At 43.6% G+C, this 72,089-nt stretch overlaps 1 pseudogene; it reads left to right on the forward strand.

Moving 5' to 3' along the window:
* The first annotated feature begins 16,986 nt into the window (after nt 1-16,986).
* Nucleotides 16,987-49,031, forward strand: LOC125463437 (large ribosomal subunit protein uL1-like; annotated as a pseudogene).
* The last annotated feature ends 23,058 nt before the right edge of the window (nt 49,032-72,089 follow it).

The following is a 72,089-nucleotide window of genomic DNA, read 5'->3' on the forward strand; positions in this document are numbered from 1 at the left end:
CCTTCCAAATCCATGACCATTTCCATCCAGAAGGACAAGAACAGCAGATGGGATCACCGCCCCTGTAAGTTCCCCTCCAAGCAACTCACCATCCTGACTTGGAAATATATCACCGTTCCTTCACTGTCACCAGCTCAAAATCCTGGAATTCCCTCCCTAAGGCCATTGTGGTCAACCAATAGTACATGGACTGTAGCCTTTCAGGAAGGCAGCTCACCACCATATTCTCAAGGGTAATTACAGATGAACAATAAATTCTGGCCCAGCAAGCAGTGCCCCCATCCCACGAGTGAATTAAAACAAAGTCACACCGAGGTCCGTCAAGAAGTTGAATTCTGTTTACTATTGATTTACTGAATGAACCAATGAAGTCAAAGATAAAGAAGATGAGGTACAATACAAGAGAGGCAATGGTGAAATTGGTGAGTGTGATAACAAGTGAGATATTGCAATGATGAAAATTATGGCCTCAATATCATTCCTGCTCCAACTTCAAGCTTTCCACATTGCGTTAAGTGATCTATCCCCGAGTGAATGTTAATGTGAAATGTTGTCAAAATTATCACAACAACATGTTTCAGACATGTACCAGGGAGGAATATGAGGAGTACAGACCTTAACTTTGGCTTGTAGTCTCTGGTTGTGTGTAGCTTTGTGCACTGGAATACTTAAAAGACGTTGAATATCCATTCACAGCAGTCCTATTGTTCTAAAGTGAATTTCAGGCAAAAGTGGTCATCTCTGGAGCCTTTAATCAGGCTGCAAAAAACTCAGAGCATTCCCAACCAAGCTGGATGATGAGTCTCTGTACATTAGACATACTAACATTATCACAGCTCATGGCATTGCAAAGTTTATGATCAATTGGCAACTAGATCCTGTGTCTAATAATGTAAGTGACAGGTCATGTTTGCAGAACTTGTTTCCTTGAAATCATTTGGTACTTTCTTAAACCCTGTGGCTCCTATTAAAAGAGTATACATTGCGTTCTTCAAGCAGTTGGTAATAAGGAATTCCATTACATGACCCTGCGTCAGGCTTTGGGGTAGAGAAACTTTCTTGCATTGCGCCCTCAACAGTGAAAACATCAGCCAGCCTGAAACATCAGCCTGGCTGAAACACCAGCTCGCCTGAAACACCAGCTCGCCTGAAACACCAGCTCGCCTGAAATGCCACTGAACGTAGCTGGCAGTATTGGCATCTTGACCTTCAGCCGTCTTGAGCCATGCATGGCAACCTACTTACCAGTGGGAGACCACTCCGGAAAAGACAATGGCAGCCCTTTCAGCAACAAAATAACTTCTACACAAACTGAGTTCTTGTCCTGACAGCAACACTTGATGCTTTCTCAAGAGCTTTTACACTGCTATAAATAACAGCCCTTTGATACAGTTTGTTGTATCTACTTAGATTATTGCAGTTGAAGTATGAACAGTAGGGAAAGGGGTTAATGGTTGCATTTGTGGCTAATTTTGCTGCCTTGGTGATTAATCTTTGCTTATCAGCTATCAGGGTAATTGGAGTTGATTTCTTTTTGCAAAATGCACGATTAGTGTGGGTTCTGGAAGTGCTGAATGATGTATTGTCACTGTACAGGACTTTTATACTGGCCCTTGGCTTTCACATTCTCTATCATGGCATTCCCATAGATGTCAGTCACATCAAAGTCAACACACTTTCACTGACTTCTTCTGTTTGTCTCTCACTTCAATAGAGCCAAGAGAAGAAGCAATAGAGAAGCAGTGAGTACAACAAAGAAAATTCTCCTACACCTCTGGTTTTACCAAATGTCGCATCATGTTTTGTGGCTCGTATTGTATTACTCGAGAGAATAATATGAAGCTATGAAAGGATATTGTGACTGATCCACAGGTTACCAGATGAATGGGCCTTTCTCAGGCATAATCATGCTTGGGACAGCCAACTGTATGGCTGACCCCATAAGCAGAAGGGTGAATCAGCTCTGACCACCCACTCAGCAAGCAGAGACCCCTCATATCCACTTGACCACAGAGTGTGCCAGGATTTCCTTGGGGTAGCGTCCTAAGGCAATCATCTTCAGCAGTTCCTTCGATGATGTTCTCTCCATCAGAAGGTGAGGATTTTCACTGAAGATCACAGAATGTTCAGCACTATTCACAACTCCCCAGATACTGGAGCAGTCCATGTCCAAGTGCAGCAAAACTTGGATCATATCCAGGTTTGGGCTGACAAGCAGCAAGTAATATTTAACCCACACATGACTATCCCCAACAAGATTTTCTAACCACCTCATCTTGGGTTTTGAGTATGCTGACATGTTCAGCCTTTGGAATCTCACAGGCTAACTCCAATATTTCCCTGTGGTACCTCAGAGGCACCACCACCTATCTACTGTTCGATTGCTGGTCTTTGATAGGAGTCTCTACTTTACTCATCAATGCTCCCTTTTTAATAGGTTAACATTGAGAGACTGAATCTGCCTCAATTTCAGTGTGAGCAGCCAGAAGGTGGGGGAGGCAGTGGCCTAGTGGTATTATCGCTGGACTTTTAATCCAGAGACCCAGACAACTTTCAGGAGAGCCAAGTTTCAATCCCACCATGATAGGTGATGGAATTTGAATTTAACAAAAAATGTGGCATTAAGAGTCTAATGATGACTATGAATCCATTGTTGATTGTCAAGAAAAACCCATCTGGTTCACTAAGTTCCTTCAGGGAAGGAAACTGCCATCCTTACCTGGTGACTCCAGACCCATAACAATGTTGTTGACTCTTAGCTGCCCTCTGGGCAATTAGGGATGGGGCAATCAATGTTAGCCTTGCCAGTGACGCCCTCATACCATAAGTGAATTTAAAAAAGTCTGAGTAAGTGTTTTTAACCATATGTCAGTTTATTGAGCTGCCCTCAAGGACATTCTATTAATATCTTCTTTTGGTCTCCTCAAATTGACTGAGCTTGTCTGCCTATGTAACCACACAGTCAGGGAAAATGCCAGACACGTTCGTCTGCAGCTGTGCAGTCTCCCTGACCTCAACTGGAACCACTGGGGACACTGCAACCTTTGATCCTACCAGGTCATTGCTAAGAAGCAGGTCAACCCTATCACAGAGGCAGTGGGGATGACTCCCACAGTCACCGATCCCACCACAAGATTGACTTCTGGTAAAGGCGAATGGACCCTACGTCAATCCTTTTTAACAGCATCTTGGCGCCAACTGCACCCACTGCTGGGCAGGCCTCGCCCTTTCCCAGCAGCAATGTTTGGGCTTGACCCTGTATCCCTCAGTATCTTTACAGGGCATGCTTGTCCTCATCCTAGACAAATGCGACCACCCTACCTTTGGATGCAAAATCCTAATAGTTCCCAGGGATTAGTTTCACCTCATCCACAATCTCAGCAGCTCCTTTACAGGGATTCACAGCTGCAGTCTGCTCTCCGACTAATTTTGCTCCATTGAGGGACATGTTACTGCTGGCCTCCAGCAGTTATAACACCCTGGCTTCTAGGCCTTTCTATTCATCTCAGCACCACCCTTTCTGTCCTGAGGAGGGCTCCTGGCACTTTTCTGTCTCCCATGGGTGCTCAGTTGCCCATTGTTCTCCCCACTTCAATCCTTTCCAATTAGTTAGAGACAACTGGGCAAGGGTTTCTTTGGAAGCAGGGATTTGGGGATCCGTTCAGAATCATTGGCCAATGTTATTCCCTGACGGGACCCAGTCACTCTCTGTTCCTCAAGGTGTATTCTTATCGGAGAGATGATGGAGTGTTTAAGCTTTTCAAGGTGAATTATTTCACGTGAGTTTTCAAAGTAGCTTCTGTTTTAGGTGATCGTACTCACTGATCAACAGCCAGCGAATGCAACCTTTCAAATATCAGGGACATGTGATCAGACCAATTCCTGAGAGCGCATAATGATTGATGGTACATCTCCAATGGTAACTAGTACACATTTAAGTCAGCCATTTGCACTGCCTCCTAATCAATAGCACTTTCCTCAGGCAAGAGTGAGCTGTCTCCAAAGGGTTACACAAGCAGTAATATGGACCAGAGTTGGGCTGCCTATGTTAATTGATGAGCCACTTGAAAGAGATCAAGAAGGTTTCTGTTAAGTTGGTGCTTCCTTTGAAACTAGCAATTATGTCCCAGTTAGACAAATCTGAACAGGAACACTTTATTAACGATGCTCCGACCTCGACAGTTGGTTCTAGACAGGGTCCAAGCTGAGTCACTTGACCAGCTCTCTTAAAGGAGCACCACCCCTAAATACATACATAACAGTTTTCACCTCTTCTTCATCAAACTTAGGAACTGACTAAGCAAACTCAGAAGCCTCTGCATCCCGAGTCTGAGACAGTGCTGTTTTTGTGGGACGTAGTAACATTCTTGTTCCTAAGCTTGACCTATCTTAGTGTAAATTCCCTTTCCTTCCATTTTTCCTGAAGATTTTCATCTCTCTCCATGCTCTTTCCTCTTTTTACCATTACACACTCTGTCTCTTTCTCTTTCCTCTTGCTAGCTGTCTTTGCCATCCTTCTCTTTACCTTGAAATTTTAATTTCCGCTGCTCCAATTTTAATCTTCCAGATGCTAGTCTATCTGATTCATTGCCTTCCATATCCATCTGGAAAACATTTCAACCTTTCAAAATATCAGGTTCTCTGGCTTTCAGCCAAAATTCAAGACATAAGTTCCTCGCTAAATCTATTAACTGCGTTATCCTTAAAAATAACATCCCCCTATTCTGTTAGAAATGCACTGGTATCCAGTACAGACATGTTTGTGCTGCAGCATTGCAAAGCTGTGAATAGCTTTGCAAGTTTAAAAACAATGGTTTCAAAGTGATAATATATCTTCCACAATTCTTTTCTTTAATCTGTGGGTTTAAATCACAACATGAGCACCCAATTTGTTATGATCAGGCCTGGTTGATAGAGCCATAGAGTTATACAGCATGGAAAACAGATCCTTTGGTCCAACTCATCTGAACCAACCAGACATCCCAGCTGACCTGGTCCCATTTGAAGCTTGTGAGGTCCACATTGATACCATTGGGCTGCAGGGTTAGCATTTGGCCCATATCCCTCTGAACCCTTCCTACACATATACCCACCCAAATGCCTTTTACAGGCACCACCCTCCGCATGAAAAAGTCACTCCTCACATCCTTTTTAAATCTTTCCTTTCTCACATTAACCCTATGCCCTCTAAGTTTTAACACTACCACCCGAGCAAGATGACCTTGGTTATTCACCCTATCTAGGCCCTCTCAAGATTTTATAAACTTCTATAAGGTCACCCCTCAGCCTCTGACACTCCAGGGAAAAAGGCCCAACCTCCCAGTCTCTCCCTATAACTCAAACCCTCCAGTCCCAGCAACATCCTTATAAATCTTTTCTGCACCCTTTCAAGTTTAGTGACATCCTTGCTACAGAAAGGTGGCCGGAACTGAATGCAGTATTCCAAAAGTGGCCACACCAATGTCCTCTACAACCACAACATGTCATCATAACTCCTATATTCACTGTTATGACCAACAAAGGCAAGTGTGTCAAATGCCTTCTTCAGTACCCTGTGTATTTGCAACTCCACTTTCAAGGAGCTATGAACCTGCACTCCAAAGTCTGTTTCAGGAGCAACACACTCCAGGACCATTCCATTAAGTGTATAAGTCCTCCCCAGATTTCCAAAATGCACCACTTCACATTAATTTAAATTAAACTCCATCTGCCACCCCTCGGCCCATTAGCTCATCTGATCAAGATAATCTGAGATAATCTTTGTTCCCTAATTTACTACGGTTTCAGGCAGAACACCCCAAATTGTGAAGCTCCCAGTTGAAAAGGGGTGAAATAACTCTCTTTCTTTACTCACTCACCCAACAAGTTTAATTTACAAAGGATCCCTTCCCAGTGGATACCTACATCCCAGACCGAATGAGTTTATGTTTTAAAAGGGCCAGCTCAACCGGCATTCCTTAAATTAACAAAAGAGCAAATTTATTAGTTACTAAATGCAAGAAGAAATAAAAATGCAATTCACATGTTCAGGTCACTCCACTTGACAAAAGGGCAGCGCTCCAAAAGCTTGTGATTTCAAATAAACCTGTTGGACTATAACCTGGTATCATGTTACTTCTGACATTGTCCACCCCAGTCCGACTCTGGCACCTCCACATCAGGTTCAGAGTAAGAAGTGAGTCTAAAAAAGAGAGAAATTAAAGCAAAGGTCAGTCTCTACAATGAGCAGAAAGTAAAACCTTTACAATGAATGCCATCGGTAGTACTGACATTGTTAGTTGTTAGCAAATGGTTTTGGGATTCTTGGCTTTGCGGGTTGATTGAAATTCTTTTGTCCAGGTCCACTTTTGACAGTGGCTGGCAGTCAGCACTCATTGTGAGACATGTTTCCTCTTTACCTGCAGTGCAGGTGCATTTATTGTTTGTCCTCCAAGCTGTGACCCCACAGCACACTAGTCCACACGAGGATGTCTATCCAGTAACACAACCAGACCTGTGTGAAATTTACTTTTAAACCCTGCCCCTGTGTATCCTTGAAAGAGAAAAATATAAATATGTTTATCACACAGACTGCTGTCCTCTTTTGCCATCGTGTTAACGGTCTGAGATGCTCACAGGGATTACCATTCAAGTTGTAGTGCATTTCTTTCCCGAGAGCTGCAGGTGTGAAGTTCCACAGTTCCTCTCCAGGCAGCCATCAGATTTACATCCTCAAATCATTTTGGCTGCATCTTCTAAAGAATAGGTTGGAATTTAAAGGTTTGATATGTCCTTAAAGCTATGATCCACTGTCAAGATGAACCCCAGTGAATTTGTAGGCAGAAGGATTGGAAATTTGATGTTGGTACTTTAATTGATCCTCCAACTAAAGCCAGTCTTTTCAGGACCCCTTCCCCCACTACTGTCCCTAACTTCAGAATGTTTTATTCTGCTCTTTTTGCTAATATTGCCACCAGCATATTTGTATCCTTCTCCACTGTACATCTGGTCTCTCTAGTGGAATTTCTAAGACCCTTGCCTTTGCAAGCTTCTTTATAGTTAGACCTCTATTTCCCTTTAGCACTGCTGATGTCAGAGTAACATTGTCAATTACATCATCATCAGTTCTATGTTCCAATCTACACAGGACACCCCGCAAATGCAGTGCCAGTGGTTTCTCACTTGTTACACATATCCTGGCTAACTCCCCTGCCCACCAAAGTCTTGAAATCTTCATGGTCTTCCGTTTCCTATCTTCATAACCTCTTCAACCCAACAATTCCTGTCAACCCCAAAATACTGGCTCCTCTGACTCTGAGTTTTGTGTATTGTCCTTCTTCACTCAATCATTGAGTGGCCATGACTTTAGCTGCCTCAGTGACAACTCAGATATTTCATCCTTAAACCACTGGTTATCCCCCTCAATCTCTTCCTTTAAGACCCGATCTAAAACTTTCCCACTTGATTACTCCTTTACCCACACTTTCCATCATCTCTTACATTCAGTGTTTATTTTGTGAATACATCTCTGTGAATTACTTTCAGATGACCTCTTTTGTTTACATTATGCCAGTGCCAAATTATCAATACACCTCTAGTGTCAGGTTCTTTTCTGTTTGATTAAAACCAAACATCTCGCTGAAGCTTTATTGCTGGGCCCCGTTGGCGTAGTATCATCAAATCTAAGCGAATGGAGGCCATTGTGGCTGGGACACGCTCTCAAAGAGGAGATCAGTCCCAAGATGTTGTTAAACTTGAAATGGCTCAGAAAAGATCTACAAGAATGTTGCAAGGCTTGGAGGGTTTGAACTACAGGGAGAAGCTAAGTAGACGAGGGTTATTTTCCCTGGAGGCTGAGAGGTGACCTTGTAGGGATTGATAAAATCATATGGGGCATGGATAGGGTGAATACCAGGGTCATTTACCCATCGTGAGGGAGCCCAAAACTGGAGGTCATAGCTTTAAGGTGAGAGGGGAAAGATTTCAAAGGAACGTAAGGGACAACATTTTCACACTTCCAGAGGAAGTGGTGGAGGCAGGTATAATTACAACAGTTAAAGGGCATTTGGATGGGTATGTGAATAGGAAGGGTTTAAAGGCGCTAAATGCTGTTAAACGGAAATAGACGGATTTGGGATATCTGGTTGGTGGGGACAAGTTGGACCAAAGGGTCTGTTTCCGTGTTATGTATCTCAATAACTTTATGTCACTTCCCTGAATATTCCCCTCATCCTTTTCTGCTCTGAGGATAACACCCCAGCTTCAGATCCAGGGGTCACTGCCTATGGATACAGGTTAGAACATTTTGAGATGTGGAGAAATTTCTTCACCCTGAGAGAGGTGAGTCTGTGCTGACTGTTTTCAAGAAGAAGTTCAATCAAGTTCTTAGGGCTAAGGGGATCAAATGGTATGCGAAGGAAAAAAGGACAGTGGTACTGAGTTGAATGAACAACTATGAATATATTGAATGGTAACGGGGGCAAGAAAGGCCAAATAGCCTCTTGCTTCATTTTTCCACATAAATGGAATCTTTGATCCCTACAACCATTCCAGTAATCCTTGTCCGTGGTTTTTCTAGTATATAAATTCTGTTTCCTTTGAATACCTGCTAAATTTCTTCATGGATCAACAATCAGTGCTCGGGTGAATGAAGTGAGCGGCAAATGTATATATTTTGAATATTTCAAATGCTGCTGCGTTTGTCTCCTCTCCTAATGCATTGGCATTGAATTGGTGTCCTGGCAGAAATTCCTTTAAAAGAAAAAACAGAAGAATAATTCAGCTTTCTAATACTATAGGTATGTCACAGTTCTGATCTCTCGATTACAACATGCTCAGAACATGGACTTGTCAAAAGTTGAAGCCTGAACTTCTGTCTGAAAATGCCAAACCAAAGAAGATTGTGTGTTCAACAATAACAGTCACTTCACGAAGGAAAAGATCTCAATGTGCAGCAGGATCGCAGTTAGTGCAACATAACCATAGCTGTCTAAATTAACCACTCTCAAATATATATCCAGCTGTCTTTTAAAACCTCCTGCGGAATCTGCCTCCACCATTTTACCAGGCAGCACAATCTAAAGGTGCTTACAACTGTCCAAGAAATTTCTCCTCATCTCCCCCCCGCCCCCGCAGCCGACAATCTTGAAATTGTGACCCCTAGTTACCTAGAATTGGGTGTGTGCTAAAATACAGGCAGCAGACATTGAATCCAGCCCAGGGAAACATTGTGATATTTGAATTTTGAAATAATAAAAGGGTGGTTCTGGGTTTCAGCAGCAAATGAGCTGAAACAGGAACAGATATGGGCATTGTGGTGGAGTTTAACAAAAATGAGAGAAAATCAGAGACTAACACATGTGGACTCCTCACACATATAAATCTACAGGGTGAACTTGCATTTACAGATTTGTGGTTGCAGATACATTCTGTTTTGGTCAAACATCACACAATTTGTAGACAGTCAATGTGGGCTTTTGTAAATTCCTACGTTGGAAATAAAACCAGTCTGACTCCAGGTTGATACTCAGCCAGATTCTAAACAAGGACTCACACCTAAGATGCATTGTCTGACCTGAGACGTCACCTCTGGTACATCGAGGGAACTAATAAAACCTTTAGTTATCTCAGGCTAGTGACTTGAAAGAAATTCGGGAATTTTCACATTAGTCCTTTCTAACTGATTAAACATTTTACAGCGATCTTAGGTTTGTCCAACACCACTTCAGTTCTGTGACACCTTGATCTTTTGCTTATAAATTCTGTGTCGAATGCCACCTCTCTCACCGACACTTGAAGAAGGAACGAGACTGAGAAAGTTTGTGTCTTCGAATAAAACTGTTGGACTCTAACCTGGTGTCCTGTCATTTTTGACCTGTCTACCCCAGTCCAACACATCACACTTGCCCTTAGGCTGCTGTAGGTGACATTATCTAAACTTGGGAGTGGTGGGAGGAGATTGTATGCTCAATCACTTTGTACGTTAAAAAGAAAATTAATATCTTGCTAACTGCTAGTTTCAATTAGCTACAATATTTCCGTCCCTGTTAATGTCTGGATTTATTTTTAGCTACCTGAATTTCACAGCTGCTGCTTTAAAAAGACACAAGAAAACAATTTAAAAATTTTGATAACAAAGTGTGGAGCTGGATGAACACAGCAGGTCAGGCAGCATCTCAGGAGCACAAAAGCTGACGTTTCGGGCCTAGACCTTCATCAGAGAGGGGGATGGGGAGTGGGTTCTGGAATAAATAGGGAGAGAGGGGGAGGCGGACCGAAGATGGAGCGAATAGAAGATAGGTGGAGAGGAGAGTATAGGTGGGGAGGTAGGGAGGGAATAGGTCAGTCCAGGGGAGACGGACAGGTCAAGGAGGCGGGATGAGGTTAGTAGGTAGGAAATGGAGGTGCGGCTTGAGGTGGGAGGAAGGGATGGGTGAGAGGAAGAACAGGTTAGGGAGGCAGAGATAGGCTGGGCTGGTTTTGGGATGCAGTGGGGGGAGGGGATGAGCTGGGCTGGTTGTGTGATGCAGTGGGGGGAGGGGATGAACTGGGCTGGTTGTGGGATGCGGTGGGGGGAGGGGGCAAGCTGGGCTGGTTTTGGGATGTGGTGGGGGGAGGGGAGATTTTGAAGCTGGTGAAGTCCACATTGATACCATTGGGCTGCAGGGTTCCCAAGCGGAATATGAGTTGCTGTTCCTGCAACCTTCGGTTAGCATCATTGTGGCACTGCAGGAGGCCCATAATGGACATGTTGTCTAAAGAATGGGAGGGGGAGTTAAAATGGTTTGCGACTGGGAGGTGCAGTTGTTTATTGCAAACTGAGCGGAGGTGTTCTGCAAAGCGGTCCCCAAGCCTCTGCTAACCTGTTCTTCCTCTCACCCATCCCTTACTCCCACCTCAAGCCGCACCTCCATTTCCTACCTACTAACCTCATCCCACCTCCTTGACCTGCCCATCTTCCCTGGACTGACCGATCCCCTCTCTACCTCCCCACCTATAATCTCTTCTTCACCTATCTTCTTTTCTCTCCATCTTCGGTCCGCCTCCCCCTCTCTCCCTATTTATTCCAGAACCCTCTCCCCATCCCCCTCTCTGATGAAGGGTCTAGGCCCGAAACATCAGCTTTTGTGCTCCTGAGATGCTGCTTGGCCTACTGTGTTCATCCAGCTCCACACTTTGTTATCTTGGATTCTCCAGCATCTGCAGTTTCCATTATCTCTGATAAAAGTTTTGATGTTTATCTGGGGGCAACACTTCTTACATAGAATAAAACATTCTGTCTGTTAACCTATAATTAACTGTTTAATTCTTTGGACTATTGTCCTCGTGTGGTTATATATTTCGCAAAGAAAGCTGGCCTGTCTTCAAAATTGTCACAAAAACATTAAAATGGCCCCAGGAGTCACATTGTAGCAATTGTAAACAGTTCAGCCAGGGGACCTCATAGATTATGAGTTCCCCCACTGGCGCTGTTAACTTGGTCCAATTAGATAAAAAGGAGGAGTGCCAGAGATTCTGGCACTCTGGGAGCTGACCTTGAAGAGGCAGCGCTAGAGTCAAGGACTCTTCATGTGTGAATAAAGAGTGACATGGTGACAGGATACCCGCCCTCCCCCCACCTCTCCCAACACTCTATGGAGTTGTTTCTGTGGTGATGAATCATATCCCTGAAGAAATTCATTGGTAACAGTTGTCTTCCAGTAAGCATTTTTGGAATCATGCTGCTATTTGGGAAGCTTGACTCATTCGATCCTGCCATTGAAGACTGGGTTCAGTGTGTGGAAAGCCTCCAGGCAAACAACTTTATGGCAGACAAAAAGCAATGAGTACATCTCCTGATAGCTTGCAGAGCTGCAGCTTTTTCTGTTGTTAGCAGCCTGACTTTCCCTAAGGTATCAGATATGAAAACCTTTCAAGAATTGATGGGCAGAGTTAAGGAATATTACCATCCAAGCCTCCTCTAATTCTGAGACACTATCAGTTTTACTTGGCAATTTGAGAAACAGGGGAATCTATGGTTGACTAGGTCAAGATAGCTGCAGAAGTATATGACTTTGGTTTAAACCTGAATGAGATACTTAGAGACTGTTTGGAAAGTGGGGTTAATGATGTAGGTATGCAGGAGCGCTTACCAGCTGAAGCCCAACTTGACTTCAAACAGAGGCTAAAACTGGCTTTATCATTGGAAAATGTGGCAAGGAGAGGATATGAACTGCAGGGTATTCCGTTGGAAGTGGACACCCTCACCAGTCTGATTGAGCTTGAGAGACACCACTTGAGTGCAGGCAATTGCGTAGCCTCATTCAGGACATATCACGAACAGAGGGACTCTAGGTCACCCCACGGCAATAACCCAAAACAAAGCCAAGCCATGGCCAAACTGTTAAAATTTTCTTCAGGTTCCAGGCTGGCAAACCATTGTACTTCTGTTTGAAGGCAGCTAAATAATTCAAAACAGAGAAAGGTAACTCATGGGCTGGTATCCAGGAGAGTGCATGCCCTGGAAAGCCCACCTCCATTTGGTTTGGAACCGTTGAATTGCTTAACAACATCCAAATCAGAACCAATCAAATAAACATCTGTTTAAATGGTCATCTGGTTCTAATAGACGTCGATTCTGACGTGGCTGTATCAGCGATCACAGAGCCAGTTTTCAACAAAATTTGGTCTGCGCTCCAGCCTTTAAGTTTGCACAAGCCCTCAGTCAGACTGAGAGCCTATACCAGGAAACTGGTACAGATTAAAGGCACAACTTCAGTTCCGGTCTCTTACAAGAAGCAGTTGGTTCAGTTACCACTGATTTGTAGTAAAAGGCTCGGGTCCAACCTTGATGGGATGATATTGGTTGAGAAAGATCCACTTTGATTGGCTCAACATTTTTCAATGAGGCTCTGGCTACTTGAGTGAAGTCCTCATTAAATACCCAGAGGTTTTTCAGGAAAGCTAATGGAGTCTCAAAGGAGCCAAGGCCACCTTGTATGTTGACCAGGAAACAATTCCATGATTCTGCAAGGCCTACCTAGTGCCATTTGCCTTACGGGCAAAAGTAAAAGCAGAAATCAGGAGGCTGGAAAGTGAAGGAACCATCAAACCAGACCAGTTTGCGGAATGGGCAGCACTGGTCGTACCAATTATGAAGCCAAATGGGCTGGCTCCCCCTTGTGGGGATTTTAAACAAACAGCAAAGTGCTTTTTGCAGCTCCATAAATACCCAATCCCTCGCATAGAGGATTTATATGCAAAGCTGGAAGGGGGGCTCTCATCCATGAAGCTGGACATGAGCCCATGCTTATTTGCAATTGCAGTTAGATGAGGATTCCCACAAGTTTGCTACAATTAAGGGTTTGTGCCAATGTACAAGACTGCCTCTGGGGTAATAACCAGCCTGTGTAAGTTTTCAGCAGACAATGGAGAACATTTTGCAAGGTCTATTTATCTGGATGCTATTTATCTGGATGAACTGCTAATAATAAGGAGCACTTAGAAAACTTGGACATTGTCCTCAGGCATTTCTTCCAGGTGGGTCTATGTGCTAGAAAGGAAAAATATGTGTTCCATGCTCTCCAAATGGCTCATTTGGGCTACAGAATCAACAAGATTGGGTTACCCCTGTTGGAACATAAAGTGACGGCAATCAATGGTGCAGGAGCTTAGGTCATTTCTTAGACTGGTAAATTATTACAGGAAGTTCAAACATAACCTGGCCTCCATCCTGGCACCTTTGCATCAACTCCTATAAAAGGGTCAGGCTTAGAAATGGTCACATAGACAAGCCCTAGCATTCAGTGGAGTGAAGAAACAGCTGTGATCCTTTAAGGTGTTTGCACACTATGATCCCAAGAAAGATCTAGAATTGACATGCAATGCTTCCTCTAGGAGCGCCCAGTAGCGTATGCATCCATTTGGCTAATACAGAGTGTAAGTATGTCCGGATAGAGAAAGAAGGTTTGGAGGTCATATTTGGAGTCAGGAAGTTCCACCAATAGCTTTACGGATATAAATTTGTAATAATAATGGATCACAAACCCCTGCTAGGTCTAGTTGAAGAGGACAAAACACTGCCACCCATAGCTTCAAGTCAAATTCAGCAGTGGGCTCTATAATTGTGCTTATAATTACAGGTTAGAACACTGCCTGGGAAGCTGAGTGGCAATTGCGGATGCATTGAGCTGCCTCCCTTTAGCTGATACGCCATCAGTGGTACCCTCAGTGGAAGAGTCTGTAATGGCATTTAATTTTCTGGACCCACTCCAGGTCACATTTGACAATGCCGGATTTTGGATGCCGAAAGATTCAGTCCTGTTCGAATCAATTTGGTTTGAAGTTTGCTGAGTTTTTTTGAGCAGTCTGTACTAATATCACTAAGTTGTATGCTTTTCATTTAGCCCTCTTCCTGTGGCTTGCCAAAACTGGCTTTTGTCACAAACGTTTTAATTTGTAATTACCACTCCAATAAGTTACGCTTTTCATTTCAAACCCTCAACACTGATAATGCTGGGAATTTTACCTAGTTATGGCTACAGATACACAGGTTGTGAACATACAGTTGTATGAATTAGAAGCACAAATAAACCACATGGCTCCACTGTTCAGTAAGATGGTGGCTGGCCTAATTACTCCACATTTCTACATACCCTCAATAAGCTAGGTGAGGCAATGACGTGGTGGAATTGTGGATGCACTATTAATCCAGAGACCCAGAAAATGTTATATGTCAGGTGGCCACTCCCCAGTAAGAATATTTGGCCTGGGTTCAAATCCCATCACAGCTGATGGTGGAATTTGATTCCCTGAAAAATAGTTTCTGAGATTAACAATGTCCGTGTTGCAATTGTCAGTAAAAATCCATCTGATTCACTAATGTGCTTTGGGGAGGGAAAACTTACCTGGTCTTGCTCCAGACCCAAAGCAATGTAATTGATTCCTAACTGCACAGTGAAATGGCACAGCAAGCCTTTCAGTTGTAACAGCCAGTGAAGAGGACAAAAGGAACGAGAGCAACAGACCACCTGTCCTCAACTAAGGCACTGGGGACAGCAACCACAAACATAGCTGAGCCTGCAAAATCCTCCCTACTAATATTGACTACCAAAATTGGGAGAACTGCCTGACATAGTCATATCTACAGAGTTATACCTTACAGACAATGTCCCAAACACCACCATCATCAACCGTGTCCCACCAGAGGACAGACCCAGCAGAGGTGGTGGCACAGAGGTATTTTAAGGGGAACCTGCCCCAAGAGCCCTCAGCATTGGCTCTGGACTCCATGAGGTCTTGTGGAATCACGACAAGGAATTTCTTGCAGATTGCCATGTCAGTCCAACCAGTACTGCACCACGAGAATGGCAAGGGAGCAGAATGTACACGGGCGGGGGATTTGAATGACCCCAAACAAGAGTGGCTCAGCAGCAGCACTATGATCGAGCTGGTCGGGTCCTAAAGCCAAAGGTCTGTGTTTGCAGCAGGTGGTGAGGGAATCACAAGAGGGAAAAACATATTCGATCTCATCCTTACTAACCTACCGTCTGCAGGTGCATCTGCCCATGTCTGTATCGATGACAATGACCATTACACAGTCCTTGTGAAGTCAAAGTCACGCCTTCACGTTGATAGTAGCTGTCTTTTTCCTTAAATGGGGAATTTCATGACTAGGGGCCACATTTTTAAGGTGAGAGGAGAGAGATTTAAAAAAATACATAAGAGGCAAATTTTTTACACACAGTGTGGTTTTCTTCTGGAATGAACTTCCTGAGGAAGTGGCTGATGCGGGTACAATTTCAACATTTACAAGACATTTAGAAGGATACCGAAATATGAAAGGTTTGGAGGGAGATGGACCAGGAGCAGCCAAGGTGGGATTTGTTTAGTTTGGGATTATGTTTGGTGTGGACTGAAGGGTCTGTTTCCATGCTCTATGACTCTGTAACTGGTGGTGAAGAGGGAAACCAAAGGGTTACCCCAACCAGAGCTGAAATCAGAGAGACCAGCTCACGGTAGGGGACACTATATTATTATGGGGAGCAAGACTGATTGTCTGAGCAAAGGTTGAGTTAAATATTGGTTGAAATCCACCAGTGCCTAGAGGGGTCTCCAACTGAAGATGAAGTTATATCTGGTGGCTGGGCCTGGATGCAGACATAGCCATTCTGACGGGGCAGTGCCCAGAGCGCCAAAAAGGACAGCAACTACTGTCAACATCTTCACCACTTCTGTGGGGAATGGCCAGGTAAAGTTGGACTCAGGTGCACGCCAACCATGTAGGCCCTTTGAAGGGCTCAATATTCGTAGGCATTGCGGATGCCCACTCAAAACTGACTAAATATGCATCGAGTTCATTCATCAAACACAGGGACAACGATAGAAAAAACACGCACACCTTTTACACGGACTGCCAGAAATGTTGGTCACAGATAATGAGCCATCATTTACCAGAAGGTACTTGGGCATTTCCTAAAGTTGAATGGGATTTGGCATATAAGGACAGCTCCATAGTAACCATCATCCAATGGTCTGGCAGATTGATCAATCCAAACTTTAAAGGCTGGTTTGATGAAATAGCCTAAAGCCTCACCACCACAGTTCCTATTGGATTATAGGACCACCCCACACACAACTACAGGGATGGAACTGGCAGATTTGCTCATGGGGAAAAAATTCCGTACCAGGTAAAATCTGATCTTCCTGGACCTGGGGTTGTATGTCCTCAGGAAGCCAATGCTGGATGCTAGACTCTGCCAAAGCAAGAGAGAGATAATTTGATTTGGGGAACAAAGTATTGTGTAGGAATGACAGGAATGGCCCTGTTTGGGTCGATACAAGGTCAGGACCAGAGACATTTAAATCTTGGGCAGGCGTGACAGTCCTGAACAAGCACGTGGACCAAATGGAAGCTGCAATGTTGCAAACAGTGAGGGAGCAAAATGTGCACTGCTCCTCAGAATAGTCAGAAAGGCCGCCATGGCTTCACCTTCTCCATCAAGCACTGAATAGTCCTCCGATTCAGAGATGGACATGATTGAAGTAACCATTTCAATGCCTTGCCGCTGGAAGAAGAAAGTGAAATTCCAGCGGGGCACTCTTGGTGCAAAAGGTGAGCTCCAGTGCATTGCATGCCATTCACAATAGATGCTGAGTTAGAGGAACCTGACCCAGTGCTAAAATGGTCCAGGAGCTCTCCAGGAGAAGGGGCTGATCAATGTTCTTGGACTCTTGGAGGGGGAGGGATGTATTGATTATAAAGAGGTTAGCCAGGTGGACCTCATAGAATATGAGATCCTTGATTATGACTATTAGCCTGGTCAAATCAGGGAGCCCTGGCTGATGGAAATAAACAGGAGGAACAGAGACACTGACAGTCTGAGAGCTAACTCTGAAGAGGCCGTGCTAGAGTCAATGACTCTCAATGTGTAACTAAAAGGTGACTTGGTGACGGGACACTGGTCTGTGTGGAGTTATTTCACACATGACTTTCGTTCGTGTACTCAACTGATGTTGGACACAGACTGGACATATCTCAAGGAGAATCACAGGAGAAGGTTTAAAATTTGCTGAACACTTCCAAAGGTGAACAGAAATTAATTGACTTCCCTCAGAGGTGGTTGTAGAAGTTCTGCCCAGAATTCTGACAGAATGATAGCCATTCAAGTTAACATCTGAGATAGATAAAGCATTAACTACCTTAGCTGGAAGATAATAAATGGTTATGTGCTCCAGACATGAACTTACTCCCAATAAGGATGCATGATTTGGCAGTTTGGGACAGCAACCATTTCTAATTTGTGAAGTTTGAAAGGCATGAGCAGCCCTGTGTGTGAAGGTCTCGGGAGAATCACCTGAACATCATGAGGAAACCATCTGGAAACAGCCATGCCTTCGCAACCAATAGACAACTGGGGGCATCCAGATTTCTGCATGGGGAAAAGCTGCCAAGAACTATAATCTACAACACCATAAAAGTGAAGGAAAGGATCCTTCAATCTCTGCCAGAACCTGTTCTGTTCCTGCCCCTTTAGACTTGTCCTCTGATTGGCTCAAAGCAAAACCAATGATTCATAGAATCCCTGCCATGTGGAAGCAGGCTATTCAGCCCCATCGAGCCCACACTCTCCCTCCGAAGACCATCTCACCCAGACCCACTCTAGCCCTGCATTTCACATGGCCAATCCACCCTAACCTACACATCTTTGGACTGTGGGATGAAATTGATGAAAACCAATGCAGACTCATGGCAAATGTGCAAAGTTCACACAACAGTTGCCTGAGGGTGGAATCAAACCTAGGATCCCTGGAGCTGTGAGACAGCAGTGCTAATCACTGAGCCTCCATGGCAAATGGTGTCAGAGTTTTCATAAAATAATTGGGAGAAAGAATTGGGTTTGTTGGGATGCTATGGAGATGAGGAGAATACTTTATTGCTGCAATTGAAGAAGTTGGAATTGTTCTGTTTTGAGAGAAGATGGATGTTTGATTAGGGTTTTCAAAATGGTGAGAAAGCTTGACTGAGTAGATAGGAAGGAGCTATTCCTGGTCATAAAAGAATTAAAAAAATAACAAGGGGGCATGGATTTAACGTGATGTGTACCAAGCAAGGCTGTTGGGAAGAAAACCTTTTTCACCCAGCGAGTAGTTCAGAGATGGAATGCATTGCCTAGAAATGTGGAGGAGGCCGGTTTCATTGAGGCATTCAGAAGGGTATTGGATGGTTTATTGGATGAGAATGGAGTGCAAGGGCAGGCATGAAGTAATAGAGCCATTACAATCATGATGGGTGGAATGGCCTCCTGCTCCACCATCACAATTCTGTGATGCTGAGCCTTAAAGTCAACATCTCCCTCTGTATTCAGGAGACAGACATTGAGTCATAGAGTCTTACAGCATGGAAACAGACACTTCAGTCCAACCAGTCCATGCTGAACACAACCCCAAACTAAACGAGACCTACCTGCCTGCTCCGGGCCCATATCCCTCCAAACCTTTCCTATTCATATACCTATCCAAATTTCTTTTAAACACTGTAATTGTAACCACATCCACCACTTTCTTGGGAAGTTCATTCCACATGTGAGCCAAAATCTGTGTAAAAAAATTTGCCTGTCATCTCTTTTTTAAATCCCTCTCCTCTCACCTTAAAAATGTGTCCACTAGTCTTGAAAACCCCAGCCTAGGAAAAAGACAGCTACTATTAACTCTATCTATACCCCTCATTATTTTATAAACTTCTATCAGATTGCTTCTCAATCTCCCGCACTTCGGTGAAAAATGTCCCAGATAATCCAGGCTTTCTCTATAATTCAAGCCTTCCATACCCAGCAATGTCCTGGTAAATCTCTTCTGAACCACCTCCAGCTTAATAATACCCTTCCTACAACTAGTTGACCCAAAGTGGATGGAATATTCCAGAAGAGGCCTCACCAATGTCCTGCACAACTTCAACATGGCTTCCCAACTCCTATATTCAAAGGACTGAGCAATGAAGACAAGCCTGCCAAATGCCTTGTTAACCCCCTTTCTGTTTATGACAGAAACTTCAGAGAATTATGTACCTGCACCCATTAGGTTCCTTTTCGAGATGTACCTGTCCATGTGAGTACACAAACCATCAGAGCTGCGGAATCTGAGTTCAAGATTCAAACCTTTCACTTCAGGATGAGAATAATAAAGCATTCCAGGATTGTCACAATGGTAAAGACTGATCTCATTTTTGCCTTATGAAAACCAAAAGAACTGCAGGTGCTGGAAATCAGGGACGGCAACAGAAGTTGCTGGAAAAGCTCAGCAGGTCTGGCAACATCTGTGAAGAGAAATCAGAGTTAACATTTCAGGTCGGGTTCTGAGGGAGAGCCATTCAACCTAAAACGTTAACTCTGATCTCTCCCTACAGAGCTAAGGTTTTGTGTCCAGTGGCCCTTCCTCAGAACTGATCTGTGGAAGGGTCCCCGGACCTGAAATGTTAACTCTGATTTTTCTTCACAGATGCTGCCAGACCTGCTGAGCTTTTCGAGCAACTCCTGTTTTTGCTTCTCATTTTCACCTTCACACGTAACTTTCGAACTTACTTTAATTCTTGAACATTCAGCAACAGTTGTGCAATACACTTAGCTCATGGATATGTCGAAGGACCTGCCTGCTGTGTGACATTGACAGGATGAAGGTAATGATTGTAACCTATATGTCAAGGAAATATTCAGACAGATCAATCTGTTGTCGTAGAATCCATACAACACAGGAGACCCTTTGTGTCACTCCCAGAACTCCAACTCCTACTCTTTCCTCATAGTCCTGAAGTTATCTTCTCTTCCAGTATTTAGTCAGGTCATCAAAGCATTGAATCCCTACAGCATGGAAAGATGCCATTTGACCCAGTGAGCTTGCGCAGACCCTTTGAGAAGCATCCTGCTCAGAACTAGCCCCCTACGCTTTCACTGTAAGCCCTGATTTGCCATGGCTAATCCACCTAATTTACATATCTTTAGACACTGTGGGCAATTTGGCACTGCCAATCCACCTAACTGCACATCTTTAGGTTGTGGGAAGTAACTACAGCACACAGAGGAAACCCACGCAGAAACAGGGAGAGTGTGCAAACTTTCTCTTTCAGAAGCTATTCCCTTTCAAAAGTGTTCCAGAGGCTGATTTCCATTTCGGAATAACTCATGGTGGAAAATAAATTCTCTTCAGCGACAATCCAAGTTCTTTCGACAATTTTTTTATTAAATACCCGACATTCCAGACGAACAAATATTTGCTTTGCTGTGCGGTCAATTGGACAGATTGTTCAACAGAGCTTTATTGTGTGAATCACTCAGCAAAAACAGGCCTGCTCTTTACTAACAAGATTGCATTTGAGAATTTGCCTTTCATCAGGATTTAATTGCTTGGTGATGGTTTATCAGTCAGGCACAGGGGTAAATTGAAAATGTTTCTAACAACCCAGGAGGAGAACCTGATGGTAAATTTTCTGCACATTAAAAAGAACAAAAGGAATGGGGCCAGAGGCTATTCAGCCCCTTGAGTCACATTTGCCGTTCAACAAAATCATGGTTAAACTTTTATGTCTCTCCACTTTCCTGCCTTATTTTCACATCCCTTAATCCTCGATGACTGAAATTCTACTCATTCTTGACTGCACTCAACAGCTGCGCATTTGTAGCCCCCATCCCCCAGGACAGAGAATTGCAAACAGTGAAGAAAGGTCTCCATATCTTGATCCTGAACCTAAGTAATTGAATCACAGTGAATGCCTTAAGTTCTAGACTCAACCTTTAAAATGAAAGTAACGCCTCCTCAACATTGGTCCCATCAAACACTCCCAGAAAGGTACAGAACGCAGTTGGATACAAAGTAAACTACTCCATTAAACTGAAAGCTCTGGCCTTTGTTTTAAATCTCAAACGCCCCCTTCTCTTCTTTTAAACTAAACATGAAGATCCCCTTCACTGTCCCTATCAAACACCCTCAGGACAGGTACGGCACATTGTTAGATATGGTGTAACGTATGCTCTACTTTTTAAAAAAATTGAATGTGAAACTTCCGCTACTTTTTTTAAAACTAAAAGTAAAGTTCTTTCTACCCCGTCCCCTTTAAACACTCCCAGGGCAGGTCTCTACCGGGGAATAGGCATTTCAACATCAGCCCCATCCAGATCAACATGATAAGAATAAAGAAATCATGGTTACAACTTGAAATGCAATGAGAGCCGTCCTCCAGTGATTAATCTCATTTTAGTGCGCTGTTGTTAAATTACACCATAAAATCCGTTTAAACTTTCAAGAGGAGAAACAATTGTTCTGTAGCAATTTTACGAAGCCTGGAACCAACTTGAATTATTGGTACCAATGATTAAAAAGGTGAAAAACGCTATGTTGCAACCTGTGAAGTTGGCATGGAAACATTCAACCTGTTTATATCCTAAATGCTGAGTTTTCAAGAAGGCAGGTCACATAAACAGGAAGATTCCTGAGGTCAATTTCCATAGAAGGAGCACTCCTGGCTTGTTTTACTCATTGAGAAAGGCCTGCATTAACACAATAAACTGAGGCTATGTCTGCCCTCCCAGAGTCGGGGCTGACTGTTATTCTCAATGCCAATATCAAGAATATCATAGCAACATTTTATCAGAGACAATGGGAACTGCAGATGCTGGAGAATCTAAGATAACAAAGTGTGGAGCTGGATGAACACAGCAGGCCAAGCAGCATCTCAGGAGCACAAAAGCTGACGTTTCGGGCCTAGACCCTTCATCAGAGAGGGGGATGGGGAGAGGGTTCTGGAATAAATAAGGAGAGAGGGGGAGGCGGACCGAAGATGGAGAGAAAACAAGATAGATGGAGAGGAGAGTATAGGTGGGAAGTTAGGGAGGGGGATAGGTCAGTCCAGGGAAGACAGACAGGTCAAGGAGGTGGGATGAGGTGGTAGGTAGGAAATGGAGGTACGGCGTGCGGTGGGAGGAAGGGATAGGTGGGAGGAAGAACAGGTTAGGGAGGCAGAGACAGGCTGGGCTGGTTTTGGGATGCAGTGGGGGGAGGGGATGAGCTGGGCTGGTTTTAGGATGCGGTAACCAGCCCAGTTCGTCCCCTCCCCCCACTGCATCACATAACCAGCCCAGTTCATCCCCTCCCCCCACTGCATCCCAAAACCAGCCCAGCCTGTCTCTGCGTCCCTAGCCTGTTCTTCCTCTCATCCATCCCTTCCTCCCACCTCAAGCCGCACCTCCATTTCCTACCTACTAACCTCATCCCACCTCCTTGACCTGTCCATCTTCCCTGGACTGACCTATCCCCTCCCTACCTCCCCACCTATACTCTCCTCTCCACCTATCTTCTTCTTTCTCCATCTACGGTCCGCCTCCCCCTCTCTCCCTATTTATTCCAGAACCCTCTCCCCATCCCCCTCTCTGATGAAGGGTCTAGGCCCGAAACGTCAACTTTTGTGCTCCTGAGCTGCTGCTTGGCCTGCTGTGTTCATCCAGCTTCACACTTTGTTATCATAGCAACATTTTAATTGGTTAACCATCTGTTAAAACTGGGATCTTGCTACACACAAATTGACTGATGCAAAATCCTACTTTATGAAAGTAACCAGTCTTTGCAAAGGCTGTCAAGCACTACGGGGTAGCTCAGGGTCAAGAAAGGTGCTACTTGATTGTATTGTTTTTAATGTGTCCAGAAACGCAGAGTAAGATTGGATTAAATGCACAAATGTGAACTTGTTGAAGATGAGCCAAAGGATGATAGCATAGTTTAATGCTGAGAGAATGAGAATTTCAACAACATTGATAGTGGTGGAGAGTAAAGGAAATGGTATGTTAAGAGCCAAAAGCAGGCACTCTTGAATATTGGGGCTCCTTAAAACTGAACTTTCCTAATTCCTTATGGAAGTTTATAAAACTTGAAGGCGCATGAATAGATTTTTTTCCTAGAATGGTAGATGTCCAAAATTAAAAGGCGTAGGTTTAAGTTGAAAGGGGAAAGATTTAAAAGGGACCAGATGGCAATTTTTTCACACAGAGGGTGGAGCGTGTACGGAATGAGCTGCCAAAGGAAGTAGTGGAGATGAGTACAATTACAGCATTTAATTGGCATTTATGGGTACATAAATAAGAAGAGTTTAAAGGGGTATAGTCCAAATGTTTGCAAATAGGACTAAATTAGTTTCGGATATGTGGTTGTCACAGACAAATTGGACCAAAGGATGCATTTCCGTGCTGTCTAACTCTAGGCCCTAAACTCTAAATTTACCATGTAGCATGCAATTCCACTTCAGAAGTGTTGTGAGCCGTAATGGTAGAGGCTTCAATTTTCTTTCCTTCAGAGGTGACTAGGAATCTCTCTCACTTCTAGTGTATGTTGCAAGGATTTACAAAGTGATACTCCACCTATTTGACTATGTTATGATCACACCTACGTTGGCCATCAAGTCTGGAATTGACTTGAACCCAGAACCTGTGTCTTAGAGGCAGGGACACAACCCACTGTCTATTTCCCTCGACATATAACAATACGTTGTTATCAACAGCTTTGCTGATTAATTAAGGCATTGCTATTTGCTTCAGATCCAAAAGCTTGGAGACTGAGGATGGTGTATTAAATTGACTATCCCTGGCTGACAATGAAGGTCAGACCAGACCCTGAATCTCTTACAATTGTTTCAGCCCTGGGTTCGAACATCGATGCACAGCTTCTGCAATTCTTCCGAAGAAGTTGTACTGAAGAATCTGTACCAAGGCACCTTGTACATAAGATGGTGCCGGAAGGGGCAACTTGTAAAGTTTTTACTGTTACCTCTTGCTATACACAAATTGCTTGTTGCATTCTCCTACTTTACGAAAGTGACTAATCTTTTCAAAGTGTAGAATTGGCTGCCAAGCACTTTAGGATAGCCCATGGTCAAGAAAGGTAGTACTTGAGTGCGTTTGAGTACATGTTACAATAAAGCCAATGCAATTCAACTCAGAAAACACCACAGGGATTGATTTATTTTCATGCCGCTGGGAGTTCTGGAGACCCCCTGGGAAGCTGAGTGCTGACGTAAGGTTTTACACTAGCCTTACTAGGGCCCAATGGCATTGATCCAGAGTGATGTAAGAAATTTCATCTGCAAGCCTGATCTCCTCTGGTGAGTTGAGGGAAATAGGAGGCTGCTCTACTCCAGATCCATGATGATGTTAGCCCCTCTCAGAATTGTCAGCAATCATCCTGATTAGCCATTTATGTTGTGCCCACACAGACATGAACTTCCAATTTCAAACAGAAGGAGGGCCATGTCCATCAACTATAGGATTGGATTTATGTTCTAGGCTATAAATTGACAGAAATCCCATAATTTGCTGCTGTAATGTTTACCTTTTACCTCCATATTGTGTGCAGGATCCATAGAACTGCTAAATAAAGAGTCTTTCTTTTGCTTCATTCATGTTGGTTAGGCCAGACCGTATAGAGGTAGCAGATTTCTCTTCCCTAAAGGACATTAGTCAAACCAATATGTATTAAGGACGATTGGAAAGGGTTACCATTAGACTAGGTTTTTTTTAAAATACATGCTCAAACAGCGTCAGCAGGATTTGAATCCATAAGCCCAGAACTCTCACAGTAGTTTGCACATTCTCTCCGTGTCTGCACGGGTTTCCGCCCGGGTGCCCCGGTTTCCTCCCACAGTCCAAAGGTGTGCAGGCTAGGTGGGTTGGCCATGCTAAATTGCTCATAGTGTCCAGGGATGCGTAGATTAGGTGGGTGAAAGGAAGATGGGTCTGGGTGTTTAGGGTTTGGGTTAGGTGTGGACTTGTTGGGCTGAGGGGCCTGTTTCCTCATTGTAGGAATTCTATGATCTATGATAAACTAAGTCCACTGATGCTACTGCAATACAACTAGCTTTGTTAATGTGACAACCAGTTCTCATTGTATTTTTCCAAAGTAACCTTGGTGCTTTGATTAAAGAAAAAGACTATTTTTGTGATTTTCTTCCTTTTAAAAGTCTGACTTTGTAACTTTCCAAATAAAATCACTCCCAATTAAGCATAACAATTCTCCCATTGGGAAGATCCTTTCCCCATCTCTTTGTGTTGAAACAAAAAAAATCTAGAAGGTCCAGTTTGGTTGAAATGAAGGAATTCCTGAAAACTATTTATTCAGATGCCGGCCTTAGTACTTGGGAAAACAAATACTTTTAAAGTATATATAGTAAGGAAGGATGTGCCGTTTTCATTGTAAAGTTGAACAATCACCTTTGAACTTTGACCTCTGCCCTTTGTTCTACATCCAATCATTTAAACTGAGTCCTCATTCTCAAAGGCCTATTTCAATTCACTTTTAGAAAGAGGCAATTGTTTGTCAACTCTGTGCATGTGCTGTGTAGCCAGGCTTTGCTCTGAGGAGACTGTTAGGGTCCTCAATAAAACGCTGGCAATTTCAGTGAATCTCCCAAGAGACCAAACTCAGTTAAAGCGTTGTTTGGAATCAGCAGAGTCTGTTTCCTGTGGCCGTGATTGATGAGGGGGAACATGCATACTTCGTCACGTTGCTGATATTTAAACCACAGTGTGAGCCTGTTTCAGGTCATGGTGCGCCATTGAAGTCAGTGCCTGCACTGATAAAGTAAACAGACTGGTGCAGTCTCAGCATGTCACCTTGACCTTTACAAATTACCTATTTGGATTCACTGCGTGGCAATAAATCTGAGAGTCAGCCTAAGCAATGAGCAATCTTGGAAGTTGCTGTTGCTCCCGACGCTGTCAAAAAACAAAGGATTTTCTGTGGCACTGGGTCTTCCTTCAAAGTTCACTCTCATGTTATGGGTGTTTCTGGCAAGGCTGGCATTTATTGCCCAATTGTAGCAGGGTTAGAAGGTGGTGATGGGTTGTTTATCAATTGCATGTCTAGCACCCAGCGTCTCGGTCATCCTTCACGTCCTTTGCTCTGAATTTTCTTGCCGCGGCTTGCAGCTCGAAAGGTGCTAAGATCTGTAATATTCCCTCAGTTAAGAAACATCTCTTCGTCATCCAAGGCATTCCTTAAAACCTATGTCTTTGACTGAGCCTTAGTCCTGTCCTGTCTCTTGAAATGGCTCGGGGTCAAATTCTAGTGAAGCTGCATGGGGCATCTTACAGTGTACAAAAGAACTATGCTAATGTAAATTGTTGTTGCTGTTGCATTACCAGTTGGGGAAATGAAAGTTGACTGCATTAGTGTGGAACTGGAGTCAGGTACAATCTAGATCAAGTACAAAAGACATAGTTTCTTCCATTCTTCCATTTCAAACGGCATTTGGCAACAGGAAAGGCTATGAAAATCTGATAGTCTCATACTCACTTTCACCAATCTGCTATTCATTTCTTGACTGTTTAAAAACTGAAATTCAGCATTTGCTCACATTTTCAAGGTGCTGAGTAATATATTAATGGCTCTTCCTTGGGCAGCCTCAGATTTGAAGCGGATTTAACCATCTCGCAATATTCAGCTATTGTATCCCGAACTGTCTCTTAGAGGGTTGCTGGTTCAAAATCAAATTTATACAACTCCTTTGGAGTTAGGAAATGGCTTTAGTTGTAAATTAATGGTTTTAGATTGGGAGCCAGGATGTAATACTCCCTTGCTTGCAATGAAGTGTGAGATCAGGCTAGGAGCGTATGCTGTAGTGATCTGGCGTGGCAGTCTCTCGGGACAGTGTGGCAATCTCTTGGCGGTCCAGCATGGCAGTCTCTCAGCATGGCATAGTGGTCTTCCAGCAGTACATGGCGGTGTCTCGGCTTGGCATAGTCTCAGTGTGGGCTTTTTCTTTGTCCATTTCATTATATATTCCAAAAATCTAAAATGATGGACCTTTTAATTCTCTATTTTTCCGTGAACTGTAACTGAAGAAGATGTACCTAGGGATGTTTGTACCTAAGATAGTGCCATAAGCGGCATCTTGTGCATTTTTCACTGTACTGTTTGAGTGTATGTGATAATAAAGTTCATTCTATTTATAATTTTAATTGTAGGAAACCGATAGCAGAAGTTTATTGAAATTCTCAGCTCGGATAGCTTGGGGATGTCGATTTTTGATATGAAGTAGACTTGTTGTGATATGAGAGATACAGCTGGGTCCAGCCCATGAGCTGAGTGTGTGTCCCTGAGCCGACAGTATCCTTACTGCAGCATTACAAAGGTAATTACTAATGCAACCCAAGGTACAGTATTGAAGTGCAGAAATGCCATGTAAATGGATTGGAGATGTGCCATGATGGTTCTTGTGGCTGGCACATGTCAGATGCCAATGTCCGTGGATGTGGCTGATGCCTGTGGAACATGCCTGAGATCTTGGTGACCAGTATCTAACATGGACAATTTCTGGAACAAACAGTGAATTGAACCCTTAAAGAATGTGTTCTGGGTTTCATGTCCAGTCTTCCTAACAGCGACTGGCAAGTTTATAATTTCTCCAACTGTGGGATAGTGGGGCTGTTCAACAAGCAATGAGGGAATCAATTGGGAACTCGCTGCCTAGTGAGAATCTCACTAAAAGTGAAAAAGATACAGTGAGGTTTTTTTTTATTTATTCATGGGACGTGGGCATCGCTGGCTGGCCAACATTTATTGCCAGCCTCCAGTAGGTCTTGAGAAGGTGGTGGTGAGCTGCCTTCTTGAGCTGCTGCAGTCCACGTGCTGTAGGTAGACCCACAGTAGCCTTAGGGAGGGAATTCCAGGACTTTGATCCAGAAACTTTGAAGGAAAAGTGATATATTTCCAAGTCAGGATAGTGTGTGGCTTGGAGGGGAATTTGCAGATGGTGGTATTCCAGTGTATCTACTGCCCTTGTCCTTCTAGATGGAAGTAGTCATGGGTTTGGAAGGTGCTGTCTGAGAAACTTTGGCAAATTTCTACAGTGCATCTTGTAGGTGGTACACACTGCTGCTATTGAGTATAGGTGGTGGATGGAGTGAATGCTTCTGGATCGGGTGCTAATCACGCAGGCTGCTTTGTCCCAGATGACGTCAAGCCTCACGAGTGTTGTTGGAGCTGCACCCATTCAGGCAAGTAGATGATGGACAGGCTTTGGGGAGTCAGGAGGTGAGTTCCTCACCGTAGTATTCTTAGACTCTGAACTGTTTTTGAAGTGGTGAGTCCAGTTGAATTTCGAGACATTGGTAACCTTCAGGATATTGATAGTGGGGGATTCATTGATGGTAGCAATATTGAATGTCAACTGGGTGGTGGTCAGATTGTCTTTTGTTGGTGATGGTCATTGCTTGGCATTTGTGTGGTGTGAATGCTACTTATCACTTGTCAGCCCAAGCCTGGATATTGCTCAGACCTCATTGCATTTGAATGCAGACTGCTTCAGTATCTGAGGAGTCATGAATCGTACTTCACATTGTGCACTCATCAATGAATATCTCCACTTCTGACCTCAATGTCAAGATGGGCCTAGCCAAGCATCTCACCTGATCCTACCACTCATCTTGCCATAGCCCGCATTGCTCAGAACCTGCTAATATTTGGCCCTATGACATCAACAAATCTTCCTGCCCCAGGGCCCTTTGTTGTTGCAGTTGGCAGCATCATAGTAAGTACAACAGTGTTCATTCATGATGTTATTTATTCCACTTTGAGGAATGCTGATGGTAGACAATTGGCCTGAGATGAGAATCTGGCTTATAAAATCTTACAAAAGCTATAACAGTCTTGAAGGCTACATTAAACATAATTTTCTTGTTACAGGGTCATAAAATAAGAGAAGCAGCTTCACTTAAGTTAAAAAGAACATTTGCAATTATAGAATACTTTTCACAACCCCTGTCCAGTTTAAAGGTCTTTATTTACTGGAATTAATTTACTGGAAAATCAGCTGTTAATTTTACACTCATCAAGCCTCCAGATAAATAACACTATAGTAATGACAAAAGAATGACGTTGATCGAGGGATAAACATTGGCCTTAACGCTGGGGATAACCACTCCTGGTCTTTGTAGAGTATTGTGAGATCCTTTAGCTCTGTCATAGCAAACCACTGGGACCTTGGTTTAATGTTTCATCTGAATGTTAGCACCTCCAAAAATGCAGCACTCTGTCAGCACTGGACAGCCCAAATTGAAATTTGTGATCCTGCTAATGTACACATGCACACGTCAATCCAATTGCTAAATGAGTTAAGAATTATCTGAGCTCCTGAGATGCTGCTAGGCCTGCTGTGTTCATCCAGCCTCACATTTTATTATCTTGGAATTCTCCAGCATCTGCAGTTCCCATTATCTAAGAATTATCTGTACAGTGTTCAGAAACTGATATGCCACCTCGGCTCAAGCTTTGATCTTTAAAAACTATTTTCATATCTATTTTCCATGTATTTGAACACCGGGTGCATGTGATGGAGCTGAATCTCAAAGACACTAAAATTGCTCAGATCGCCCTAATTATTGTCGTTACTCTGATATGCTATTGGCCAGCAGTTACTCAAGAACAGGTCTGATTCGCTCACCCATTCTTTCACAAAATTGTTTCAAACTTTGCAACTTGTTAGCCATAGACTGATCTCACAGTGAATGCCAGCTACAAAACCCAAAGCTACTCAGCAACTTAAAATACTTCATCGTTGGTGGTTATGGCTGCCTGGGATCTTAGATATCCTTTACAGAGCTCTTGACCTCCCTTTCTTTCTTTAAGACACTTCTGAAAACATTTTTAGATATAACCTTGTGTCATGAGACCTAATATCTGGCTTGCTGTCACACCTTGTTTCCTAATACTCTTGTGTGGTCCTTTAGGATGGTACATTACATGAAAGGTGCTATATATGAGATGTTGTTCTTGTAGCAAAGTGGCAGGATTTGAGAATATCCCATTTTACAAACACTAATATATTTGATCTATGAACCCTGATAATGTCAAGAGTCTAATTTATTGATGCTTATTTTTCTCTGTCCTTTCTATTATTTTTGCTACTTCTCCATGTAATTATGAATGACTGGAAACATTACCTCAATTGAGCTCTCAGCTGTGATATAAGTTGTTTCCACAGATGAAAAAATCTGTAAGGAAAAGGAGGTTGGGAGTGGGAGTTTAAGAAATGATGACAACTGAGTCTCAACTAACACAGATGTCATTTGTGACACAGGATGTAGACACTGGAACAGGTGGTGTGTCCAGCTGTGAGACTTAATACATAGAGACAATTGGAAAATTAGTGTAAGCACTGAGACCTCTAACAACTGATGAGCTAACATGCTGACTCTGGCAAAGTATGGCTAAAAGTATGTTTTTTTTTAACAGTAGTTGAGGATTGGAGAAAAGAAAGAAAGACAAACCATGTTTCACAATCCGTGGATCTCCTGAATCATTTTACAACCAATGAAGTAATTTTTAAAAATGTAGTCATGATATGACATTTGGAAATGTAGCAGCAAATTGCACAAAGGCTGCACACACAGCAATATCCCATAAAGGCCATTTGATCTGCGTGATATTTGAAAGAGAAAAAACTGGGCGGGACAATGGTGTGAATTTTCCTTGGTCCTCAGGAAGCGAGTGCTCTGGGATGTTTTACATTCCCCTGAGAGGACAGATATGGCCTGCTTTAACACACCTCAGCTGGAAGGCAGCTTCAGATGATAGTATAACATTCCTTCAATGGATTGTTAGTCTATGTTTTCAGCTCAATTCCCTAGAGTGTCTTGAAATCAAGAACTTTGAACTCAGAGGTAACTGTGCTGCCGCTGAGCTGCAGCTTTCAATGTTACAGTGTGAAAGGATGCAAAGCAGCTAACCATATAGGACAGCTGGCTATCCAGATGGCTAACATGAGGGGTCTCACTGAACATTACAGGATAAAAAGCAGGGAGCTCCTTGCCGATAAATAGACAGCTGCAGAAATCTAACTTACTTCATTAGAGAGGGGCATGAACAGACAACCCAATTCTATACGATTGTTTCCCAGTGTTCTTGAAACAACAATAATTTCACATCAATAGGACATCTCATGAGGAATGTTAATGTTATGGATTGCAACAAATTCTACAATGATGTGATTGTAACATAGTATGATGTTGCAAGTATTTTACATTACTTTGTCTGTAAAGTGCACAAAATTTCAAATTTTTAATTCTGTAAATTGGCGCAATTAAACAATAAAAGTCCATTTTTGACAACTACAGAACATAGCCAATGAAGTGCCTTTGAAGATCAATCGTTGCTGTAATGTGGATAAATGTGGAGCCAGTTTAAAACAGCAAGATCACAGAAATCAAAGGAGGGTGTCTTCTGTTATGTGGTTCAATGCCACACTATCAGTTTGAGCTCAAGACAGATTGGTTGAGGAGAAGGCAATGTGCTAACTATTTTTAGGCTTAGACTTTAAAGTCAAGCTATTTATTATATGTCAATACTCAATATTTCTGTAGGTAGCAATCATAAATATACCAGACTCTGATCTCACAGTTATAATAAGGACTAATTTATCTTCTTTGTGTATTCATGCCCATGTGCTTTTCCATTCCTTCCAGCGTTCTAATGTATTGTTGTGTAGTCAAGTTTTAATGTTGCCCACGCTGTGTTATTTACATTTAGTAATGTGCAGGTCTGAGGCATCAGCGCAAGGTTGTTAGACAACCTTGCACAAGTTTTACACAACTACAATTAATCGGGAAGCTAAGACAAATTGTTGAATAGTACATTGGGAGAATGCTTCTCTCTTCTTCAAGTAGTATCATGAAATCATTATCATCCATCTAAACAAATAGATAGATTTTCAGCTGAATGGTTTGTCTGAGGGACTGCTATTCCATGGCTGCAGTGCCCCGTCAACACCTCATGAGATCAAAACATCTTTTCTAATCGTGGCCCCATTTTGGTTTTAAAGTGACTGTCACCTCAGACCTCTGAGAATGGGGAGCAATGGTTAAGAGACCAGCAAGAGATCAGAGGGAAATACTGTTTAATACACAGGATGTTTTAAGTATAAAACACCGACTATCCTTGGTATGTTTTTAAAGGCAGTGTTCAAGCCTGCAACACAGATCAATTTAGTCACTATTAGAAGATCTGCAAGCCATAAAGGGACCTTGCAACTTATTAGCACTTAGCTCCATGACGGCCACTGCTGCATCCAGCTCACCACTGAAAAATATCTGCTGGTGACCTGACTGGGGGCCAAGACCCACAGTTTGGGAGACCCTGCATGAAAATATCAGTCCGGAATATGGGTTGCGGGTTTGGAGTGGAGATTGGAACTCAGCCGGGTTAACAGTAATAATGATGAGCAGACATTGGCACCATCAGCAACTGAAGTTCAAATTAGTTAAGGTGTCACAGTTGAAATTATGAGTGTCACCATGTGTTTGATGAAGAAAATCTTATCTTTTTCATCCATACTTAAAATCCCTTCCCTGCGTGCACAGCAGTAGCCCTTTGGCACCCCATTCTCAGGGGTCTGAGGTGTCAGTAACTTTAAAACCGAAAGATTGAGGGTTCTTATGAAATGCGGCCATGATTAGAAAAGATTTTTTATTCTCACCCAGTGTTGACGGAGTACTGCAGTCATGGAATGGCAGTGCCTCAAACAAACCATTCAACTGAAAATTTGTTTAGATAGATGATAATTAATGAGTGATTACTACAGATTCAGTATATTAATTACTAGCTGATACAGATGCACAGAGTCTCAATAGATTGCCATCTCTTCCTCATTACCAGCGGATTAAAAACCACGAAGGCATCAGTGATCACATCCTTGAGGATTCATTCTTATCCAATTCAGAAAATCATTCGCTGCTAATCTGAGATGACAATTTGACATCCCTTATTGTTTCCACTGGGGGTGAAATTAGAACTTGGGGGCTTAGTCTTAAAATTAGGGGGAGCAGATTTAGGACTGGGTTGAGAAGGAACTTCTTCACCCAAAGAGTTGTTTATCTGTTGAATTCCCTGCCCGGTGAAGCGATTGAGGCTACCTCGTTGAATGTTTTTAAGGCAAAGATAGATGGATTTTTGAGCAGTTCAGGAATTAAGGGCCATGATGAGCAAACAGGTAAGTGGAGCTGAGTCTCAAAAAGATTAGCCATGATCTTATTGAATGGCGAAACAGGCTTGAGGGGCCAAATGGCCTACTCCTGCTCCTAGTTCTTATGTTCCCAAAGATAACTGAAGGACCACCTTTGCCATTCTGGTGTGGAGCAAGTGGAAATAGTGTTAACCAAAGAGAAGACTTGCATTTATAGACTCATAGAGTCATAGAGATTTATCGCACAGAAAGAGGTCCTTCAGCCCATCGAGTCAGTGACAATCAAAAATGACCACCCAACAATTCAAATCTCATTTTCCAGAACTTGCCCTATAGCTTTGTATGCCTTGGCATTGTAAGTGCATATTCGAACACTTCTTCACATTATGAGGGTTTCTGCCTCTACCTCAGGTTTCCACCATCCTCTGGGTGAAAAGGTATTTCCTAACATCTCCTCTAAACCTCTGCCCCTTACCTTCAATCTATACCCTCAGTCATTGTTCCCTCCAACAACGGCAAAGCTTTTTTTTCCTGTTTATCCTATCTATGCCCATGATAACTTGATATATGACCCCCTCAATCTCCACTACTTTAAGGAAAACGACCCCAGTCTGTCCAATCTGTTTTCATTGCTGAAACTCTCCAGTCCAGGCAACATCCTGATAAATCCCCTCTGGACCCTCTCCAATGCTACCACATCCCTCCTATAATGTGGATTCCAGAACTTCACACAATACTCTGGCTGTGGCTGAACCAATGTTTTGTGCAGTTCCAGCATTTCCTCACTGTTCTTAAATTCTAGGCCTTGACTACTAAAAGGAAGTGTACCATATACTTTCTTAACCACTTATCCACCTGTCCTGATACCTTAAGGGATTGGTGTACATGCACATCAGCTCCTCATGATCGTTGGTTCTTCCCCGGACCCTACCATTCATTGTGCAGTCTCTTGCCTTGTTTGACCTGCCCATGTGCATGAGTTTATTTGGATTGAATTTCATTTCCCACTGAGCAGCCCATCTGACCAGTCCATCTATACCTCCTGTAATGTATTGCTACACTTCTCATTATTTACCATCCCGCGATGTTTTGTATTATCTGCAAACTTATTAATCAGCCTTCCTACTGTCTCAATCATTGATATATTCCATAAACAGCAAAGGCCCAACACTGACCCCATTGGAAACAGATTTCCAGTCGGAAAAAACACTTTCCAACCATCACCCTCCGCTTCCTGACACTCAGCTAACTCTGGATCCAAAATGCCAACTTTCTTTATGCCTTTAAGCTTCCTATGTGGGACCTATCAAAATTCTTGCCAAAATCATCCTTTTGGCAGTGGTTCCACCCGCTGCCTCTGCAACTCTTCAATAAACCATGGAAACACGGCCCCAGGACTGTATATGCTCCAGACCTCTGACCGGCTTCAACAAGCAACCCCTGGACATGACTACTCAGACCCTGACCACTGTCCTTACAGCTCCCTGACCAGCAAGATGCAAATCCCCCGACTAGGGTTTAGGAGTAGATCTGTAGCTCGGGTTGTGGGTGTAGACATTGATTGGCTGGCTTGTTGTTCCGCAGGCATTTCATCGGTGTGTTTTCCCACCTGGTTTTTAAACTCTGGGGTCCTTTGCGATGGATTGCCTCACTTCCGGGTTTCCTCCGTAGTGGAATGTATATGGGGTCCAGTTCAATGTGTTTATTAATAGCATGCTTCATGGAGTGCCAGGCTTCCTGAAATTCTCATGCTTGTCTCTGCCTGGCCTGTCCCAGGATCTTGGTGTTGTCCCAGTTGAAGTTGTGGCTCTCCTTGTCCATGTGGATTGAGATGAGCGAGTATTGGTCATGTCTTTTTGTAGCCAGTTGGCGTTCATGTTCTCCTGTACATGAATCCCCTGACTACTCGTGATGTCCCTACAGGACTGAATACTACCCACACCTCAGACTGTAGTCAGACAGACACCCTGACTGTGAGTGATCCAAGTGGATGGTGGTCACTTCCTGGGACAGGGTGTACTCATGACTAATGGCACCAAGGCCCCCTGACCAAGAGCGCCCACACTCGACTGGACTGAGGACTAACCCCCCCTCCCAGTTTTCAAGATAGCCCTTTGGTTGAATAAACGTGCAGTGTACTTGCTGAACAAGCACACACTGTTGGTGTTACATCAATGTCTCTGTGTGCTGTGTGCAGGTTGCAGAGAGACAGAGATAAGCTGCAGAGCTGGGCTGAGAGGTGGCAAATGGAGTTTAATGCGGACAAGTGTGAGGTGATGCACTTTGGTAGGAGTGACCAGAAGGCAAAGTACAGGGCTAATGGTAAGATTCTTAGTAGTGTAGATGAGCAGAGAGATCTCGGTGTTTATGTACGTAGATCCTTGAAAGTTGCCACCCAGGTTGACAGGGCTGTTAAGATGGCATGCAGTGTTTTAGCTTTTATTAATAGAGGGATCGAGTTCTGGAACCAAGAGGTTATGGTGAAGCTGTACAAAACTCTGGTGCGGCTGCACTTGGAGTAATGTGTACAGTTCTGGTCACCGCATTATAAGAAGGATGTGGAAGCTTTGGAAAGGGTGCAGAGGAGATTTACTAGGATGCTGCCTGGTATGGAGGGAAGGTCTTACGAGGAAAGGCTGAGGGACTTGAGGCTGTTTTCATTAGAGAGAAGAAGGTTGAGAGGTGACTTAATTGAGACAGATAAGATAATCAGAGAGTTAGATAGGGTGGATAGGGAGAGCCTTTTTCTTAGGATGGTGATGGCAAGCACAAGGGGGCATAGCTTTAAATTGAGGGGTGAAAGATATAGGACAGATGTCAGAGGTAGTTTCTTTACTCAGAGAGTAGTAAGGGAATGGAACGCTTTGCCTGCAACGGTAGTAGATTCGCCAACTTTGGGTACATTTAAGGCGTCATTGGATAAGCATATGGACGTACATGGAATAGTGTAGGTTAGATGGGCTTGAGATCGGTATGACAGGTCAGCACAACATTGAGGGCCGAAGGGCCTGTACTGTGCTGTAATGTTCAATGTTCTATGTTCTATGCTGCACAGCAAGATCCAGCACAATACACTGGGCAGACCCCTCCTGTCTGTGCAACTACACTAAGCAGCATTTTAATCTAGCAGCACTGGTGGTTTCTATCATTGTGAAAAAAATCAGGCCTTCATGTCGGCTTTCAGATTCAGATGTGTAAAGAGTGAACAGCAACTTTTTCCACATGTCAACCCAACAGTTGGCCTTGGAAGAAATTCAATTAAGTAACTTTTTGAATTGTGCGATGCACTCCCCGAGAGATTTAAGTCATACTGGAATAGACATTAATTTACAACAGCAGACTAAAATAAACAATGATGTAAGTAGCATGCAGATTGTAGTCAAAATGTGTCAGCATAAAATCCTGGCAAATTGAAGGGTATCATCCACCAAGGCCTGCATTGAGCACAACCTGGTTCCAACTGCAATATTTGTGGAATCTATTTTGTGAGAGGGCTTTGTTCTGAAAAATGGCAAGGTCTAAAACTGGAATTTGGCAAGTGCACATCATTGAAAGCTCAAATAGATTTATTTTCCCTGTTTATATTGTCCACTACCCGTGTCTAATATAAAACTAATGCTTCCAACTGATCCTGTTTTCTCCGTGATTGTTATCTTTCATCTGTTCCCTCATGCCATTGTGCCTTGAATCTTTTCACAACTTGATGCCAATTTAAGGCTTGAAAACTGCCATGACTCCACGGTTCGGGGCCAGGGAGAGGGCGGAGAATATGATGCCATTGACTGGCTGGGTTCATTGGCCAAGAGGCCTGTCAATCTGGGTGCCCATTGTCAAAGGAACCAATCTGGTGCATCCTGATTAACAAGTCAAATAGCCAATGAGAGCTCTAGCTCCCAAAGAATAACCATCATTGGCTCAGTTGGATCAGCCACCTTCTCGAGTGTAACCTTTCTGGCTGACCTCATGGTCTGTCCAGTTTCTGAAAGCAGCGTGTTGTCACCTCTTGCTTTCTTCACTTTAGACCTGACTGGCGGATGTTAGATCATTTCATAAGGGAAAACACCCAGGGACTCAACTCAAGATTTTATTTTAACGTCTATCATTGAAAAATGTTAGAGTCTAGAGCCCCAGAATTATGAATCAAACACTAGACAAGTTCCACATCAGTCACGACTGAATTCACCCAGATTAATGGAAACAACATTTTGCAATTCATCTACCATTGAAAAGCCAAAGACTGATCCATTTATTCTTTTAAAATTTTAACTTTGTGCACTCATCCCTTATTTTTAATCCTTTAATTTTTTTGTGTCTAATGCACACGGCTTTTCTTTAACTCATGAAATCCTCATTAAATTGAGTCCTTTTAAGGCATAAATACTTTGGGTGAGGAAAATATTTCCATGAAGGAAGGGACCTTTTTTAAAAATTAACCTTGCTGTGACAAGCCAGTGAATCATTGGGTAGGATGGTGGCTCAGTGGTTAGCACTTCTGACTTGCAGCACCAGGGAGCTGGGTTGGATTCCACCCATGGGTGACTGTGTGGACTTTGCACACTCTCCCTTTGGCTGCGTGGGTTTCCTCTGGGTGCTCTGCTTTCCTCCCACAGTCCAAAGGTGTGCAGGTTAGGTGGATTGGCCATGCTAAATTGCTCACTAAAGTGCCCAGAGATGTGCAGGCTAGGTGGATCAATCATAGGAAATGCAGGGTTACAGGGATGGGGGAGGGGGTCTGAGTGCAATGTTCATTAGAGGGATGGTGTGGACGTGATGGGGTGAATGGCCTACTTCCAACTTTGGGGATTCTAATGATCATGAAGGAGAGCCAATTTATCCCTCTTCACCCAGGATCAACCCTGTCTCTGGGTTGTAACAGAACATTACGCACTGCATGCAAAACAGTCAGTAGTTAAATAAAAGCAAAATACTGTGATTCTGAAACAAAAAACAGAAGTTGCTGGAGAAATTCAGCAGGTCAGGTGGCAGCTGTGAATACTGAAACAGAATTAATATTTCAAGTCCAATGTGACCCTGGTGATCATTAAAAATAGATGAAAATCTGCCTTATATTGAAAGCAATTAACATTTTAGATATATTATTTTGGAATAAGATGAATTGCAGTTAATAAAAAAAGTTAAAAACAATTCAGGTCAAGGGTTAAAGGTGAAGGGGTGTAAATGTGAACTTCAAAACCCAGAAACGAGAGAAGCAGCAGGGTCCCATCATTTCCCACTTGGGCTGTGAGAGAGATTCCTACTTAGCCATGTGTTGGGAAGAAATTGGAACATTTACATTTTTGGCCTTCTGAAAATGGTGTCCAGTCCAACAAAGTAGCTTTATGGCAAGATAACAAAGTGTGGGGCTGGGTGAACACAGCAGGCCAAGCAGCTTCTTAGGAGCATAAAAACTGACCTTTCGGGCCTAGACCCTTCTTCAGAAAAAAAAAATTCTGCTTTTACGCTCTAAGATGCTGCTTGGCCTGCTGTGTTCACCCAGCCCCACACTTTGTTATCTTGGATTCTCCAGCATCTGCAGTTCTCATTACCTCTGATCACAATTTTAGCTTTATGGCAAGTTTACTTGAATGTTTGTGAAGCTGCAGAACAACAGTGCAGTGACAACTATTAATCTGCACATCAAGGCTTCGGTTGTGTTGAGGATATCTTTCTGGTCGAACACTCAATACAATCGTTTGTAGAAGACTGAGCAGGTCTAGCTGTTGGATCTGCTCATCAATGGTGGCCTTTTGAGGAGGATGGCCACAAAGATATAGGAAGTGCCCACACATTCCAGAGATTAGCCTTCAACATACATAAGAGGTGCAATGCTAATGGAATGCTGCACAGTCAGAGGTGCCATTTTTTGAATGAGATCTTAAACTAAAGATTCAAGCCATCATATGAGACACTTTTGAATTCAATTAATTGTCCTGGACAATGTCTATTCCCAGCCCATCGTCTACAACAGGCTACTTGCCAGTTATTTTGCTACTGATTGTTGGACCTTGTTGTGAGTAAATCGGGTTATGTATTTCTTACTTTACAGTAGTGACTGCAGTTCAAAATAACAAAAAATCTCAACTGGCTTTAAAGGAAGCCCTGAAGTTGTGAAAGTCACTATACAAATGCAAATCTTTCTCCTCAGCTGTGTCATCAAGTGACAAATCTGTTTATGATGATCGTAAGAAACAAGGTCACCAGCTCAAAAATCATTAAAGAAACTAGCCCATGATATAATTTTCAAAGAAAAGGTTGTCTAAAGTAATTCGTTAAATAGCTATTCTATTAATATATGTTGAATTTAGCTGTTAAATTAACAGCAGACATGTTCAAAATATGTCATTCTTATAAAGGGTACAGGTCCCAAGCTAATTATTAACGTTTTAAAATTTTATTGACAGGCAAAGTGTAATTTTCATTGCTTTGACAACTTGAAAGTGGTGTTTTAGATAAAAGATGTCTGACTTAATGCGATCTGCGGCAACGAGGTTATTTGGAAAGGCAGGCTCAAGTTAATCATGAAGATCTCTATTGTAGTATTTCACTGTCATTGAAAGGCACGTAAATAGTACAGATCATCGGTACTGGCCAGGGACAATTGCTTCAAGCTATCTGACATGAGAGAGGCACCTTATTAATACACATAATGGATTTCCCATGAGACGATAATAAAAAGTTGTAAGATTTCTGCACAATGGCTGCTTTGCTCATGAGGAGTGTTGCAGTTTCCAGGTCGAATGATTGAGTTTGTAAGATTGATAAACCCTTCAAAGATTTTCCTGAACTGAAAAGCTGAAGCCATTAGGGACCAGCAGCTATTGTGAAAAAATAATATTAATTCAGAAGACAGCAGACTCTTTTATATCAATAATTTGGATGAGAATATAAGAAGCATGGTTAGAAAGTTTGCAGATGACACCAGAGTTGGTGGTATAGTGGGCAGTGAAGATGGTTACTTAAGAACTTGATGGGATCATGATCAACTGGGCTAATGTGATGAGAAGTGATAGGTGCAGTTTAGTTAAATGCAAGGTGTTGCATTTTGGGAAGATGAACCAGGGAAGGAATAGAGTTAAAAATAGGGCCCTGGAGAGTGTTGTCAAACTGAAAGACCCAGGGGTTTAGGTACATAGTTCCTTGAAAGTGGCGTTACAGGTAGACAGGGTAATGAAGAAGGTGTTGTACAGGACATTGGTAAGGCCACTTGTGGAATACTGCATACAGTTCTGGCTGCCCTGCTATAGGAAGGATATTACTAAATTAGGAATGGTGCAGAAAAGGTGTACAAAGATGTTACCAGGACCAGAAGCTTTGAGTTATAAGAAGATACTGGGACTTTCTTCCCTGGAGCATAGGAGGTTGAGGGGTGATCTTATAGAGGTTTATAAAATCATGAAGAGCATAGATAAGGTGAATACCAAAGGTATTTTCCCAAGGGTAGAGGAGTTTAGGTTTAGGGCATAGTTTTAGGGTGAGAGGGGAAAGATTTGAAAGTAATATGAGAGGCAACTTTTTATGCAGAGGGTGGTGAGTATATGGAAATGAACTGCCCAAGGAAATGGTAGTTGCAAGTACAGTTGCAACAATTAAAAGACATTTGGACAGCTATATGAATAGGAAAGGTTTAAAGGAATATGGACCAAAAGCAGGCAAATGGGGTTAGTTTGGTTTGAGAAACCTGGTTGACGTGGACGAGTTGAGCCAGAGGGTCTGTTTCTTTGCTGACTGACTCTGTGACTCTACAAATTTTCGGGGGTCATATTTGGGGGCGGAAAAGTTAGCAAAATGGTGTGGCAAACATCAGGCAATGTGCCTAATTCCTTTCCATCACTGTGCCACGTTGCCAGCACTGGAAAATGTGCCAGCCCACTGCACTGAGTCCTGGTGAGCCACTTGTGTAAACAATGATGGACCTGTTCCTACCCCAGTTGCTGGTAGGCTATGTCGGAGGGAGAACAATCACCATGTGGAGGCTTCCAGGTGGAGGGAGCGCACATTTAGCCATACAGGGGCCACCCCGCGTACCAATGCTCACTCCTGCAGCATCAGCATTGCCCTGTGAGATACCACTTACCCTAACATAACAGGTGCACTCTTGCTTCTTAGGCTTGAATTCAGGAATCTGCTACCTCAACCATATTCCACCCCTTAGAGTCATAGAGTCACAAGTACAGAAACAAGTCCCCACCACCCCCCCCCCCGACCAGGTTCAACCCGTCCAAGCTGACCAGGTATCCTAAACTGAACTAGCCATACCTATCTGCATTTGGCCCAAATCCCTGTAAACCTTTTCTATTCATGTGCTTGCAAATCCATCTAGTGGGTTTTGCGAGATAATAAAATGTGAGGCTGGATGAACACAGCAGGCCAAGCAGCATCTCAGGAGCACAAAAGCTGACGTTTCGGGCCTAGACCCTTCATCAGAGAGGGGGATGGGGGGAGGGAACTGGAATAAATAGGGAGAGAGGGGGAGGCGGACCGAAGATGGAGAGTAAAGAAGATAGGTGGAGAGGGTGTAGGTGGGGAGGTAGGGAGGGGATAGGTCAGTCCAGGGAAGACGGACAGGTCAAGGAGGTGGGATGAGGTTAGTAGGTAGCTGGGGGTGCGGCTTGGGGTGGGAGGAAGGGATGGGTGAGAGGAAGAACCGGTTAGGGAGGCAGAGACAGGTTGGACTGGTTTTGGGATGCAGTGGGTGGGGGGGAAGAGCTGGGCTGGTTGTGTGGTGCAGTGGGGGGAGGGGATGAACTGGGCTGGTTGAGGGATGCAGTGGGGGAAGGGGAGATTTTGAAACTGGTGAAGTCCACATTGATACCATTAGGCTGCAGGGTTCCCAGGCGGAATATGAGTTGCTGTTCCTGCAACCTTCGGGTGGCATCATTGTGGCAGTGCAGGAGGCCCATGATGGACATGTCATCAAGAGAATGGGAGGGGGAGTGGAAATGGTTTGCGACTGGGAGGTGCAGTTGTTTGTTGCGAACTGAGCGGAGGTGTTCTGCAAAGCGGTCCCCAAGCCTCCGCTTGGTTTCCCCAATGTAGAGAAAGCCGCACCGGGTACAGTGGATGCAGTATACCACATTGGCAGATGTGCAGGTGAACCTCTGCTTAATGTGGAATGTCATCTTGGGGCCTGGGATGGGGGTGAGGGAGGAGGTGTGGGGACAAGTGTAGCATTTCCTGCGGTTGCAGGGGAAGGTGCCGGGTGTGGTGGGGTTGGAGGGCAGTGTGGAGCGAACAAGGGAGTCACGGAGAGAGTGGTCTCTCCGGAAAGCAGACAGGGGTGGGGATGGAAAAATGTCTTGGGTGGTGGGGTCGGATTGTAAATGGCGGAAGTGTCGGAGGATAATGCGTTGTATCCGGAGGTTGGTAGGGTGGTGTGTGAGAACGAGGGGGATCCTCTTGGGGCGGTTGTGGCGGGGGCGGGGTGTGAGGGATGTGTCGCGGGAAATGCGGGAGATGCGGTCAAGGGCGTTCTCAATCACCGTGGGGGGGAAGTTGCGGTCCTTAAAGAACTTGGACATCTGGGATGTGCGGGAGTGGAATGTCTTATCGTGGGAGCAGATGCGGCGGAGGCGGAGGAATTGGGAATAGGGGATGGAATTTTTGCAGGAGGGTGGGTGGGAGGAGGTGTATTCTAAGTTTTGCTTATTGCTTTCCTCAGTATTAACACTTTAAGACCCAAAAGCAACAGAGGAGATGTCTCCATGGTGCTCTGGCCAATAGTCATGCCTCAGTCAGCATTTCTAAAACAAACCCTTTGGTCATTTATCCTGCTACCAGTTTCTGGGAGCTCACTGTATAAAAAACTGTTGCTGTATCTCTGAAAGTACAACATATTTTACTAATTGTCACAGAGATAATTGGAACGGCTGATGCTGGAGATTCTGAGATAACAAGGTGCAGAGCTGGTTGAACACACCAGGCCAAGCAGCATCAGAGGAGCAGGAAAGCTGACGTTTTGGGTCTAGACCCTTCTTCAGAACTCTTTCTGAAGGGTTCTGAAGCTTTACACCTTGGTATCGCATATTTTTCTACTTGTTGTAATTGTACCAGCCTCTAGCACTTCCTCTGGCAGATCATTCCATACACACACCACCCTCTGTGTGAAAAAGTTGCCCCTCAGGTCCCTTTTAAATCTTTCCCCTTTCATTTTAAACCTATGCTCTCTCGTTTTGGACTCCTTTATCCTGGGAAAAAGACCTTGGCTAATCACTTTATGATTTTATACATTTCTACAATGTAAGTCTGAACTTGCAAATCCAGGACATGCATTGCTAAGTATGAAAGCCAAATCACAAGCTGTAAACTTTTTGATATCTGCAGTGAGCTTGATATGAGAGTATAGTTATGCATTGTTGTAGAAACCACAAAGAAAAGCCTTGCATTTGTCTAGCACCTTCTAAAACCCTAATGTGCTGCACAGCCAATGAGCTACTTATGAAGAGCAGTTGCTGTTGTGATTTCGGAAATGCCGCAGCTCCCACAAATTAGTAACAAGATAAATGACCAAAGGGTTTGTTTCGGAGACTATTGGCCAAGGCACCATGGAGATCTCCCCTGTATGCTTTTGGGTCTGCAAGGGTTAATACTGAGGAATGTCATAAACAGCACCCACCAGATGGATGTGCAGGCAGACCAGCTGAAGATCTTGACCTAACATCTCAACCTGTCTAGAACGATGTCTATTGTCACAATGTAACCTGAACTAATTACTAACATGCAATGAACCTCATCATGTTAACCAAAGGCACTTCTTACTGAGACCAAGCAGTGGTTCATAAAGTCATAGTCATAGACATGTCAGATATACCGGAAATGGCACTTTGACCCATTACATCTGCACCATTCAAACCAAACACCTACGTATTCTAATCCCATTTTAGGTCTTCACCCATCATCTTGTATGCCTTGGCTTTGCAAGTGCACATCCAAATACTCCTGTACCTCACTCAACTGAGCAGGCCTGGTACTTAGCTACACTTAAAGAGAAAGGTGACATCTATCTTCACCATGAGCAGCAGTTTAGTGAACAGTATAGTGAACAGCATACCCATATAAGGGTTGGGCAATAAAAGCTGACCAGCCAGCAACGCCCACGTCCGATAAAAAGAAACAACGCCTTGTTCGGGTCTCCAGCATCACGATGGGCCAATGGAGGAGAAGCCGTCACGCTCATCTCAGAACCTGCTCAGTTTCAGTAGAAGGTTACTAACTGACCTTTAGATTTGTGGCATCCATTGAAAACAATAAACTGTTGAATCCACTTTAATTCTGCCACCTTGGTAGCCAAAAAATACAGCAATAGCAGAACTGTTGGTTAATCCCAGTGACCCACATGTCTTATGCACTTATCAGGGACCCAGACACAGGGTGAAGAAACTCCGGTGGTGAGGAGCTTTGGTAGCTTCCCAAGCATCTGCCATTGTCACATCATGTCGGAGAACACTCGTATGTTCCATCCCAAAGTGCAGTCTTTGAAAGATGGTGACCTAATTCGCATCAGAGTGAATCAATAGAAACTTCTACCCTGTCTCCTGAGGGATTGAGTTTCAATAATTGATCACTGACTCACTGAATCATTATTTCTGAAGAATAGTTTTGAATTTTTTTGTCTCAAGGGGGAGGCAATGGCCAAGTGATATTATCACTGGACTGTAAATCCAGACACCCAGGTTATGTTCTCGGGACCCAGGTTCAAATCCCACCATGGATGGTGGAATCCCTGGAATGAAGAGTCTGATGGTGACCATGAATCCATTGTCAATTGTCAGGAAAAACATGACTGGTTCACTAATGTCCTTTATGGGAGGAAATGGCCATCCTTACCTCGTCTGGCCTACATGTGACTCCAGATCTGCAGCAATGTGGCCGACTCGGAGCTGCCCTCTGGGCAGTTATGGATGAGCAATAAATGCTAGCCTAGCCAGCAATGCTCTGATCCCATGAATGAATAAAAAAAACTGTCTAGACTGTGCCCTTTGGTCACTGCCCCAGTGATTTGGCCACGAGCCATTCAGATTAACCAAATAGAACGTGGGTGGTATATAAAGTCAAGGGCTGCTATTGTCATTCAGTCAATGCTGGTGAATAGCCAAGCATAGAGTGGTAACAGAGCTTGCACTTATGTCAAAATTGTGCTTATCCTCTTGACAATGTTAAATCTTATTAGCACTTTGGCAATAAACCGTAAATCTTAGATATACACTTACACCCATTCTGACAACAAATTAACTAAATTGAAAGATAAGCGTATGTGTTTCTTTTGGCCACTAAGTTAGCCTTGGGGTGACCAAAGGTGCGACTGTTCCCCAACCCTGTTGGAAAACCAGTTACCTCGAACTGTCCAGGGTACTTGTAACCAATGTCTTTGTAAAGAATCCATTTCATTTTCATTTTGCAGTTAAGACAGATTTTCTTTTGTTACAGAATGCGTTGAAATAGGTGATATCTGGAGAATGTCAACACAACAGCTCAAATCTCCAAGGCTCCTCTGCAAGGATGTATCACTGTCGTCATAAAACGTAATTGAGTGCAGTTCTAACCTTCCAACAGATCCATCTTATCTGTTTCATGAGCATCTGTTTACTTTCTCAGTGGTAGTAAAGATAGGATTTGTTATGAAGTCTGCTCTAAAGAATGCTGAGTTGGTACCGATTCACGTAAAGCAAAAGTACTAGCTGTGCAATATCATGTTATGGCCTTTTAGCTGAGAATGGAAAATCAGATTATTTGCAAAGAGGAGGAGTAAGCTGTTAGCATTGATTAGCACTGCTGCCTAACAGCGCCAGAGACCCAGGTTCGATTCCACCCTTAGATGTCTGTGTGTTTTTGTACAATTTCCCCGTATCTGCATGGGTTTCCTCCGGGTGCTCCAGTTTCCTCCCACGGTCCAAAGCTGTGCAGGTTAGATGGATTGGCCATGCTAAATTACCCACAGTGTCCAGGGATGTGCAGGGTAGGTGGATTAGCCATAGGAACTGCAGGGTTACAGGGATTGGGTAGAAGGGTCAGTCTGGGTGCGATATTCTTTGGAGGGTCAGTGAATGGGCCAAATGGCCTACTTCCACACTGTAGGGTTTCAATAGTTACCAGGTGAGTAATCACCTCGTGACTGAATTTAGCGACTGTAGGATGAGTTATAGTGTCTGAATCATACCCATTAATAAAATCCATAAGTCAATTCTCTTCCTTTTCCTTCTCAGAACAGAGTTCACGAGCATTGATCAGCAGCTGAAACAAGTCTTAGGTATCCAGAGAGGCTTATCCCTTGCCAACCAACACCAAGCCCAGTATAAGCTGAGTAAAGCTTCAATTATGTGTTCTGCACATTTTTTCCGGGCTCCCAGCACCTAGTAATCCTTACAAAAACAGCCCTTGATAGAAAAGTAAATGCATGTTTGTGCCAAGTCAGCAGGAGGAGCAGTCTAATCCGATCCTATGCCAGCACAATGATAGTAACAGTACTGTGGATTCTGAAAAACTGACATAGAAACTGAAATCGCTGGACAAGATCAGCAGGCCTGTAGAGAGAGAAACAGAGTCAACCCATCCTCCGAACATGTGGGCAGTACTATGGGCCGGCCAATGGTCAGCCCCTGACTGATTTCCCTGAAGACCCAGCCAGGAAACGATTCCATGTCCGAATGCAGCTCACTGATTTACGTAGATGGATCCTAAGATCTGCAGTCCAACAGCCTAGAGACAATCTCTTTTCATTTTTCCGCTCATGGGTAGAGGGCATCATTGGCTGGCCCATCCCTGTTGCCCTTGAGAAGGTGGTGTCAAGTTGCCTTCTTGAACCAATGCAATCCATATGCTGTAGCTAGACCCACAATTAGGGAGGAAACTCCATCCTTGGTGCGCATTTCCCCTCAGTAATGATTCTTCAAGTCTTTTTTTTGGGCTTGAAACTTCAATTCTACATTGCCTTATACGTAGCTGCCTGCTAACCGGCAGAATAATTCAATACCAACCTCTCACACTATCATCAGTTACACCATCCTTATGCTTCTCTTCTGAAGGCTCACCAAGAATTCTCCTGATCCCCCTGCTGGAGCATCAGTGAAAGGTGCAGGATTTTTGCCAAGGTTCTCCTGACATGGAAAATGCCTCTTGTGGAAATTCTGCTCGCCCTGGATTTGGAAACGCACAGGTCAAGAGGTTATATCCCAGAACAGCAGGTTGTGCAATTTGATTCAGCCAGGCTAGGTGCTAGAATAATTGATGTTAACAGGCACCTTTGAGATTTTTTAACCAACATGCCCTTGTACAAAATGATAATGATCCTATTCTCAACCACAAGAACCTTTGGAAAGTTGTGAGGTGAAGTTTGGAAATATGTGAAGCTGAGGTCATCAGCAGTCATCCTTTGGCTGGAAAGATAGACTGAAGCCATTTCCTGTGATTTGGTATTTGGGAACAAGAGGATCTAGTTTTCCTAGTGGGAATTTTTCCAGGACCTCTTCATCCCATGAGGAAACCAGCAAGTTTTGGAATTCTCCTGACCCTGCATCCATTTCCCATTGTCTTGATCGACCGATATATTCACAGCCACTTCCCCACTCAGGTTGTAATCACAACCGCCAGCCTGCATCCCCCACCACCCTCCCGCTGCCGCCCCCCCAACAAGCACACACACATACACGCATGCACGCATACCTCTGAAGCAATGTTTGGCCCCCTGTTCATGACACCAAGTGAAAATTAGAACATATTCCTGCCAATTTTACACAGGATAAACAACCTGAGGAACTTTAACTAAGGGGAGGTGGTGGCCTAGTGGTATTATTGCTGGATTGTTAATTTAGAGACCTGGATAACGTTCTGGAGACCTGAGTTCAAATCCCGCCATGGCAAATGGTGGAATTTACATTCAAAAAGATGTCTGGAATTAAGAATCTAACGATGACCATCAATCCATTATCAATTGTCGGGAAATCCCACCTGGTTCACTGATGTCCTTTAAGGGAGGAAGCTGATGAGTAACATTGCCCTGCACCAAGCTGTCTGGGAGTTCCTCAGGGATCCCGAAAGAATCCTGACAAGATCCTGGAGTCACAGACTAGTCTGAAGAACTTGGCCCTTGATAGGACAAATATCTCTGGCACTCTCAGATTGAAGACCCAAAGTTTTCCACATGTGTGCTTGGTGACCAGCAGCAATGAAACAAAGGCAGCTGATCTCCCTCATGTGGATATTGATAAAGAAGCTGAACAAAAACAAGGAGATGGTCAAGAAGATGGCAAAGATGGGTAATGCCATTCCTTCCATCAGAGTCCCTTATCAAGCAGATTCCTTGTATTCTGGATCTTGGCCTGAAGAAAGCCGTCAAATTCCTTTCCTTCCTAACTAACAACGAAAACGCAAAACCAAAGAAGAGAAAGTCAAATCAACCACCAAGTTCCAGATGAAAAAGGTGCTGTGTTGGCTTGTTGATGCTGGCCATGTTAAAATGACTGAGGAGGAGTTTGCCTACAACATTCCTTTGGTAATCAACTTCCCGGTTTCATTGCTGAAGAGCTGGCAGAATGTTTGTGCCCAGTGCATCAAGAGGAGGATGGGCAATCCCTGCACCTTTACTGAGTGAGTCCTGCTGCATTATATTTTTAAAACCAAAATACTGTACAGCAAAAATGGTAAGACACTTTCATATCAGGGACAATGGGTAACATTTGAAGTGTAAAGCCATCCTTCATTGACAATGCTTCTGAAAATGAGAGCAAGTAGCTGCTGATTGACTCAGAATTTCACACTAACTGCTTTGATTAGTTCTGTGTAATGGCACCTAATGTGTCACATTGTGCACGGAATAAGTCTCCTTGTGAATTAGCAATTATACCAGCATTGCTTAGGCCCAGTAACAGCACAGAAAAGTACCCGAGCTCCACTTGAAAGTTTTCTCGCATAAGTTCTTAAGAATAATTATTAGTTCTTTCAGCCGAATTTAACAGATCCTCTGACCATTTGAAGTGCAGGGATGTTCTGTCACATACCCTGGGAAATGGCACAGTGGCTCAGTGTGTCTGTGAGGTTTGCACATTCTCCCCGTGTCTGCATGGGTTTCCTCCGGGTGCTCCAGTTTCTCTCCCACAGTCCAAATATGTGCAGGTTAGGTGGATTGGCCGTGGGAAGTGCAGGGTCATGGGCGTGGGTTAGAGGGGAGTGTCTGTGTGGGATGCCCTTTGGAGGATTGGTGTGGATTCAATAGACCAAATGGCCTGTTACCACACTGTAGGGATCCTATGAAATACTGAATTCTGACTGGAGGCCATTATGTGAAACGTTGACAAGTTTCGCTCTCCATAAGTGCTGCCAGTCAGCCCGAGTTTTTCCAACATTTTAGACTTCTCTTTTAGACCTTAAGGAATTTATCTCAATGATCCTTGTGGGAGTTTATAATGTATTTACCTAAACTGCAAAAATAATTGCATTTTGGCAGCATTTCATTGGCTGTAAAGTGGCTTGGGGTGTCCTGAGGTCAACAAAAGAAACCACACAAATACATTTTTTTTAAACAGAAACTGACTTCCAAGTTCAAAAGGTCTGTGATGGAGCTATAATGTTAAGACTCTTGTGGTTCAGTAATAGCATCCTTACCTCTGAACCAGAAGGCCTGGTGTCAAATCATATGTTGCTTCAGAGTGTGTCATAAGACAATAGATAATAGACAATAGACAATAGGTGCAGGAGTAGGCCATTCGGCCATTCGAGCCAGCACCATCATTCATTATGATCATGGCTGATCGTCCACAATCAGTATCCTGTTCCTGCCTTATCTCCATAACCCTTGATTCCACTACCTTTAAGAGCTCTATCTATGTCTTTCTTGAAACTATCTAGAGACTTGACCTCCACTGCCTTCTGGGACAGAGCATTCCATATATCCACCACTCTCTGGGTGAAGAAGTTTCTCCTCAACTCTGTTCTAAATGGCCTACCCCTTATTTTTAAACTGTGTCCTTTGGTTCTGGACTCCCCCATCAACTGAAACATGCTTCCTGCCTCCAGAGTGTCCAATCCTTTAATTATCCTATACATCTCAATCAGATCCCCTCTCATCCTCCTAAACTCAAGTGTATACAAGCCCAGTCGCTCCAATCTTTCAACATATGATAGTCCTGCCATTCCGGGAATTGACCTCGTGAACCTACGCTGCACTCCCTCAATAGCAAGAATGTCCTTCCTCAAATTTGGAGGCCAAAACTGCACACAATACTCCAGGTGCGGTCTCACCAGGGCCCTGTACAGCTGCAGAAGGACATCTTTATACTCCTATACTCAAGTCCTCTTGTTATGAAGGCCAGCATGCCATTAGCTTTCTTCACTGCCTGCTGTACCTGCATGCTTGCTTTCATTGACTAAAGTGCAAGAACACCCAGATCTTGTTGTACTTCCCCTTTGCCTAACTTGACTCCTAAATAAGACACCTGAGTAGATTGGTTAAAAATATCCTGAGCCTTTTTGAGGGGTGATTTTAGAATAAATATTCTTTAATGTAAATTTTTTATGGGAAGAAGAATGAATTGATTGATGTCTTTCGACATTGCTATTCAATAAGGCTATCTTTTGACATTTTTGATATCTTCAACATTGGCTGTTCAAGGGTGGACTGTTAATCCAGAGACCCAGGTATTGTTCTGGGGATACAGGTTCAAATGCGGCAGTGGCAAATGGTAGAATTTAAATTCAATAAAAATCTGGAATTAAGAATCTCATGATGACCATGAATCCATTGTCAGTTGTCTGAAAAACACATTTGGTTCACTACTGTCCTTTAGGGAAGGAAATCTGCCATCCTCACTTGGTCTGACCTATATGTGACTCCAGACCCACAGCAATGGGATTGACTCTTTACTTTCCTCTGGGTAATTAGGGAAGGGCAATAAATACTGGCCTAGCCAGTGATGCCCTCGTCCCATGAATGAATTTAAAAAATTCAAATGCTTCCCTGTTTTGAAAAAATTTTGAAAGATGATCTTGAAGTATCAGGAGAATACTCAAAGGTTAAGTGAATTGATTTTCCAAGAACAATGTTCCTTTTAATGAGCTGCTTCTTTTCATTGTGTTGAAATGGAGCAAGGCACTAAGTTAGCAACTCCAGTTAGTTGCAGACTTGTTTAAGATGAATGGCTTGCAGTTACTCAGGCAATGCCACAGTTACAGAGCTTGTGTTGCTCCAGATGGAAAACAGTGAGCTGTGAGTCAGTGGAATGAAAAGGAACTGGAAAACAAATTTGGTGCTACACACTTTGATTGCTCTCAGCACTCACTCATTTTAAGGACTCTGTTCTACACAGCCCCTGTACAGCTACGCACTGTAAGAGTCCCAGTGTCCAGGCCAAGAATTTCCAGAAACTGTTTACATTGGCAATGTAGAAACACTACTCAAATCTTCAAATGCCATGAAGGAAAACGCAACTCATTTTGAAAACAGAATGCAGAATTATGTGCTGCTGGTAAAGCATTTGAGTCGATTCCAAAATATAAATGTGCTGACCGTGTGCTTCATTTACTGATGGCTTTTGCTGCACTGATATATCAGGGTGGGCCCACTGAAGCTCTGCATTCCTCAAGATTCCTGTTAAAACAATGGCTGTAGAGTTTCATTAAACGACACTTTTCAAAGGGGATTGATTAATTGAGGAAAATTGAACAGTTAGCAGCATCAGCCTGCGAGGGTCTTCCTCTGATTTCTGGGAGTCACATTGATTTGTCTAGGTCCCCCTCTAATGTTTTGAAGTTGACCTAAGTCTTCCTCCATTTTCTGAAAATAATACTGACTGCCTCAGTTTTTCTCTCATTTCTGGGTGTAACACTGACTAAAGTAACTCCACAGAGGTTGGTAACCCATCACCAAGTCATCCTTCATTTACATGCAGAGAGACCTTGAGCCTGATGCAACTCCCTCAGAGCTAGCTCTCAGAATGAACAGGATGTCTGACACCCATGTTAATACCTGTCAGCCAGGGCTCCCTGATTGGAACAGATTAACAGCCCCAATCAGGGAACTCATATTCTGTGAGGTCCACCAAGCTGACCTTAATACAATCACTACATTGAACTGTCTAAGCCTTCCTCTTATTTCTGGGTGTAAAAATGACCTGTCTAGGTCTGCCTCTGATTTCTGGGAGTAATACTGACCTGTATCAATCTTCCTCTGATCTTTGGTGTGGTGTAATTAGTGTCATTTAGATCATGACCCTGACAATGGTAATAGTGAAGACCACAGTTTAGAATGTGTATGTGAAGAGAGAAGTTAGAGACACTACACTAGAGAGCTGTATTGTGAACTCACTGGGTGTAGAAGGAGCTGAAGAGCCTTCCTTAGAGATAAGGAACAGACAGCCCCAGGAACAGGGTATGTGCAGTCAACCACAGTATAAGATATTCCAACTGGTCTCTCAAAGTACAGGCAACACATATTGGTTCAAACCACTTCATTAAAACATCCGATGAAGGGTCTGGGCCCGAAACGTCAGCTTTTGTGCTCCTGAGATGCTGCTTGGCCTGCTGTGTTCATCCAGCCTCACATTTTATTATCTTGGATTCTCCAGCATCTGCAGTTCCCATTATCTCATTAAAACATCTGGTGGTTATACTAACCTGCCTGTGCTGTTTCCCAACCTCTGTGAGTAATACTGACAGTCCTGGGACTTTGAACTCTAGGAGAGAACTGGAATAGGAGATTCAAACATTTATCATTTATCCAACAACTGTGCATTCATCTCAAAAGATATTTGACTTCTAATTTTATTCCTTGTAGATCATTTCTTCATGATACCATCAAGTTTATTTCACATGTCCTTGTTAAGGACCTTACCCACTGCATTATTTTCCCACTTGGCACTTGGTTTGGGCACAGAGAATATCAGAAGGTAATTATTTACTTCCATTTTGTTGTTCATTTTGGAATGGACGACAGAAGAACAGTATTATTTAAATGGGGAAAAGCCTCAGGAAGCTGCAACACAAAGGGGCTTGGGGACTATTATGCAACAAACACAGAAAGCTAACATATAGGTGCAGGATGTAATCAGGAAAGCTAATGGAATGTTGGCTCTTATTTCAAGGGCATTGTCGTGTAAGAGTTGGGAAGTCTTACTGTAATTGTACAAAGTGTTGCTGGCACCACATCTGGAGCGCTGTGAGCGGCTTTGGTCCCCTTATTTAAGGAAAGATGGGTGGAGGGACAGGCATTATTGAGGATGTGGGGAGGCTGCGGAAGGATTTAGACAGGTTAGGAAAGTGGCAGATGGAGTACAACATGGGAAAGTGTGAGGTCATGCACTTTGGTAAGAAGAATAAAAGCATGGACTATTTTCTAAATGGGGAGAAAATTCAGAAGCATGAAGTACAAAGAGACTTGGGAGTTCTAGTCCAGGATTCTCTCAAGGTAAACTTGCAGGTTGACTCAGTAGTCAGGAAGGCAAATAAAACATTGGCATTTATTTTGAAAGCACTCAAATACAAAAGCAGGGATGTATTTCTGAGGCTGTATAACGCTCTGGCCAGGACACATCTGAAGTATTGTGTGCAGTTTTGGGCCCCCATATCTCAGGAAGGATGTACTGGCCCTGGAGCGGGTTCAGAGGAGGTTCACGAGAATGAGCCCAGGAATGGAAAGCTGAACATATGAGGAACGTTTCAGGACTCTGGGTCTATACTCAGTGGAGTTTGGGAAGATGAGGTGGGGGGGGGATCTAATTGAAATTCACAGAATACTGAATGGCCTGGACAGAGTGGATGCTGGGAACATGATGCTGTTGGTAGGAGAGACTAGTGCCTGTGGGCACAGCCTTAGAGTAAAGGGAAGACCCTTTAGAACAGAGATAAGGAGAAAATTCTTCAGCCAGACAGTGGGGAATCTATGGAATTCACTGCCACAGAAGGCTGTGGAGGCCATGTCATTGAGTATATTTAAGATGGAGATGATTGTCAAGGAGATCGAGGGTTACGGGGAGAAAACAGGAGAATGGTTTCGAGAAACTTATCAGCCATGATTGAATGGCAGAGTAGACCCAATGGGCTGAATGGCCTCATTTCTGCTCCCATGTCTTACGGTCTTATGGCCTTATATCAATTCATTGGAGACAGTTCAGAGAATATTCTCTAGGATGATCCCTGGTATGGCAGGATTGTTTCATGAGCAAGGGTTAAACAGGTTGGGACTTTATTCATTGGAATTTGGAAGAATGAGAGGCAATGTCATTGAAGCATGTAGGGTTCTCAAGAAGCTTGACAGGGTAAATGCTGAGAGTATGTTTCTCCTCTTGGCGAGTCCAGGGCCAGAAATCACAGTGTCAGAATAAAGGGGTGCCAATTTAAAACTAGGATAAGTAGGGATTTGTTCTTTCAGAAGCTTGTGAATCTTTGGAACTCCTTTCCACGGCCAGTTGGGGTGGGGCTTGTGGGGGGCAGAGTGCTTGTGTACATTTAGGGCTGAGATAGATAGATTTTTGATCAGTCAGGGAATCAAAGGTTCAGGCGAAAGGGCAGGGACGTAGGTGTGAGTGATGTTGGATCAGCTATGATCCTACTGAATGGAGGAGGGGATCTGCACAGCCTGTGCCTGTTCCTTTTTCTTACAGTCTTAATTTTACTCACGCGTCAATTGCAGCCTTGATGATAATGATGATTACTCTTTCACCTCACCACTAGAATTTAGCTCCTTTATCCACGGCTGTAATGACCCGTTCAATCATGCGTTTTACACATCACAGGCAAAGATCTCTCAGTCTTGTTCTCCCTAATTCAGGAATGCTGCTTTCAGCAGTATCTTGTACGTCTAAGTGATCATGTTTCATGAATGAGAAACCTCCACTGAATAAACACTAAAATTACCAATCACATTTCTGCAATAAAACACTCAGAGGCAGAAATAGCTTCAAGATATTTACTCAGGAGGAATTAAAAATCAAATCATTTCCTTATAATTATTTACCCCTGGATCATCCTATGAAGGTGCAAATTGCTAAGAAATGAAGGCCAGGTTTTCGTTTTAGAGGTAGGTTCCGGAAGCTGGGATCCCAGCTTTGACTGCCTGGCTCCCAAAGCTGCATTTTTATGACTTGGAGGACTGATACCAACTGGGGGTTGAGCCGGCCAATGTCGGAAAAGTTCAGAGACGGCCACGGGGGCTATTGGTTGTAAAGTTAACCTGTGTGAAAGGCTCACCTCAGAGCTGTGGGACTTTGGTTCCTCATGCAGTTAAACCACTCCCTGTGACTGTAACACTCCATCACTGCCCACAAATCCCCCGTGCCCATTCCATGACACCTGTTACTCAAATACCACTCCATGACCCCTCATGCTCCCAACCAAGCTGTGCTGCTGTGATATTAATATACACAAGGCTGTTGCCACCTTTTCTCTTCCTTTGACTGTGTCTAGCTCCCTGTATAGCTTACAGTGATACAGAGACAACTATTCGTGAGTCGTAACAAGACTCGTATCCAGCCATGGCCTTATGTATTGCATGACAGCTGTCAGGTATAATGTGTGGCACAATGTGATTGCCTCTGTCTCTGGGACAGAAGGGGCAGGTCAAATCCTACCTAGCCTGGAGGTGTGTTGTAACATGTCATGACTTGATTTAAAGCGTACATTTTATCGCAGAATTGTTATGGTGCAGACAGATGCCATTTAACCCAATCATCTGCATGTTTAAGTTAGTGCCAATCTCCTGGCTTTTCCATGAATCCCTGCACGTTATTATCATTTACATAACTAACCAATGTCCTCTTGAATGCCTCAGTTGAATCCACTTCCGTCAAAAGCCCAGGAAGTACTTTCCAGACTGCAACTACCCGTTGAGTGAAAATGATTCTTCTCACCTCATATTTGCTTCCTCTACAAATCACTTTAAAATTGTATCAGGGATAATGGGAACTGCAGATGCTGTAGAATCCAAGATAACAAAGTGTGGGGCTGGATGAACGCAGCAGGCCAAGCAGCATCTCAGGAGCACAAAAGCTGACGTTTCGGGTTGAAGGGTCTAGGCCCAAAACGTCAGCTTTTGTGCTCCTGAGATGCTGCTTGGCCTGCTGTGTTCATCCAGCTCTGCACTTTGTTACCTTAAAATTGTGCCCTCTGGTAATGAATCCTTTAACGAACAGGAGTAGTTTCTCCCTGTCTATTCTGTCCAGACTCCTCGTGATTCTGAAAATTCCCATCAAATCTCCTCTTCATCTTCTCTCTAAGGAAAACAGTCTCGACTTCTCCAACCTTTCTTACTAACTGAAGTGTCTCATTCCTATTCCCAATTCCTCCGCCTCCGCCGCATCTGCTCCCACGATAAGACATTCCACTCCCGCACATCCCAGATGTCCAAGTTCTTTAAGGACCGCAACTTTCCCCCCACGGTGATCGAGAACGCCCTTGACCGCGTCTCCCGCATTTCCCGCGACACATCCCTCACACCCCGCCCCCGCCACAACCGCCCCAAGAGGATCCCCCTCGTTCTCACACACCACTCTACCAACCTCCGGATACAACGCATTATCCTCCGACACTTCCGCCATTTACAATCCGACCCCACCACCCAAGACATTTTTCCAACCCCACCCCTGTCTGCTTTCCGGAGAGACCACTCTCTCCGTGACTCCCTTGTTCGCTCCACACTGCCCTCCAACCCCACCACACCCGGCACCTTCCCCTGCAACCGCAGGAAATGCTACACTTGTCCCCACACCTCCTCCCTCACCCCCATCCCAGGCACCAAGATGACATTCCACATTAAGCAGAGGTTCACCTGCACATCTGCCAATGTGGTATACTGCATCCACTGTACCCGGTGCGGCTTCCTCTACATTGGGGAAACCAAGCGGAGGCTTGGGGACCGCTTTGCAGAACACCTCCGCTCAGTTCGCAACAAACAACTGCACCTCCCAGTCGCAAACCATTTCCACTCCCCCTCCCATTCTCTTGATGACATGTCCATCATGGGCCTCCTGCAGTGCCACAATGATGCCACCCGAAGGTTGCAGGAACAGCAACTCATATTCCGCCTGGGAACCCTGCAGCCATATGGTATCAATGTGGACTTCACCAGTTTCAAAATCTCCCCTTCCCCTACTGCATCCCTAAACCAGCCCAGTTCATCCCCTCCCCCCACTGCACCACACAACCAGCCCAGCTCTTCCCCCCCACCCACTGCATCCCAAAACCAGTCCAACCTGTCTCTGCCTCCCTAACCGGTTCTTCCTCTCACCCATCCCTTCCTCCCACCCCAAGCCGCACCCCCAGCTACCTACTAACCTCATCCCACCTCCTTGACATGTCCGTCTCCCCTGGACTGACCTATCCCCTCCCTACCTCCCCACCTACACTCTCTCCACCTATCTTCTTTAATCTCCATCTTCAGTCCGCCTCCCCCTCGCTCCCTATTTATTCCAGTTCCCTCCCCCCTCACCCTCTCTGATGAAGGGTCTAGGCCCGAAACGTCAGCTTTTGTGCTCCTGAGATGCTGCTTGGCCTGCTGTGTTCATCCAGCCTCACATTTTATTGTCTCATTCCTGGAACCATTTTCGTAAATGTCTTCCATTCTCTCTCCAATGCATTCATAATCTTCCTCTGGCATGACATCCATAACTGTGCACAATTCTCTAACTGAGGTCTAACCAATGTCCTGAATAAGTTTGTCATCATTTCTCTCCTCTTGTAATCTATGCCCCATTAAAGAAATCAAGAAAACTGTATGTTCTATTAACAATTTTCTCTACCTGTCCTGCCACCTCCAATGACTTATTCACCCAGGTATCTCTATTCCTTTAGAATAGTGCTCTTTATTTAATACTATTTGTCTGTCTTAAAGTATGTCACATATTTTTCCTCCTCATTGAAATTCTTCTGTTATCTATTCACCCACTCCAGCAAATTGCCAACATCCTTTTCAAGTTCTACACTTACCCCTTCACAGCTTACACTTCTCTTAAGTTCCACAAGCTATGAAATTATCCGTTGTACACTGACTGCTAGTTTATTCATATGTAAATTGAGTAACAAGAGTCCCAGTATCAATCCTTGGGGAATTCTACTGCAAGCTGTCTTCCAGTCAGAAAAATACCCATTATTCACGACTGATGAAGGGTCTAGGCCCGAAACGTCAGCTTTTGTGCTCCTGAGATGCTGCTTGGCCTGCTGTGTTCATCCAGCCTCACATTTTGTTATCTTGGATTCTCCAGCATCTGCAGTTCCCATTGTCTCTGATATATTTTTCTAGAACTGTTTCTAAAAGTTTCCTCATTAGCAAAATTAAAACGAGTGATCTGTAATGGCTGGGCCTAACGTTGCCACTCTTTTTTGAGCAGGGCATAATGTTTGTGATTCCCCAGGCCTTCAGTTCTACCCCACGCCCCCCCATCCCCAAATTTGGGGAAGATTGAGAAAATATGGCCAGTGTCCCTGCAATTTCTAAATTCACTTCCTCTAGATACATCTCAACCTGCCCCAGTCCCTCACCGACATTAAGTGCCAGCAGCCTATCCAATGCCTTGCCCTTGTCAATTCTCAACCTTTTGAGTGACGGGGTTTCCTACGCTGTCGCTATGGTGTGGGTAATACCTGTCCCATAGGTAAACACAGATGCAAATACCTCAGCTGTGCTTCTTGGAATGAAGTGCAAGTCACCATTTTGATTCCGAATTGGCCTCTTTTAACCATCCTTTTATTATAGATGTGCTTGCACAAGAGTTTGGAATTTCCCTTTATGTTAGCTGCAATTATTTTATCATAACCCATCTTTGCACCTCATACTTGCTTTTTCACTTCCCTTTTGGACTTTCTGGATTCAACTTACTTCTCAAATTGTATTGGCTATCTGACACCTGTCATAAGAACTACCACCCAACCAACCCTGTGCGACATCTTCCGTTTGTGTAGAGCTTAATGCAGTCTGCAAAATTAACCCTTTCAGGGCCATGACTTTATTCAACACCATTCACAACTCCATGGTCCCTAATATATGCCTCTCATGGTTTCTTATGAAGTTTTGGTCTAAAATAGTTGAAGATTAACACATCATCCAAAGACAGGGAGCTTCGGTAAGGTAGCTTTTAACTCTCAAAGCCTCGGTTAAAGATTGCTGTCATGGATGCTATCAGGATTGAGAAAAACGGGTTCAATTTCTTATCATTTACCACCAAGGGATTCTCCAAATCAATCTGCTTTCACAGTATGGCAATCTCTACACATCTCCTGGTTGAAAAAAAAGTCTAAGAATCACCTTTGCAGACACTGAAAGGACGAAGCCGTAATCAGTAAATGAAAATCAGTGTACCCACTATTTTGCGAGATTAGCAAAGAATCAGAAGGAGCCAAAAGAAAACAATTATCGACATCGGTGACCAGACACGTGCCAGAACTGTGTCGCTCTGACAATTGTTTAACCTTCTGCACATCTAATATTTTGGCTTGTCCTGACTCTTTACATTGCTTACATCTATACAAGGCTTTTACAAAAGGTGCAAAACTTACGTTGCAGAGTTATAGACAAACAATTCAACATGTGTACTTTTCACCATTAGTCAAAAACAAGTTTGATTCCAATAAATAGGTCATGTTCTTGTTGATGGTAAAAACCTGGTGTGCATATTCTTTTAACTTGAATTAGACCCCCTACAGTGTGGAAACAGGCCCTTCGGACCAACATGTCCACACTGCCCCTTGGAGCATCCCACCCAGACCCATCCCCCTATAACACACACACCCCTGAACACTATGGGCAATTTAGCATGGCCAATCCACCTAACCTGCACATCTTTGGACTGTGGGAGGAAACCGGACCACCCGGAGGAAACCCACACAGACATGGGGAGAATGTGCAAACTCCACACAGGCAGTCACCCAAGGCTGGAATTGAGCCCTGGAGTTGTGAGGCTGCAGTGCTAACCATCGTGCCACCGTGCCGCCCCAAATTAGACATCTGATGAGGTAATTCTGAGCAATTCCATGGTTTAAACAAATTTTCACATTTGTGATGACACAGGGTCTTGATTTCTGGCACATTACCCCAGGGAGTAGCTTCACGCGAATACTTTTACCTGAGGTTTTATCCAGAAACGTAACAAAAGCATCCACCTGAAAGTGGGTCCTCTGTGGTCGCCATTTTGCTGACGCCAAGATATATTTGAGTCTCTGCCCAATATCGTTAGAAAATATCCAAACTTAAATATCTGAGAGCATTTGGATGAGAAGATATCAAGAAGCATTTCAAGCAGGTCTTGTGAGAGCTGGGATAGTTTGCAACTTCATGATTAAAAGCAACCAAGGTTGGAAATGCATAACAGGTCAGGCAGCATCTGCTCTGAGTTGGGGGGGATCATCAACTTGAAATCTTAACTCTTCATAGGAACAACTTGACTTTTTGAATTTTTTTTTCAGAGTATTTGGTTTCTATTCCAGCTTTCCACAACATTTAGTTTTCTGTTCAGTCTCAGCCATCTCTTTGGAGTGAAGAGGAGATCCTAGGCTCCATTACACCTCACAAAAGGGAAGGACTGATCTGGACTGGCCACCTAACGGTTCTGTGATTGAGAGGCGGTCCACGGCTGAGTATTCTTTGAGGATCTTGCCTGAATGGATGAGATTCCAATGACATTCGTACAGATCAATAACTTCCACAGCAAAGCAGCCCACTCATTTTTTTTACATTTGTTCTTTAGAAGAGGGCAATGCTCCCATCCCTAATTGCCCAGTCAACCACATTTCTGTGGCTCTGGGATCACATTGTAGGCCAGACCAGTTAAGGATGGCCATTTCCTTCCATAAAGGACATTAGTGAACCAGATGGGTTTTTAAGTTATTAATCCCACAGTGTGGAAACAGGCCATTTGACCCAACAAGTTTACACCACCCTTTGAAGAGCATCCCACCCAGACCCATTATCCTACCCCTGTATTTCCCCATGTTTAACCCACCTGACCTAAACATCCCTGGGCACTATGGGCAATTTAGCATGGCCAATCCACCTACCCTGCACTTCTTTGTACAGTGGGAGGAAATCGGAGCACCCAGAGGAAACCCACACACACACGAGGAGAATATGCAAACTCCACACAGACAGTTGCCTGAGTGTGGAATCGAGCCCAGGCCCCTGACGCTGTGAGACAGCAGTGCTAACCATTGAGCCACTGTGCCGCCCAGTGATTCACTGGTTGGTCACAACAAGGTTAAATTAAGAAAGTTGCCTTCCTTCAGGGGTTTTTCAGACAATCATTTCATGATCATCATTGGATTCTATTGAATTCAAATTCTAATGACCTGTCATGGTGGGATTCAAACCCAAGTCCCCAGAACATTACCTGGGTCTCTGGTTTAACAGTCCAGCAATAATATCACTAGGCCATCACCTCCGCATTGCAGCCAGCACCAAATCCTCCACCTTAAGCATTCACTCCCCCACTACAGGCACCCAAAGTCTGCACTGTAGTAACTTGCCAAGGCTTTTTTGATAGCACCCACCATTTCAACCATTTCTAATGCCGAGAAAAAGAAGGACAGATACGTGGGAACAACGCCATATACAGTGGGCCCAACAGTCAAACAAGACCCTGAAATGGAAATGTATTGTTGCTGGATCAGAACCTGGGAAACAATAGCCCTGTGCGAGTATCAACACAATATGGACTGTAGTAGCTCAAGGTGGTAGCTCAGCTCCCCTCTCCCAAAAACAATTATGGATGGGCAATAAAAGCTGTTACTTAGTGATTCTTTCTCGTGATTGATTTTTTTTTAAAGTGTCACGTCATATTTCCTCCTTATTTGTATGAGAGGCTGCAGTGAAACATGGATTAAAAGATTGTGGAATTTTGGTCATGAGTTATATTTTCAGTTGGAGTGTATCCAATTCCCCTTGATCTTTTAACCTTTTCCAATAAATCACAAAACTGGTCACATGCCTGACTTGCTCACGCGAGTACCTTCCAACATTACTTAGTGGACTTTTCATTTTGACTGAATATTCAGGCACAGTTGAAACAATGACATTCTTCTATTGACCATTGGAATTGTGAGCAGATCTGCTGTTTATTCTAATGCATTATTTAAGAAGTTGTTACTGGTGAGTGTCACTGGCTGGACAGGCATTTATCGCCCATCTCTGACCGTCCCTGAGAAGCTGATGGCAATCTAGCTCCAGAAATAGTTGCAGCCCAGTTCTGTTAGAAAGAGTTCCAGGACAGTGAAAGAACAGCAATATAATTCTGAATCAGGATGATTGCTGACTGAGACTAGATGACAAGTGTATTAGTATCAGGTACACAACATAGTGAAATACTACTTGATTGCGAGTTTGAAAGCATGCTGATATGCATGAAATGTGGTTGAGTAATTTTACATTTAATTTTCATATTTAAACAATGAATATACTGATGTGGATTCACCACCTCTAAGGTTTGCTGAATGACTCTCTTTCTGAACATCGCCCCCTCGCCTGAGATATGGTGGCCGTCAGATTAAACCACTACCAGTCTAATGAGACAGTAGCCTGGTGGTCTGGTGAGACTTTATCTATTACTCTGAGCGCCATTTGTTTTTACACTGATGTACATGCATAGAATCTCTATTCAGTAGAAGCAGGCCATTTGGCCCATCAAGTCCACACCAACTCTCTGAACAACATCCCACCTAGTCCCACCCGTGTAACCCTGCATTTCCCATGGCTAATCCACTTAGCTTGCACATCCCCAGACTCTATGGCTATTAAGCATGACCAATCCACCTAACCTGTGCATCTTTGGACTGTGGAAGGAAACCAAAGTACCCAGGGGGAGAATGTGCAAACTCCAAACAGACAGTTGCCGAGGCTGGAATCAAACATGGGTCCCTGTTTCTGTGAGGCAGCAGAGCTAATTACTGAGTTAGTTACTGAGTTCTCATGTGACTACTCATTTATTTGCTTCCCTGGTGTGAGATTTGAGATTCCCACCCTCCCTTAATGTGAGTTGACACACAGTCGGACTAAATCAGGAAGTAACGGAGGCGTGTAAGAAAGGCACTACAATTGATTCTGATCTGCATATTGACTGGACAAATCAGATGGACAAGGGCAACACGGTAAACAAATTTGTAGAGTACATCAGAAGCAGCCCATCGCTGACCCCACCTACAGGAGGGTATTTTCGACCAAATAATATGTAAAGAAGATAGATTGAAAAGAGCTGTCTAGTTGAGGAGTGTCTATAGGATAGCAATGACAACATGGTAAAATTTCAAATTCAGTATCTCAGATGTCAAAATATGACTATAGATATATGACGAAAAAGTTATCTAACGCAGACTGGGAAACTAGACTGAGGGGAAAGTTGGTAGATGAGCAGCGGCAGACATTTTAGCAGACATTTCCATGAAGCTCAACAACAATTTACTGTGGTTAGAAAGAATAACTCGTTGAGACAGGTGGGCGACCCATAGTTAATAAGGGCTAGTCTATCCAATCAAAATTATACTATGCAAAGCTTGGAAACTGGAGTAGCCAGGAGGATTGGGATTGTTTTTACAAATCAGCAGTTGATGACTAAAAATCTAATGAAGTGGGAGAAGATTGATTATAAAACTAAATTAGCAATTAATATAAAAACAAACAGCAAGAGCTTCTGCAAGTATATGAAAAGGATAAGAGTAGCTAAGTAAGGAGTTAACTGGGGAATTGATAACTGGGAAATGTAGGTAATTTAAACCAATGTTGTGCATCAGCTTCATACTATAAACATCCTAAAGCTATCGTTTAAGAAAAATAATGGCAAATGTTTTGGAACAGTCTCTATCATCAGTGACAAAGTCTTTCACAAACTAGTAGGACTGAAAACGAAGAAGTGAGTGGGACAGACTCAGAGAACTCCTGATTTGTCTTTCTATGCACAATCTCAGTAACCCTTGTCTTAATCTACACAGTTGGCTTTGATAAATATTATCCATGTAGCTCCAAAGACAAATTGTTAAAATCAAAATGTTACCTCTGTTTCTCACTCTGGAGATGCTGCCAGACCATTGAGTTTCTCCTACACTTTCTGTCTTATTTCAGATCTCTAGCATCCACAGTATTTTACTTTGTTCCATGTAGTTATCAGCTTCATGGATGCACCATAGTGATTCCAGCTTCTGGCTCCATATTCTGATCACTCATTTAACAAATGCCGACGGGTTCTTAGGGTCTAAAATAGACCGTTTCATTCCTTGCCTGTAAAGCTTACTAAACATTAAGAATTGTTGCACTCAAGTGAGATCTATTAATGCTGCTGCATTTAAGAAATGTAGGAACTGATTAAGTGTTTACAGTTGTGAAAATTGGCATTCTTGATTAAGTTCCCATTGTCCAGAGACAGCTCTTATATTTAAGAGATAGGAGTTTAACCTGAGGGCAGCCAGCCACACTTCAGGCAAGGGACGTGATAGGCCCTTTGTAACATTGTAAGAAATAGACACAGGAGTAAGCCCTTTGGCTGCTCGCAAGTTAACTAATATGGGACTTGAATCCGCACTACTGGTGTTGCTCCTCCATCAGAAACTAGCAATCCAACCAACTGAGCTAACCAACTTCTGGTAAACTCCAAGTAATGCAGCCACAGGGATTTGAAAGTGCATAGGGGATTTAAAATCCATCACCTTAAAGATTTGACTGTAACTACAGAACACAGTAGGCTGGTTAGCTTTAAATTCACAGCAGTCCAATATCCTCAGCACCTTCGTATGACCAAATTGATTGTGCTGATGCCATTTGCCTTGGCACCTCTGATTCCTTTTGGCTCTGGCTGAAATGAATCAGTTGCAACATTGACATCACCAACAGTTCCCCATCAGCGCAACACTGTGAGCAGTTCACTCTGAAGCTATCGAGGGATTAAAACTGGGTCTGGAGGTTCATCTAGCTCCAAGCACGTTCACAGGCAGATGCCAGGGTCTCGAGAGCAGCTTGCAAAATCTCAAAGCAATTGAAGGTCAACATGCAGCATGCAATGAGACCTCCCTCGACAGAGAATGTGCCCCACAACCTGTCACCACACAGATGTAGCAGCAGTCCCATGTGATATTTATTCTCTGGAGCAAGCATAATAACTTCACCTTCCATATCAACTCATTAAAAGGTAATGAGTATATGTGAGGAATTATTTACCCTCCCCACCCTAGAATTTTCCAAATGCAATATTAAACATCAGCAACATAATTGAAAATGTTTCAAAATAAGCCATGTGGAATAAATAGATAATAACTTCCACTCAACTCCACAAATGCATTTGAGCCTTTGTTTCTTTTTGTTTCAGTGCTACTTGATGCTGGGTTTGAGTCACAGTGAATACTAATATGCAATTAAATGAGACAAATCAAAAAACTGGAGTCCTCAGCTTAATGCTGGCGACATTCCCAGAGGCTTTTCATTCATTTATGATGGTCCCCGTCTACCATTTTGATGAAATCAGCTTAAAATAATTGGGTTCATTGCTAGTGTTGAAACTGCAAATGAAATATGTGACCAGCCCTTGTGCTTAAGGATCACCAGACATAATTTCAATCAAATAGTATCAGAACTCAGAACTTTAAATTGAAATCCAGTAAAACCAGCATGCATACAATGAGAATCCCAGATAATTGTGATGTTTACCTGAATTGTACTCCCTGCATGCATTGCATATTTACCGAGCGCAAGCTTATATTATCTCCCTGCATCTTACAAAGTGTCTCAATGCAATTTCTTTCTTCAGTCAATAGCAATTTCTTCTCTGAGTTGAGGGTCAAGGTTTCAAATCTCATTTTAGCAATGTGATGACCAGATTCATGGCTGACACTTCATACAGACCCAGTGAAAGGACATTAATACAAAATATTAACTTTGTTTCTCTCACCACTGATGCTGACAGACCCTTCTGCATATATGAGGAATTGTCAGTTTTTATTTCATGGCAAATTTGCGCCAATTTTATGAAAATTTTCAAGGACATGGCCAGGGTTGGAGGATTTGAGCTATAGGGAGAGGCTGAATGGGCTGCGGCTATATTCCCTGGAGTGTCAGATGTTAAGGGGTAACTTTATAGATGTTTATAAAATCATGAAGGATACAGATAGGGTGAATAGCCAAGGTCCTTTTCCCAGGGTAGGGGAGACCAAAACTAAAGGGCCTAGGGTTAAGGTGAGACAGTAAAGATTTAAAAGGGACTTAAGGGACAACTTTTTCATGTAGAGGGTGATTCACGTATGGAATGAGCTGCCAGAGGAGATGGTGGAGGCTGATACAATTACAACATTTAAAAGGCATCTGGGTTGGTATGTGTATAGGAAGGGCTTAGAGGGAGAGATAATGGGAACTGCAGATGCTAGAGAATCCGAGATAACAAAGTGTGGAGCTGGATGAACACAGCAGGCCAAGCAGCATCTTAGGAGCACAAAAGCTGACGTTTCGGACCTAGACCCTTCATCAGAGAGGGGGATGGGGAGAGGGTTCTGAAATAAGTAGGGAGAGAGGGGGAGGTGGATCAAAGGTGGATAGAGGAGAAGATAGGTGGAGAGGAGACAGACAAGTTAAAGGGGTGGGGGATGGAGCCTGTAGAGGTGAGTATAGGTGGGGAGGTAGGGAGGGGATAGGTCAGTCCGGGAGGACGGACAGGTCAAGGGGGTGGGATGAGGTTGGTAGGTAGGAAATGGAGGTGTGGCTTGAGGTGGGAGGAGGGGATAGGTGAGAGGAAGAACGGGTTAGGGAGGCCTCTGCTTGCTTTTCCCAATTTAGAGGAATCCCCCTCCCTCTCGTCCTCACATACCACCTCACCAATCTCTGGATATAACGCATCATCCTCTGACACTTCCGCCATTTGCAATCCGACCCCACCATCAAAGACACTTCTGCCATCTACAATCCAACCCCACCAGCCCGGACTGACCTATCCCCTCCCTACCTCCCCACATATACTCACCTCTACAGGCTTCATCCCCACCCCTTTAACTTGTCTGTCTCCTACCTACCTATCTTCTCCTCTATCCACCTTCGATCTGCCTCCCCCTCTCTCCCTACTTATTTCAGAACCCTCTCCTCATCCCTCTTTTCTGATGAAGGGTCTAGGTCCGAAACGTCAAATTTTCCATCCCCACTCTTGCCTGCTTTCCGGAAAGACCACTCTCTCCATGACTCCCTTGTCCACTCCACACTCCCCTCCAACCCCACTACTCCCGGCACCTTCCCCTGCAACCGCAGGAAGTGCTACACTTGCCCCCACACCTCCTCCCTCACCGACATCCCAGGCTCCAAGAAGACAGTCCACATCAAGCAGATGTTCACCTGCACATCTGCCAATGTGGTGTACTACATCCGTTGTACCCGTTGTGGCCTCCTCTACATTGGGGAAATCAAGCAGAGGCTTGGGGACCGCTTTGCAGAACACCTACACTCGGTTCACAATAAACAACTGCACCTCCCAGTCACGAACTATTTCCAACTCCCCCTCCCAATCCTCAGATGACATGTCCATCCTGGGCCTCCTGCAGTGCCACAACGATGCCACCCGAAGGTTGCAGGAACAGCAACTCATATTCCGCCTGGGAACCCTGCAGCCTAATGGTATCAATGTGGGATTTCACAAGCTTCAAAATCTCCCCTCCCCCCACTGCATCCCAAAACCAGCCCAGCTTGCCCCCGCCACCATAACCTGTTCTTCATCTCACCTATCCCCTCCTCCCACCTCAAGCCGCACCTCCATTTCCTACCTACTAACCTCATCCCACCCCCTTGACCTGTCCATCTTCCCTGGACTGACCTATCCCCTCCCTACCTCCCCACCTATACTCATCTCTACAGGCTCTATCCCCACCCCTTTAACGTGTCTGTCTCCTACCTACCTATCTTCTCCTCTATCCACCTTCGATCCACCTCCCCCTCTCTCCCTACTTATTTCAGAACCCTCTCCCCATCCCCCTCTCTGATGAAGGGTCTAGGTCTGAAACATCAGCTTTTGTGCTCCTAAGATGCTGCTTGGCCTGCTGTGTTCATCCAGCTCCACACTTTGTTATCTAGAGTTTAGAGGGATATGAGCCAAATGCTGGCAAATGGGTCTCCATTAGTTTAAGATATCTGGTTGACATGGGCGAGTTGGACCATAGGGTCTGTTTCCATGCTGTACAACTCTATGGCCAAAATGGAAGACTTTCGTAGAAATCCTTTTTTTACAGATGTTGTTCTGCCCTTCTGAATCTGCAATTTATCATTAGTGATTCTGATGCCTCAGGATGTTACAAATCAACTTGCAGCCCTGTCATACTTCCAAGTATGTGGTTGAAGTCTACGTGAAGTAGATTGCATGATCAGGAACTCATTTCTAATTTTTGTGAATTCTCACATGATGATTGGATGAGTTGGTAGAGACTTCAAATCGGAGTTCGTACGATTCAATTTGTTCATGTACATACTGAGCTATTGGGCTTGCACGTTTGAACTTGATGTACAGTGGTGCTTTGGCAAGTCAGCGTTGTCGCTTCTTTGTGAATTTGAGGCATTAAGGTATTCAGTACTGAGATCAAATTTTTCCAATTGGAGCCCAATCAAATTTGATTTGTAATTTCTCAACCATCGCTTGCAATTCCTCTTTCACTTTATAGTTTGGCTCACTTCTTGTCTTCTCAGTGTAGGCTTACCCGCTGTAGGTAAGCATGAAATGAAAGAAGAAGGTCCAATTTATCAGTTGACGGTGCTTCTCCCAGTTCTCCAATTTCTCAGCACAGTGCATCAATTCTAGTTCTTGTACTTCCCGAGGGGGTGAATTTCATGAAAGCATTACCAGCTGGTGTGGTGAATATTGACTTTCTGGCCTATAGAGGGAGCTAAATATGTTTTCTACAAAGGGAGATCATGGCAGATAGAAAATAAGTGTCTGTGTGGTATAGATTTTGTTCATGACATCTGAAAACGTTTTGATCATCCAAGGTGGGCCAAGGAAGAATTTTCCAGCGTACATTCATTGTTATTGGTCATAGCATATGAAATTGCTGCATTTCATTTTTCATAGAATGTGGGCATTTTCTGGCACTTATCACCTAACTCTAAGTACCCCTCTTCGCTACAGCTGATTGTCTTACTTAGCCATTTCAGAGGACAACACTGTCATCAACTTTGGGCTTTTTTGTTACCTTGGTTGATTGTGGTTGAATCTCAACTGTCCTCAAGTAACTAAGGATGGGTAATAAATGTTGGTTGGCAATGATACCTCGTCCCATGAAGGAATGAAAAACAATAACATGGCTGTGGGAGGATGGAGGAAGGACCATGCTGTAATCAACTCCTCTGTGTTCATCTGTAGTGCAATTTTTTTTGCCCAACCAGGTTTACCATTTCATTTGGATTTAACTTAGTATGGTATATTTATAGTTGGACAATTGATAACTAGAATAATGCCCTGAACATCATCACTGTGGCCAGGCCTGATGAACCAATTGGTCTTTTGCTGTTCATTTAAGTCATTTGTTTGTCAGTCTAGTTTTAGGAACATTGTGTTGAAGCTCTGTGCAACACTGAACTGATACTTCCCATTTTCGGCCTGAGCATCATGGAGTATGTTTATGTTACAGGACTTACAGTCTAGTGGCCTGAATGTGCTTAAATCCCATCACGGGCACTTTGAAAATTTGAGTTCAGTTTTAACAAGAGCTGAAATGTTAACTCTGTTTCTCTCTCCATAAACGCTTCCAGACCTGCTGAATTTCTCCAGCACTTTCAGCGAATATTACTGCTTCCTTCCCAAATCTCCTTGTCAGATGGGCCAATCCGAATCAAGCTGTTTCTTAGAACTGGTCTGGTGGTTTTTTGCTCCGCAGTTGTCATAGAGTCATTGAGATAGATAAAGGCTGTTTGATCCATCAATTCTGTGCTAGTCAAAAACAACTACATAACTATTCTAGTCCCATTTTCCAGCACTAGATTCATTGTCTTGTACGCTTTGGCATTCCAAGTGTATTTTCAAATACTTAAACTGTTGTGAGATTTTCTGCTTTTACTGCCCTTACAGGCTGTGAGTTCCAGATTCCAACCAGTCTCTGGGGGAAAAAAATTCTCACATCCCCTAAAAATATTTTGACTCTGAAATCAACACATTCTGGTCATTGCTATCTCCACCAAGGGGAAATGATTTTTTCCTGTCTACCTTGTCTATGCTCCTCATAGTTTTATAACTCTCAATCATGACACCCCTCACTCTCCTCTGCTCCAAGGAAAACAACACCAGTCAAATGAAATCGCAAGAACTGCAGATGCTGGAGTCAGAGATAACAGTGTGGCGTTGGAGGAACACAGCAGGTCAGGCAGCATCAGAGGAGCAGGACAGCTGGTGTTTCGGGTCAGGACGCTTCTTCAGAAAAAAAAAGACCCTTTTTCTGAAGAAGGGCCCTGACCCAAAACATTAGCTTTCCTGTTCCTCTGATGCTGCCAGGCCTGCTGTGTTCCTCCAGCTCCACATTTGTTATCCCAATCAAATGAATCGCTTTTCATAACAAAAGTTCCACAGCTCAAGAAACATCCTGGTAAATGTTCCGCACTTTCTATAAGAATCTCGGACTACTTGTGTCCAGGTTAAGAATATCTGCGCTGTCTATTCAGCCGAGGAAAGTGCTAACTTCACTTAAAAAAATCTTTCTGAACCTTCATATTGCCATGGGGCTGCAAACAGAAGGATCATGTGATATTAGTTACCTCCTGAGGTGACGATGTCTAAAGTATCTCATCAGTGCATTGCACAGGCAGACCTGATCCCTTATAATACACGGGCTATATATCAAAGCAACATACTTTTTTCCAGTATTCCCTGTGGCAGCATGGATTGATTGGGAGTTTGCTGGGTTTACCCAGTACAAATGAAGGGTTTGAAATGTGTTACAATCTTGCCTACGCTGTATGTGAAGAATCACAGATATCTTGTAATTTCCGAACATGATGAGTGGCACCACACAGCAAAACATAAGGCACTTTTCACAACTCCAAAGTGGCTTACGGCTAGTGAATTATTTCTGCTATATTATCGCAGTTATAATGTAGAAAAAGTGACAGCAATTTTGCATGTGGCAAAGCTCTACAAATGGCAATGTGATAATGACCATGTAATTGTTTTTAATAAGTATTTTTGTCACAAAGTCACTTCCCTGAGGATCTGTACAATGATACTTAATAGCTTAGTTGACACTTGCAAGATGCATCTCTCTCTCTCTGAAGCCCAAATTGTTATGAGAAAAAAAAATGCATCATTTATAAATTGGATAAAGCATTCAACACACTGAGATTCTTACCAGGATCTATAGACTTTGCATTATATGTTGGGGAAAATGTATTGCAAAGAATGGCAGTAATCATTGGAAGATCATTTTATTTTCTGGAAATTGAATCGGGATTGTAAATTGAGTGCATTTTATTCCAGCTAGCTCCTCCTTCTGGTTGCTAGGGAAGAGTTTCTCTCTGCATCTTTCCCAGTACCAGAGATATCTGTGAAACGAAGCCAAGTCTTTGCCTGGGTGGACTCAATTCTGACAAATTACAGGTACATGAATGGGGAAGGTTTAGAGGAATGTGGGCCAAACATTGGGAAATGGAGAAAGAGCGGATCAGCACCAGGGTATATGTCTTGGCCATTTTGGGAACCAAATGGAAGTTGACTTCGAAGGAGCTCCAACAACTTGAGCTTTCCTTTTG

Source organism: Stegostoma tigrinum, chromosome 25 (assembly GCF_030684315.1).
Source record: "Stegostoma tigrinum isolate sSteTig4 chromosome 25, sSteTig4.hap1, whole genome shotgun sequence".
Classification (NCBI taxonomy): Eukaryota; Metazoa; Chordata; class Chondrichthyes; order Orectolobiformes; family Stegostomatidae; genus Stegostoma; species Stegostoma tigrinum.